The sequence below is a fragment of the Lutjanus erythropterus genome, chromosome 3 (genome assembly GCF_056507025.1).
Source record: "Lutjanus erythropterus isolate fLutEry1 chromosome 3, fLutEry1.hap2, whole genome shotgun sequence".
In the NCBI taxonomy this organism is placed as follows: domain Eukaryota; kingdom Metazoa; phylum Chordata; class Actinopteri; order Lutjaniformes; family Lutjanidae; genus Lutjanus; species Lutjanus erythropterus.
This window is the reverse complement of record NC_139319.1, coordinates 33,692,283-33,755,144: the sequence shown is the minus strand read 5'-3', so window position 1 is coordinate 33,755,144 and position 62,862 is coordinate 33,692,283. Positions and strand designations below refer to the sequence as shown.

At 39.9% G+C, this 62,862-nt stretch overlaps 2 protein-coding genes and 1 pseudogene across 3 annotated transcripts in view; 2 read left to right on the top strand and 1 right to left on the bottom strand.

Moving 5' to 3' along the window:
* Positions 1-3,623: 3,623 nt before the first annotated feature.
* Positions 3,624-32,296, top strand: rnf38 (ring finger protein 38). Of its 2 annotated transcripts, XM_084715865.1 has the most exons (14): positions 3,639-3,753; positions 3,882-3,982; positions 4,724-5,412; positions 20,337-20,398; positions 25,831-26,033; positions 27,673-28,048; positions 28,137-28,301; positions 28,593-28,763; positions 29,621-29,806; positions 29,914-30,017; positions 30,146-30,230; positions 30,451-30,572; positions 30,709-30,808; positions 31,494-32,296. In XM_084715865.1, exons 3-14 carry the CDS (start codon positions 4,806-4,808, stop codon positions 31,554-31,556), a joined length of 2,244 nt encoding a protein of 747 aa, XP_084571991.1. In that variant the 5' UTR covers positions 3,639-3,753; positions 3,882-3,982; positions 4,724-4,805; the 3' UTR covers positions 31,557-32,296. The 2 variants fall into 2 exon arrangements, with proteins under 2 accessions (XP_084571990.1, XP_084571991.1); XM_084715864.1 differs by lacking the exon at positions 3,882-3,982 and having other exon boundaries at positions 3,624-3,753.
* A 5,408-nt stretch (positions 32,297-37,704) lies between these two features.
* On the bottom strand, positions 37,705-45,243 carry LOC146330338 (homeodomain-interacting protein kinase 1-like; annotated as a pseudogene).
* Positions 45,244-52,931: 7,688 nt separating this feature from the next.
* chrnb5a (cholinergic receptor, nicotinic, beta 5a) overlaps positions 52,932-62,862 on the top strand; it is a 16,108-nt gene continuing 6,177 nt past the window's right edge. The window contains exons 1-5 of the mRNA XM_084715863.1: positions 52,932-53,575; positions 58,667-58,812; positions 61,554-61,598; positions 61,689-61,798; positions 62,310-62,836. Of these exons, the coding sequence (XP_084571989.1) occupies positions 53,530-53,575; positions 58,667-58,812; positions 61,554-61,598; positions 61,689-61,798; positions 62,310-62,836 (874 nt within the window). The 5' untranslated portion in view covers positions 52,932-53,529. The remainder of the gene's footprint in view (positions 53,576-58,666; positions 58,813-61,553; positions 61,599-61,688; positions 61,799-62,309; positions 62,837-62,862) is intronic.

Below are 62,862 nucleotides of genomic sequence, written 5' to 3'. Positions count from 1 at the left end.
GCATTGGTCAATCTGCCTCTTTGTCTCAATTTCTCGTTTTTTCTCTTGCGCTCACATAACAAACACATACACACACACACACACACACACACACACACACACACACACACCACCCTCTCTATTTCCTTGCCTGTCAGTCTGTCACAGCCAGCGGACTGGTTTAGCAGGCGGGGTTCAGCTGGGCTCCACAAACACATGGCTCTCAATCTGCCTTCTTGTGTGTGCTGGAATGGTATTTCTTTCTCAATGCCGTTCATGCTTTCCATTTAATCTTCTTTTAATTTTACAGACATGTTTATAAAAAGTTAAATATTTTGACACTTATACATATGGATGAGGCAGACATCATACTATAATGCATATGTCCGTATGCGTTTCTTTTATTTAGTGAAGTTTGTATTTTACTTAACAATTGAATCACTTCAAATGTCTTTATTGTCACGTATAACCCCCATAAACATATTGCATAACCATTAGGTAACGCTGAAGGTATTAAAGCAATGACGTGTCATCTCAAATTCAGCTGCTCCTTAGAAGACGCTCTGTTTTTTCTACACAATATTCGTATAAATGTAAGTTTGACTGTATCCAAAAGAGACAGTGCTGGCAATTTGCTCCTCTCTGTCTCTCAAGTGAAATTGAATTATAGATCAAGAACCCCTTGTGTGCACTAAAAGCAGAATTCTCCAACTCAAACAAAGCCTGCTCCCTCTTCTGCTACGCCCATTTCTATCTGATCAGCACCATTCATTCCGCCACTTAGACAGGAATCTAATTAGACCAGAATATCAACATTAAAACACATATCTCCCCCCCTCCCTCCCTCCTTCCTCTCCTCTCACTCTTTGTTTCTCTGCTCTTCCCTACAGCTGGTGAGAGTATGGTTTGTGGCTGCCCCTCCCCCAGCGTTTGAACAAGCCAATAAGAGAGCACGTCAGCAAAATAACCCCCCCTCTACACACCATCCCTCGTTTTCCCTTACCACCCCATCCATTCCCAACCCCATCCCCCAGAGCCCTCTCTACACCCCATCCCCCTTTCCTACCACCCCTAACCCACTTACTCATCCTGCCTCCACCCTCCCACACACCCACGAGACTTCCCCACCCTCTCCACTTTCTCACCCGTTCTCCCTAGTCTTCTTCCACCCTTTTCCTCTCACACTCTCTTGCTTCCCACTCACCCTTTTTCCTGGACACCCTGTCTTCAAACTCCCTCCCCTTCCTTACACCCACTCGCCATTTTCCCTTATCCCCATCTCTACCGCTCCCCTTCCCTCCCCCACCTTTCTCTACCCCCCCCCCCCACACCCCCACCACTCTCCCCTCTCTCTTCTGTGGCCTTATCTTATGAATATCGGTAGCACACTGGGTGAAAAATTGATCCTCCCCGCCTGTCTGTGGACGCTGCCACAGCGCATTAGCCTGCGTGTGAGTGTGTGTGATGTGTGTGTGTGGAGGCTTGCTGCTTGCGGGAGAGAGGGAGGGAGGGGAGGAGGAGTGAGGGAAGGAGGGTGGGAGGGATATTTGCATATCATCAAAGTAGGGAAAGGGAGTGTAATGAGGAGAGAATGTGTGCGTGTGTGTGTGTGTGTGTGTGTGTGTGTGGTGGATGTGTGTGTGTATTAGGAGTGGTGTTGATGGGCTGGGGTTGAGTGTGAGTGAAATGAGAGAACAAGACCAAGGGAATAGTGTATGGAAGGTGAGGTGACTGTATAGATGTAGGTCTGTCTATCTGTATGTCAGACAGACAGAGATCACATACATGTTTCCCCTCACATGCGACCCATCACTCTACACACACCCAAGCAAGGAATATTAACACTACACATTAACTACACCTATTTATGTCAGAAATGTTTAAAGGTAGAATACATAGGATTTGTGAAAGCTGTTTGTAAATGCACCAGAAAGATTGTTAGTTTATTGAGTCTCATTCCCAAGGATGTGAAATACTGACATTTTGGGTTGATAAAACATCCAGAGCACAGCGAAATAATGGCAAAATAATAAAATACAGTCATATATAAGGTCTCTGGAGATACAGTCACTGCCACACACTTCTAATGGGTCATAAGTGATGACTGAAAGGGATTATGTTTATATGAGTCTATACTAGGGATGTCACGATTATCCAAATCCACAATTTGACATCACTTTTTGATTTTAAGGCCACAATTCAATTTGAATTTTCAATTAAAATATTTTTAAACAGGGATGGCTATGTCATTATTAGACTATCCACTCTTGATTTGTAAAGATATATGGACATTTTTTTTCTGCCCAGACATATTTCATTTACATATTCAAATGATTATTTCAAAAGAAAAGTCTACATCAAGTGTGATATTCAGGCTGATAAGCTATACTGTGTCATCTTCAAAGTATTGTTTTTTGTCTTCAGACTCACGCCTGGATGCCACAAGTAGGTGTCAATCGATTTTTGATACCCCTAGTCTATATATGTATATATATATATATATATATATATATATATATATATATATATATATATATATATATATATATATATATACATATATATATATATATATATTTGCATATTATCCCTTAAGGTAGAATCAGTAGTATTTGTCTGAGCTGTTCATAAACACACCAGAATTTTTTTTGCACTGTGTCTCATTCCCAGGATGTCAAACACCAGTGTTTTGGTTTGGTAAAGCATCCGAGGCACAGCAAAATAACAAGAAATACAGATAGAGGGCAGGGTCTCTGCAGATACAGACACCACCACACACTTTTTTTTTTAGGAAAATGTTGCATATTATGCCTTTATTAAACAGGTCATATCCTTGAACTTCGATGTAGCATGCCTTAATGTTTCTCCAGAGAAGTGGTATGCCCTCCCTAGCTTCATTAATTCTGGGAAAAATAAAAAATGCCATATATTCCCATGCATTTCACTGTTGTAAAAACACATGGAGCTCAATAGATCTGTATGGGGATGAGGACACATACACAAACCTGTTCTATTTGTATAAATGTGGCTCATTTCATTTATTTATTTATTTTTTGTCTTATTACATCTCTTATTGTAATTTTTAAAATCATTTTTTATTATATAGTTATTGTTTTTCAGGACTAAACAGTGCTTAGTATAATGTATTAAATGTGGCTCACACACAAGCAGACTCTCCGTTTGTCTCGCTGTTCAAAATAAATTCATTTCGTTCCTTCTCCCCGACTCTTTCTCTATCCACTGTAAACTGGAATGCAACTTTTGCAAACACAGCTAATACTTATTTTTAAAGCGAACTTACGGCTCTAGAGGAAACAGCTGCAATGGGTAGGCATGGTATTTGTAAATAAATAATTTAAAGCCCCCTTTTGCCTGCCTCTCTGCTATCCACAGCTTCTGATTTAACAGGAGATATAATCGATCGCCGATCCACAACACATTAATACTATCAGTAAAAGCGTGGTTCAAAAGCAAAGTGAATGGTATCAACCCATATTAAGTGGGTTTTAGCATTGTTTTCTGTGTTTTGTTCCCTATTAATCTACGTGGAAGGCGTGGATGCTAAAAAACAACTACAAACGCGATCTGCTTCCTGATATCTATTGGTCACGCCTGGTGAAATCCGACTTGAGCGTTGACGGTCTGTCACATTTCACGCTGACACCAAGCGAACACTGGGCGCATACACACACATCCACATACACTCACACGCAGGGCTCACCATATTATCGACAGATCCGAGTCAGGAGTACAGTCGAGGAGAGCACATTGGAGGTAAGTTGTTGTAAAAAAAACTACTTTGGACAGGGAAATTAGACCGGGTTTCAGCGGCAGACTCTGAGGCGGGGTCATTCCTTAAGATCGTGTTAATTTTAGCCGTGCTTCTTTCTTTGTAATTTTAGGTTGACCACTTTTTATCTTCCCCCCCGTGCGCTTTGCTGTTTGCCCCTTTCCAGTTGGGAAAACATTACCGGCTCACCTTAACTCAATGAAATCGACCCGAGTAAGTTGTTTAAAAAGGCGTTTTTGTTTTGTTACTATTAACCAAGCAATTTAAAGGGATTCGAGGCGTGGGTGGCTAGCTACGGGATTTTTCTCTGTGTTGGTCGGTGGAGGAGGAGGGGTTGGTACGGCTTGCCAAGCTAGCGAACGACATTACGCAGACTGTCTAAACAAGTTTAAATGGTTGTTAAAGTGGACAAAGTTGCCCGAAACTTGGTACGGGGATAGACACGCTTATGAGAAAGCTCGTGGACATGCTAACATTGTTGTTGTACGGTTGGATTAAGCGTAATAACACATTTAGCTACCACAGTATGCTATGAGCAGGAGCGTTAGCATGTCGTTAGCCTCCTGTGAGCTAGCGAGCCATGGCCGTAGTCGCTGCTCGGTTGTTATGAACTAAACGAATGGTGAGGCACGAGATTCAACCTTATTGTTCTATAGAAGTAGCTAAATATTATTTTTTCTAAGTTACCGAGCCCTGGCCAAGGTTGTGTTTACTCAGAAACACGAGATATGGATGTTATCTCGACTAGACAACGCTGTTTAGTAGTTGAACCAGTTTGGGGAAATCACGCTGTGTTTAGTAACGTTACTTACACAAACTTGAGGGAAGTGCCTACAACACACACACATGCTTGTCAAAACAAGCAGTGTTGGTTAACATTAAGTATTTGTGTAAACAGTCAAACAGCCCAGTTTAACTGTTAACCACTCTCTCCAACTTTGTAATTTTAAACAGTGACTAAAAAGCTTCTTCTGTGAGAGGAAACGAGAGAAAAAACGCTGAAAAAAAAGAAACAGAGGAAATCCCCCGAAAGGAAATGCCAATCGCAGCCGCTGGACAGCCGACGACTCAGGAGCCTAGAGTTTGCCCCCGGCTGCCCTCCACCCCGGAGCCTGTCCCTAAAGGGGCTGATTTATTCGACGAGGCGGGGGCGGCGGAGTCGGCGGAGCGTACAGAGTACGGGGGCGCGGAGGGGGGCAGAGGACTCGGGGGCTATAGTTACAGCCAGAGCGGCGCTAGGGGCTTTGTACAGCCCGGATCCATCAACGGTTCTCCGCCGCAGTCCCCAGCCGCGTCCTCCTCCTTTCTCTTCCACCCCCTTCACCCACACCAAATGGCCATGGAGCCCCCAAGGACTCGATCGCGTTCTCGGTCTGGATATTACCAGCAGTACAGTGGTGGGAATGGCAACGGGATTACCGGCAGCGGAGTCATGGGATCTAATCATCACCTCCATCACCACCACCACCACCACCATCAGCAGCAACTACATCCACAGCAGCAGCAGCACGGTGCCAGTTGCGCACCACTTGGAGCTCACAGCAACCACTCGGAGAACCAGCCGCTTCCTCCGGGAAGTAACGCCTCTCCCGGCATTCAGAGGCTCCCCTCGGTTCCCGGAGCGCACCGCATCCCAGCGGCAGGTAAATATCCCCACTTGTCATTGTCACTGACTGTGTATGTGGTAGCGGACCCTCGACCAAGAGAGGCAGAGGAATCACACATGTTATTAGACTTAATATAAGCAAGTTGAAGTGATTGAAGTCTATGTTCTTAATACCTTGGGGAGGTTTTTTACAGGCAAATTGAGAGAAGGAGGGGGGTGTCCTGGGGTTGGCAGGCATAACAAAAGTGTCTGTGCATGTGTGAACACATTTGTTGTATTCTAATGAGACGGGGTGTTTTATGTGCTTGCCACAGAGCTGCAGTGCACAGTTAGCACATGCAGAAGGTAAATGAACAACAGCAGTCTGTGGTGTGGACTGGGGTCGCCTCAAGCTTATTGAACTGCTGTGCATAGTTACTTACCCAGACAGTGTTTATTAAGGCAATGTGGCATGTCCACTTTTAGTCAACTACGCAAATATTGATGTAGCTAGGTAACAAGCCTTACAGTGTGTACAGGCATGATCTTTTCTTTTTGGAAGAGTCACAGGTACATGGAGTAAACCCAGGGGACTGACTATGTGGGCTGCAAATGTGAAGTTGAGAACAAGAAATAAGAAGGAAATCAGGCACCCCTAATGTATTTCTGTAGTGATACTCGTGTTCATTTTAAGTACAGCCTTGTATAGCTCAGGTTTGTTTTCACATTCACAGACTAAAATCATAGTACTGTAAGTGTTAGGAGTGTCCCAGTTCTCAAAATCCACAATTTGACTTTAGATTTTAAAGTCACAATTCGATTACATTTTTTTTATTTAAACATATTTTTCAGTACTGATAGTTATGTTATTGTTAGACTATTAAAACAGATCATTGGTTTTGTGCCCTGAAGTGTCATTTACATTTTCATCTTTTCTTTAAAAAGATGATATGTGTGATATGATGGTTGGTAATCCACACCATGTTGTCTTTTGGAAATTTTGCTGGACATCACAAGTAGACAGGTAGAGAGAGAAAATATACTGGGAGAATCACAGATTCCACCTTGGATTTTGATTATGGAAATTCAAAGCTCAGTTCAATGGATTTTCGATCAATGATGCTGAAATACCCCTAGTAAGTACTCACCTTCTGTAGTACTTTGGCCAAGCGAATCTGCTATATGACAAATAAGATGAGTCATGTCATATGATAAGGGTTCTGGACTAGTAACTATCTGAGTAAGCCATGCTTTGGTATTTGTGCCTCACTGTGCATGGACTGGTGTTGGGTGTAGAATACATGTGAGGGCACTCTCACACAGCGAATGCAGTGCAGTGAACCACACAACATGGAAACAGCACAGCTAGAGTTTCACATTCAGCGAGGTTATGGGAAAGCTTTTCTTTCAGCACACCTAACAGGCTTCTCAGGTTAGGAAAATGCTTGGTTGGTAGCTGTCTCCTGTGGTCCTTTAGGAAGTATTTTTAAGTGGTAATTTCTTAACATAACAAATTGAAAATCTAAAGGAAATAAATGCTTACAATTTTTTTTTACATTTCCTTATGTACAAATCATGACAAGGATTATGAATCAGAGTATAAATTAGAATTATGACAATCAAAATATGACTGAATGAAATGGAGGAATTTCTCACTGTTGCTCATCCAAAAGCTTCCTGTAAATTGTTTGCTCTACAAAGAGCAGGCTGACTACTCATACTGATTCTACATGTTGGGATTACTTAACATGCCCTCATAAGACTAACAACCCTGTCACTCCTCTCATTTAGGAACTCATGATGGATCGGCAGAATCAGTCCCTGGGTTAGCTTAATTGCTTGTCATGTGTCATGTCTTTTCTTTTGGGCACACAATTCAACAACACTACAGTGAAATGAATCTAAGTTGTATATAAAAGTACAAAAGAATTTTCAACTAGTCCAAATCCCACACTCACAGCACCTGTGCCTGCATATATGTTTACTTTAGAGACAGAGCAAGTGTGCATGGAGACTGGAATTACCTGTCTGGGAGAGTGAGATGAAAAAAAAAAGTTGAACACACATGAACAAACAAATGTCTCTTCTGGATTCCTAGCCTATACCTTGTCTAGCAATGTGTGTGTTATATGTCTAGCTAGGGCTGGGTTTACCTTGCGAGGCAGCTGGGTTACCAAAATCACGTAAGAATCCATCTTGCCTGGCTCCGAGCAATCTGTTTGTGTCTGCACCAGAGGTGGTGCGAGCCAATCGGTGTCCTCGGCAGGACTACTGGTTTCAGGTGCGCCAACAGCGAACAAACAAACAAAGGTGGCTTCTGAAGAGGTTAGCGTAGATACTGTGATAGCATCAGTTGTATCAGAACTGCAGAGTAGTAGAAGAACGGCACTGAAGGCTTTTAATGATGAAAAAGTTTACGCTCTTCTTCAAGTCGGCTTTGGCTTCCGTTTGGTGAGTTGATCTGATTGGTTGAAGTTAGCTTGTGTTAGACATGACAGATGGTTTGTCCAATCACCTGCCAGAGGTTTTCTTGGAAGTGCCCGTCCTTTTCCAAGCAGTTTCAGTGGACGGCTTCCTAGATGGTTCTGTGTAACAAACCATCTGGCATGTCAGGTTAGGGCTGGGTATCGCTCAAAATTTTTCTATGCCTTTACCAGTATTGGAACTGATTCCTTGGCTGTGATACTGGTTCCTGAATGCTTTTTCATATACAAATTTTATCAGATTAATTTCAACAAAAATAATACTTTGCTCCATCTGAATAACTCAAAACTCCTTAGGTACCAAATGACAAAGCATTTTTTGATTCTCAGTAGTATTGAAGCAATTTGAGCAGTACCTTAAAAGTATCAAAGTTTGGTACCAAGCCTTATGTCTAACTTTGTTTATGCTGGCTGGGTTAGAGGGAGTAGAGCTCTGTGGTTCTATGTTTGTGTGAAAACGAGAGACTGGGAAAAATCTGAAACAAAGGATTTAAAAATGAATAAAAAGTGCACATCAGTCTGCCAAGTCACACTCCATCAGGACATGAGATGAACTAGTCATTGTCAGAGTTTATCGGTCTGCTCTGACCTACGACCTGTACTCTGTCATAGTAACTTGGCTATGACATGTAGGATAGCACAAATCAATGGATAGAATGACTGTATTGTATTTCCATCCAAATGGTTTTCGATCTGGAGGAGGGGGCACTGGCTAGAAATTCTATAGACACTCACTCATTATCTGGATTAATTTCAGTTAGACCTGACATGCAAAGCACACAAATGAACAGTAATATGGAAAAAATGCAGGTGTCCTTGTGTGCACATTTGTATTTGTACCCTGTGTAAGTAGCAGAAATAATAAAGCCTGGCTACAGCAAAAGCAAAAAAAGATTATGCTTCATTTAGTAGCTGTGAAGCACTTCAGTTGCTTTATTTTGAAGTAAAAAACACGCACCATTTATTTTATTTTTGAGTGCTATTTACATTGTTAACTCAGCCAGAGGAAGCCTTAGGGCTAAGTTATACTTGAATATTCTCATGCACAAGTGAAGCAGCTGGCTAGCTGGACCTCTACCAACTCTACACACCTTTTATTAGACCCTCTTTCCATTCCCAGAATGGGTCCTGCTTGTTGGGAGAGAGAGAGAAAGAGAGGAAGAGATACTTAGTCCATTCTTCCCATGCTAGTCACCTGCGTTGGGCATGAAAGCTAATGATATCCTGTACTTTTCAATCCCTCTCTCTTTCTCTTCTCCTTGTAGTCTATTCTAAATCTTTTGTGCCTTTTCTCTTCCTTTGTGCCTCATTCTTTCTTGCTTGGTTTATACAATTTGTAGTGGCCACACTTTTTATCTTTCCTCTTTTTGACATTCTATCCCATGTACTGTTCACATGATGTTGCTCACAATGTCAGGAAATTAATGTTTTAGCAGTTAAAAAATGCTGTAGAGAGCCCATGTCTGTAAAATTTAGACTCAAGGTACAAAGAGAAGTGCAGAAAATGTAGAAGTACTTCAGCAAAAGTGCCCACCAATGCTTAAAACGGCTGCCAAATTGGCCCGAGTGGATAAAAACATCCTCTGTGTGGCAGTTGATATCCTATCCTGATTCTGACCCACCTCTGCTGCAGCCTGTCCGCTCTTAGTCACATTCATTTTCCCCTCCCATTTGGATCAGTCAACCCTTTCTGTACCCCTCTGGTCCATTTTCTCTGGCCTCCTCCCCCACATTTGTCTAATGGAGGGATCGTTTTAATGGACTGCCCAAAGCAGCAGAGGGGCAGACGCTCCTGCCACTCTACCTTTACCCCTCCACTCCACTCCTATCCTCTCCATCCTTCTGTCTTCAACAGAAGTGGAAACATGCACTCTTTTTTTTCCTTTCTTTTGTCTTGTCACCCAGGCAACCCCCTCCAGTTTGAAGAGAAACTCTTTCACTTGGATTGACCAAGAAGCAGGGGTTCTCTGCTACTCCGTCACTCCAAATAAACAACAAAGCAGTCACTTTGGTCAGCAAGAGAAGATCCTGAGGGTAGAGGACAGTGACTTTAAATTAGCTTTAAATCCAAGGGATGGACTGTGATCTGGTTTGCCAAAAAAAAGGATGCACTTCTAGGAGGGAGTGGGAGAAGGAAGGCCAAAGGTCTTTAAAAAGCCCCAAGCAAGGTCAGCATATGGAAAACAGAATAGGGAGGCCGGTGAGAATGCAAAAACTAAACTGGAAAAGAAAGAGTCTAAAAAGAAGTCATGGTTGGATTAGGGAGTAGATGTTGGGTGGAGGTACAGCACATGAGGTTTAGAAAGGTCAGGTGCTGAGGGAGGATGAGGAAGGAACGGGAGAGATGAGTAGACAGAAGCACAAGGGAAATGGCAAAAGGAGGATGTGAACAAATTTCATGGAATAGGTTGGACTGTGGAAGAGAGACAGGACATCATGAGTATTATCGTAAGCAAAGCACGAAGAGGAAGCATGCCTCATAGACAGCCGTTGAGTGTGTAACCTGGGAGGAGGCATGGATAGGGTGTCTAGAATGATAGAGATGAAAATGATTGGCTGCCTGGGAGCAGAATTGAGGCACGGTAGAGGGCAGGAAAGAAGAATGAGGTTGAGATCAGAGGCGGTATAGTTTGAGTGTAGGTAAAGGTATGTGTGAGGGAGAGGTTGTTTGTGCCTACTGTTTGCCTGTTAGCCTCTTGTCCCTGTTGTCATAAATGAGAATATCCAGCAGATGTGGCTTGGTTGTGTCCTCGGTGCAAATCTGTGGTTTCAAAGTCCACTCGATGTAGTTTAGAAGTAGAACATCTTCAGGCAGATGGATTTCTCTCACACTGACTGGACTAAACCTATGCTGTAGCTGTGCTCTCACAATTATTTTTTTTCATCAGAAACTATTGCACTCTAGACAGGGCTTTAAAAAAACATTAACATATGACACATAAAAGAGCTTGATTTAAACTTAACGTGCTGCACTTAAACTTAGAAGTGTCTTGTAACAAAAATCCCCTGTATTTAAGTACACTTAATTAAAGTGAAAAATATAATGTTAAGTTACAACACAAGTAATCATACAGTGAACCATAAATAATATGCTTGTCTTAAAACAGGAGATGTTTAATTTCCTATAAATTCTTCACCACAAATGTCCTGTTTTGTTATTTAACAGCTTTTATCATGAAACGGCAAAATCAGGAAATCAGGGTTTTTGTCAGCACCAACTTAACTTTTCCAATCAGCTGAAAGCAAACATGAATCCGTAAAATAAAGCAGATACCTGAAAGTATAAACAGGGAGACAGGAGAGAAACTTAACTTCAAATCACAGAGATTCAGTTAGAAACTACAAAAACGAATCATGGGGGAAACACTGTCTCGCAACTGTGATTGTTCCAAAGCAAAACAAAATCAACAGGAGTACAGCGTGACATCAAAGCGTAGGGAAATAGGAGTGAGTGAATTGTCGTCATTTAGAAATTAGATTGCATGGATGTATGAATCAAGATTGAGATTTTTTTAAAGATTACTTGTGCTGGGCTAAATCGAGCTTAAAGATGTGCCACAGATACCAACAGTTAAACCATTTATTGTTTTCTTACTTGTATTTTAACCTCTAGTTGCTTTAATAGCAATTCTGTGTCTCAGATTCTTAGCATCTCCAGCTTTTGCTTGCCATTTCATCATAACCCGTCTGTGTCATTCCTTATTTCCACCTTCTGTTGTCCTCTTTCTGCATCTGTTGAAACTGTTATGCAAAGTGAGTTGGCACTGACTGCACACATGGACTAAGCCCCCCATTGCAAGCTTCAGTAGATGTTGATTGAAGTAGTAAATAAGTTCATTTTCGTTGTTTTGTAGATTTCCAGTCCAGCCTTTGTTTGTTTGTATTTTGGCAAATCAAGGATTGTTTGGGACATGCTGACAATACAGACGGGCAGCAGAGACATGCTTTGAGGAGTTTCAATAATATTATTATAATACCAGTTTTATGAACAACAAATTTCTATGGACGTTTTGATACATTTTCTGTTTTGCAACCGTGTCAAATTGTATCCGCCACCTTTCGAGCCTACAGGGGTTTAGTATTTTACTTACTCAGAAGTAGAGCTGAAAAGGTAGGATAATTTCATGTCATGATTATAATTATTAAAACTATTGTGGTTATCAGTATTGTCCTGGTGTTGATAAAATGTTCCAAAAGCAGTGATACACACTGAAATCATGTCACCAGTTTTGATACTGAAAACCCTCAGCAATTTGAATTTCATTGACATCCATTGAAACCCACGTTGCTACTGCACCTGCATGTGAGAGACTGTGGCTAACTTTGGTTGATAATGCTGGACAGTATTCACAGTAAGTTTTTCAAAGTGCGGTTATCAAACACAGTTTCCATGCTAGTTAAAATCTGAAATGGTAATACTTATTGTCAGGAATTTTATTGTGAAACTGGTAATGGTATCATCTCTGCTCAAAGGTTATTTTTTGGTTTTATATTATATTTTGGGTTGAGGTATATCCTTGTTAATGTTGGAATATAAAATTGTATTTAAATGAATGAATGTATTTAGAGGCTCCTAGGAGGTCTGTTTAGACTATGAGACTTACATGTGTCAGTTTATGGAATTATGAGCCATTTGCATTTCAAATCAGGTGTAAGATATCATCTGTGAAGTTTTCATATGTCACTGTGGTATTATGGCCTACTGCGTTAGTTTCACCTAAGAAATAAAATTTGTCAACAAGTGTCAATTTGTAGGTGTGCAGTACTTAGTATGGCATCGGCCTTTTCTTGTTTTTAAATTTACTGATTTGGTCAAACCTTTTCAGGCAGTCCACATGTGTTGGTGTCTGTCCTACAAAAGCCATACTTGTGGTGATGTCAAGATTTATGGTAGAAGATGAGAATTAAGACAGTCCCCCGTCTCTGCCTTTCTGTACATTACTTTCACTCTACTGACACTCCCTCTCTCAGCTGGTTTCTGTCTTTCGCTGGGGGATAAGGAGGAGAGGGAGACTGTGAGGACAGAAGGGGGAGTGAGAAAGCGTAAGGAGTGTGAAGGAGTGGTTAGCTCTGGATGTTCACATGTCTCTGCTGATTGTGTGTGTGTGTATGTGCACGTGCCTTATTTAGTTGCTGCCTGGGTGGGCTGGGAGCAGGAACAGGGCTGTCAGAAACATATTCGTACATACACAGTAGTGTCACCTTAGTCACTGAAACTTTATTGCACTAAGAAGTAAACAGACATGAAAGCAACATAACAAAGCTAGATGGCACATGAACTAATGTTTAGTAGGGTCATTTCACTGACCCATCAGCCAGTAGGAAAACTCTAGTCAAATTATAGACCAGATACTATGGCAGTGAGACTGTATGGGATGTACTGTGCACTCAAGCAGGTATTGCCCTTGAGCTGCTGGTGTATATCGAGCACTAGGGGCCTGGATAGTATGCTTGAAGCTAAATGAAACCATTTTGAATGGTTATTTTTTTGATATGTCAGTGTTTTCTATGCCCGCAGCTTAAGTGTTAGATTTAGCAACTCTTGCTGCGCAGCCTCTCAGTTTGTGACCAAAAATATGACAAGATCTCAAGATGTGATGGGTTCATTTTAGGAGTCACCAGAGACCGCCCTGATACTGCCACTGTGAGTCTCAAAGTCTTTAAAGTGAAAAATGTAGGCTAATATATTAAAGATCCCCTGAATCTAGGAATATGCTAATATTTTTTAATTTCATAAGTTCAACTGCTGAACAGAAGATGCCTCCTAATCCACTGAAAAGTCCACTCTCACACTTGAAAGTGACAGTTTAGCCCAAAATCCAAAATTCTAGTTTGGTCTACTTGCAGTGGTATTTATCTAGATTGTTTTGGAGATATCTGCCTTCTCTTGAGTATAATGGAACTAGATGGCAAAAAAATACATTTGGAAAAACTCGAACAGTAATGTCTCTTTGGAGAAATCATGACCCAGTCCCTCAAGATAATCCACAGACCTTGTTGTGAGCAGTTTCATGTAGGAATTACTTTCTTCTCTCCAAAGAACTTAGTGGACTTCTTTTTACTAGAAACTGCTCACAATTTTTGGATAAAGACACTGGTCCACACTTTTGGGGTGAAATATCTCTTAAAATCAGATCTAATGTGAGACAGAAATTTTTATCCTTCACTAGATAAATGAGAAAACATTTTTTTAGTGTCAAACCCTGCACAGACACCATTCTGTACAGTGAAGCTCAATGTCCAAGTGAACTAACCATAGGCCAAACACAGTTTTGAGTGGATGGGGTTCTACTATTTTGAAGTTGTGACTTCTCCTTTGAAATAAACATGGTCATTAGGCAAACCAGGTCTTTTTGCAGTGTTTCAAAGGTGGGAGCTGTCCATAAAAATGTCTTAAAATGGCAATGCATTTTAGCCACCTGAAGAAAGGCCCACCAAAAAAATCAGTCACAGTTAGAATATTTTCACCGCTTTACCTTGGCACCAGACAGCCTTCTCCGATGGAAACCACTGTACAAACCAAATATCAGTCTCTCCAAAGCCACCAGACTTCTTTGGCAAAAACGGTAGTTTTACCTCACAGAACACAGGGATTGCTGTGTCTGCTGTGTCTACTGCTGCGATTTGTTCGTTTTTGTTATTGTGTGACTTCAGTGTTTTAATTGGTTCACATTCACAAAAGTTTGGCTTACACTTACACTTAAAATGAAGCTAATACACAGACTAAGGATAAGTACCTCATATAACCCCACTTAAAAAAACCTGAACCATCCCTTCAAAATGACATTAATAACCATATAAAAATCCATCAAAACATGCTTCCGCAAAAAATGTTCTAAAAGACCTTGAAGAGATACACAGAAAGGGTTTCTGGGTGAATTAAATACCATTTTCACCTTGAAACTTTCAGCTTCACATCTTGATGTGTATTTGCAGTGCTGTGCGTATCAAGGGCATGCACCAGCATTGCATTTTTTTTTATTTCATATACTTTCTAGAATAGAAAATGGGTTTTGTTTCTCTTTCTTATGTTTCCAGTTCATTCTCATTTTGCCAAAAGCAATACTGCGGCCTATATACACTATAACTTGATTATTAAGTATGTTGAGAGCGAACACCTGAGCGTCTTCTGTGGTATGCAGACGCAGTTTTCAGACTTGAGAACAAGTGCTGGATGGAGGAGCGACCTCAAGCACTGCAGCAGCAACAGAACAGAAAGGGAGATAATGAGGAAGGAAAGAACAATAAATAGATGGAGGGGGAGTGGAGGTAGAGAGAGGTAGAATCATTCCCGTTTCTACACACACACACACACACACACTTGCCATGAGGCCTGTGTGAAGCAGTGTTAGGCAGGTAATGGCTGGGCAGGCGTTACATGCCCGCCTATTTTAAGCCTGTATTGCCAGCTTGTTACTCGAATCTGCTTTGCGCGAGGGTGTGAAGTGTGCTGTGACATGTGTTCAGGAGGCGGGGTGATGTGATAGGTGCGTATATATTCGTGTGTGTTTGTGTTGCACATATGCTAGGCTGAAATTGCCTTTACTTCCTGTATGTTACGTAAATTGGTACAAGTTCTGCAACAGTCAACAAGGTTTCTGTCCATTTCCCACATTTGTAACTGTTGAGCTCTTGATTTAAGTAAGCCTGTCACTTATCTATCATCTTATCTATCCACTCTGTATACTCACCAACTTTTCTGTTTTTTCCATTTTGACACCAGAAACTAAGAGGTGGTTTAATGGAGGAAGACTGCAAAAGAGAGGTTGGTGGAGATCACGGACAGAGATGGTGTGATAGGGGAAGCAAGGAAATGTGGATGCTGCGAGATAAAGCAGCAGGAATATATGGGAGAGAGACAGGCCGGCAGATAGGGAAATAGATCGGTGGCAGGGAGGGATGGTGATGAAGTGATGGAGAGTGCGAGGAGGAGGAGGAGGATGTGTGAGGAGGGTGTCTGAGCTGAGTGCAGAGGGTGGAGGGGAGAGGAGAGGGATGAGAAAGGGAGGGAGAGGTGGAGGAAATGGATAGAAATAGCTGATGCACTCTGAGGCTTACAGAAAATCAATAGCAGTCAAGAGGGGAAGCCACAACCCCCACCCCTCTCTCTCCCTCTCTCTCTCTCTCTCTCTCTCTCTCTCTCTCTCTCTCTCTCTCTCTCTCTCTCTCTCTCTCCTCTCCGACTGCTCTCTCACTCTCTGCTGGTCTCCCCCCTCCAGTCGTCTTCCTCATGTTTTTTTCCTCCATTCTTTATCTTCCCCATCTCCCTTTCCTCCTCAGTGCTCTCACCCTTCCCTGTGCACTTCCAGCCTTGTCCTCTTCTTCTGTATCACCACTTTGACTTCGTCTTGTCCCCCAGTCTCCTCCATGCTCCCTCTTCATCTTCACCTCCCATCACAGTTATGCTGGCCTCGTCTTTCACCCTCTTTCCAATACATTGTCTTTTCTTCTGCAAGCTGCTAGGATGCTTTAGATGGAACAACAGGGACTAGGACTTGTATGTCCATGTATTTTTTTTTTTTTAACTTTCCAGAATGAACACCTAAAGTAGATGGCATTCTTTGCAGCCATTCTGCTTAAGTCAATTGATTGTTTGTTTAGTAATCTTTCTGCTTTTGTGTAATGCTCCACCTTTTTAAACTCACACTGCAAGAATTTTCAGTTTTTTTAAGTTGAGGTGGTACTGTACACTTGTATTTTTAGTGCTTTAAGTCAAAAGTTTTCATATTATTTGGTTAATAGAGCAGAAAAAAAAGATTGAAATTAATTTTGTTTCCTGATTTCCTGATTACGGTTGTGCTGATTTTGGGGCAACCCATACCAAAGGTTTTCCTAGCTGATTAGTAGTAGTTAGTTAAAGCCAACAGTTGACTAGTTGTTGCATGCATATGATATTAATTCATTATTTAAATATATATTTTTTGGCTACAAAGCAAGCAGCCTGTTAAATGCTAACTGCAGAAGCTGTATCTGATCTTGAATGTGTTTGAACAGTCAGCAAAGACAATGAACATTTTGTTGGTTTATTTCAACACAGTAAAACGTCACACAACTCGTAGGTGTAGTTTAAAACACGGAAAAGGTCCATGATGCAACAGTACCTTGGGCCTACAGGAGAAAAGCAGCTCCCCAATGGAATTTCCTGCGACTAATGGATAAATGAAAATGTGGTAGGCTAAGACTCACCTCACTATTAGAGGGCAGCTCTACACTCATTATAGTATGATGCCATGTATTCATACTAAAAACAGTCTTTTTCCGTGTTTCATGATCTTCTTGCTATCCACAATTTTATTATAATTGTCAAAAGAAATGTTACATCACAAGCAGTCTTATCTGTCATTACCTATGACTGCTTTCTGTTCACAATCACACCCCCTCTCAATGACAAACACCGTCTCATTCCAACTTGACCTTCAGAAAGTTGCAGCATGGCAGTCTGTTTTCGTCAACGTTGTTTGCTTAAGGCATGTAAATACCTTCCAAGCCGGTTTTATTCTGCACTATGCTTAGGAAAGTGTTAAAGATGATGGTTTAAGATAGGGCTGGCCAATATATCAATATTATATTGATATTGTGGTATGAGGCTGGACATTGTCTTAGACTGTGGATATCACTATATTGTGATAAGGCATGAGTGTTGTCTTTTCCTGGTTTGAACTAACCAGACTTTTCTAACACTTCTGTTTGTCTTTACCTGGTTTATCATTATATCCATGTGACTAATGATTATATATCAAAAATCCTATTATCTCGTGAAAGCACCAATAGTATCCCTACAATATTGTCACAATATTGTGATATTTGATATTGTCCATATTGTCCCCCAACCCTAGTTTAAAATCTTCAAATAGTTATTGTCAGTGAAATGAAACAAACATGTTTGTAAGGCTGTAAGATGGTTTTAATTTAACAATTATAAATGTTTCGTTGAATTTGAGCCCCGAATTCTCTCCTGTTCATCTTTTTTCTACCATTTCTAACATTTACAACACTGACATCGACTCTGCCTAAAGTGTGTCTGTTATGCGTGTGTGTAAATCTCCTCGACGAGTGTGTGTGCTCGCATGTGTGAAAGAATATGTGGTCTGTACTGAACTACTGTTCGCAGTGTGTTCATGCAGACTCTGGTTCTTGCCTTCAAGCTTCACTGGTGTGAAGCTCTGTGTTCTGCTGCTTGAGCTGTGCTGCTGTCTCACAGTCCAGCTTTGACTTATTCTGTTATTTTTCTACGAAATAATTAGACTAAGATTGCACAAACACTTTTAACACACATAAACCTCACCACTGACTGTGTTTCAGGAGCAGAGTAGTGATTCATATACTGTATATATCCATCGCAAGAAAACCATGCTGTGCAGAATCGCTGTCAGCACAAATGAAGTCTTACGTGGGAAAATCTTTCATATTAACATAGTCTGTAAGTTTATATTATTCATTAAATCGCCAATATTAGCATTTTTAAACTTCCTAGACTTGGAAGAAGAAATTGCCGTGTCCACATGCATTGAAATTCATACTGCAGTCTTAGTATTCAACTTTCCTTGAGGCCATGAGTGTATGAACTAAATTGTGTGTACTGAGCTGTGTGCAGTCTGTTAGTCCAACAGTGGACATGATGTCATCGAAACATTTTAAACCTGTTCTCTAGCCTCTGTATTGTGCTCCATAGAGCGACTCTGACTGAATGACTCGTCTCTGACTCAATTTACCGGACTCTGACAATGTGCAAGTGAGCCCATATTCAGAGAGGGAGCTGGATTTTTGCCTATTGTGATTGGTGAATGAGTGTCGTACAGAAGAGCGTTATGCAGCCGGCGAGTCCCATGAATGCTTTAGCAGTACTCCGTCCCAAATCATCTCGGTGAAAATAGCCTTTTAGCCGGTTTTCACTGCACTAATGTAAGCTTTACTTACCTCAACCTTCTTCAATCCATTTATTTTGCCTGCTCTGGGGATTGGAGTATGAGGGGAAATGCTTTTTTAAGGATTGAGGAATTCAGTTGTGAAACCCTCACTCTGTCTGCCTCTTCTTTCTCTGTCTCTCCCCCCCTCTCTTCTTTGTTGTCAATCACAGCTTTTCTTCAAAGAGGGAGGCTGTGAGCAGGAAAAATCCCACAAACAAACAGCCGAGAGGTGAAAAATGCTCTTTTAAAAGGCTTTTTTGCATCTATTCCCTTCTACTTTAGCTTTCTTCATCTCTATCGCAAAGGTAGCCTTGTATGGAGTGCCCTTGGGAGTGCTTACCCTTGGTGTGTATACCACTGCCACCATCTGTGGTGAGGACGTCCCCAGCTAAAGACATGCCCATGAAAAAAAGGGCAAAACAAAAGCCAGAATAAATAGAAAAGACAATAAAAAAAGATGAAAGGATTGTGGAAAAACAAAAGAGTAAAAGTCTTAGCCGTGATGCAAGCGGCGGTATCATCAGAAAGCTCCCCTAATCCAGGATTACTGTATTTGTTTTGCGTGTGTGTGCGCGAGTGTGCATCTGTCTGTGTGTGTGTTTATGCACCTACGTCTACTGACTCTGATCTGAGACAAGAGTATACCATATGGGTTTCAGTCACTTTTGTGCTGTACACACGGTCAGCACCCCGTCTCACAAACATGTTGTCATTGTTTTTTACAGTTGTGTATTAAATCCAACATAACAACAACAGGATTAAATGTACTGTATGTAGATAAACAGGGATCTCTTCACAATGCCTGGGTATAATAGTGCTATCAGTTTCAACAAAAGGTGTTTCCAACGCGCTTTGTGTATTGTATTGTAAATAATACACAATACAGTATACACTCTGTGGAGGTCTGCCATTTATTACATTAGGCAGTATTGTATCTGGTGGGTGTCTCTGAGAATTCCCATATTTTTAGGAATTGATCATTTCAGGAGGCCCGTTGCTTAGAGAATATTACTGAACTTAAATTGTCCTTAGAAGTGACAGTTCTGAACGTCTCAATGTATTCAGGAATTTCTGAAAAATTAGCTGTTGTTGTATTCAGAGATATTCATATTATATTTTAATGTATTTGACATTAGGGGCGTGGGTGAATATCACTGCACTGGAGTATCTGGATATTATGTTTCATGATACTGTATTGATTCTCAAAAACACTTAAACTTGATATGGTGACTCATGCTAAGATTTGTGGCAGTGGATCATTTTGTGTTGTGTATGTAACTGTTAGATAGCAGTGTTGTTATCTATCTTTACTGTTCTGATTGCATATGAAAGAAAACTTTTAAAACTCAGATTTTATGTATATGGTGGTATGTTCTTTACACTGTGTCAGTTTTCCTAAAATTATAAAAAAGCAATATATCATCTTGCTGACAGTATTGCAGTATATCACAATAAGTTGAATCATGGTCCCAGTATTGTGATAACTGTATTGCCAGATTCTTGCCAATGCACATTTCAAGCAAAATCTACAGATTTGGCCTATTTTGTGTCACTCTGTGACCTTGTCTTCTGTTCTTACCTTCTCTGTGTAGGAGCCTCTGGTGGGTCCTACCACTGCCACCCAGACCTTGCATATGGAGAGGAGAGTGATAAGGTAAGCCACACACCTTTTAATGTACTTATGTTCATACCAACATAACAAATACAAGGATGTTTTTATGTTACACACTGTGGTGCCGCGTCATTGAGATCATGCTACACTATGGCTCAATATTAGTTGACATCTTCTCTCAGCTGATGCTGTGTGAAGGACTGAGATGACATGATGCATATACAGAATGGGTGGGTCTCATTCTCCCCCAGTGAACTCATAGTTGTCTAAGAGAACAGGAAGTGTGAGTGTTTTGGCCGCTAAATCTGACTGGATTTATTTTGGTTGTGGTGCTGCTGTGCACGTTGTGATGTGGGATAGCCACAGTCAAAGAATGTAGAAGTTTTGATAACATTTCATTGAACACAAATGCTCGAAGTAAATGTCTACTACAGATGAACAAATATGAAACTGCCTTTCAGTACTGCTTTACAATTAGTTATAAAGAGTCCAGATACCATCTGATCCACAAATTATGTTCTCCTGTTTAAAGTTTTGTTATTTGAAATAATTCCTCCTCTGCAACTTTAAAGCAATAAAGTACAAGAGAAACATTCAATTTTTTTTAAATGAAATCTATTCACATTGTTCCCTTACAAAATAAACACATGAAAGGGCTGAAATAACTAAATGAATACCAGCTTTTTTTCTCTGTCTTTTTCCATGATAGAACTTAGGCTATTTTGGTTGAAGCCTCAGCTCAGAGAAACACTTGATGTTGTTCACTACATCATGCTCTCACGCTGATGATCATGTTTGTTGTGTATACACTGTCAACAGCAATACCTCCTCGAGAAACTCAAACACAGCATGGTTTGTAAAACTCTGCTTAATGTTTCACAAATGCTGAAAAACATTGACGCTTAACACACGTTACACATTATACCAGTTTAGAGAGCCTTTAGCAGTATAAGCCTGTGGCAAGTATGACCCCCAAGGATGGACAAAATGCAGTGTGTGTTTGTTGTTTAAACACATTCTGTATGGGCAGTTGTGCTCACGCTGCTGCAGATGTTTTTGTTTTTCTTTCTTTTGAGTTGATTGACATGGCATAGTAGAAATGACTGTTTTAAACTAATCAGCTGATGGCCAGTTGTGGAAACCTTTTGTTTTATCAGCTGATCATTCCATTGGGGGTGCTTATTCTTTATTAGAAATAAAATAAATAGTAGACAAAAGCATACATTTAGTATATTTTCAGCATAGTATTACTGATAATATCAGCTATACTGCCATGTCAATAATTGCAGTGTTGTAAAAACACACTCATGGCGTTTGTGTAAGCATGATTTAAAACCCACCAGAGTACACAAGTGTACTTCAGTAAATGATAGTCATCATCACAAGCAAAGGCCTGTGCAAAAAGAAAGCAGATGAAGCAAAAAAAAAAAAAAAAACAGTGAAGGAGGAGAAGAGGGGAGGCAGGATGCTGAGGAAGGTGTTGCAGAAAGTTGGGAGGGAGAGGCGGAAGGGAGGGGAGGCCAAAAACAGGGAGGGGGTATTGCTAATGATTTCACCTCCAGCTGTGGGACTTGGTTGGAGCGAGAGAAGGGGAAGGAGCGAGGGAGGGGGCGAGGAAGGGAGGAACAGTGGCAGAGGAAACAAAATGGGCTTTGAAATCTTGTTGATGGAAAGAAAATAAGTGGGGGAGGGTGAAGTGTTTGAGTGTTAGTGGAAGCATGTCTGCAAATATTAATGAATCTGTAAAAGCAAATGACCATATTTGCTCAGTGTGCACATTCATGCACCATTTCTAGCACATGGAGGCTGAAGAAGAGGGACCTGGGTTCCGCTGTATTTCTTAGGTGTGTATGTGAGTTTGCATGCATTCTGGGCCTCTCTTTATTTTGGTTCTCAGCAATGACAGCGAAGCCACAACAGCTGCCGGCCACAGTTACAGTGTGTGTGTGTGTGTGTGTGGATGCATGCATATCCCAAATGTGGACGGTGAAATAGAACGTGGAAGGGTGTGTCTGTACTCGTGCTTCAGGATATCTGCCCAGTCTGGTGTGTGCGTACTCTGAATGTGGACACAGTGAAAGGAATGAAGGGTGTGTGTATGTGTGTGTGGTCCCTACACTGTGAGCACTGCAGAATGTGCTGTAATATCACAGAGCAGTTCATAATGTTTCTGGGCCATGCAGGGAAGTCACTGTGTGTTTGTCTGTCTGTTTATGTGTGTGTTTTGGAGCCTTTGAAAGTCAGCATGTTTTTTTTTTTTTGTTGTTGTTGTTGTTTTTTTTTTTTCCTCTATTTTTCTGGCTTCAGTGGAAACATGTTTGGACCAGACGTGTGTGTGTGTGTGTACATGTGCACAACAAGCACTCTATTAGAACATAAGGCCACGTTAAGGCACATTGCTTGAGGACACACACACACACACACACACACACACACACACACACACACACACACACACACACACACACACAAACAAACACACACACACACACACACACACTCCTTTGTCTGACACGGCTCCCCTCCCACTAATGCGTGGAGACAGGCCCATCAAACTTTCATACTAATGGGCAATAGTCTACATGTGTTAAGACAGAGTGTGTGTCTGTGTTTGGGTGGGTGTGGGTGTCCTGTCTAAGAACTTCTGGTCTTGTCCCCTCAGATTTCAGGCCGGGGTCTTGGACAGGATGGACAGACAGGCAGAGGAAAAAGGGGGGAGGGAGCAAGAGGAAGAGGGGACTGTAGAGGGGTTCAGCTTATCTGATGGAAGGAAAATGGGGGATGGGAGGAGGTTGTTGAGGAGGAGGGTGGGGAGTGTGTGCGCAGGGAATATGTCAAGAGACTGGCTTAGATATGAAAATGGGCACAGTAGATGTCCCTAGGGTGTTGGTGTTGAGGCTGGGCTGGTATAGAGGTTTTTGGGGTGTCGGAATGGAAGAGAGGGGGATGTTATTGAGAGGAACATCGAGGTCTTAGGGGTGGGGGTGGATCGCTGGTGCCCTCAATCCTGTGTAAACATGGACATCGATAGAGAGTGCCATCCATATCACTTTTGAAAAATGAACAAGGCTAATAAAAAATGGTTAAGTTTCTCTCTCTCTCTCTCTCTCTCTTTTTTTTTAACAAAGTGCCACTTGTGCACAACAAACATGTTTTATAGCGTTACTCAAGGATTATGAAGATTTCTTTAAACATGCCTTTATATGCAAATGTCTTCTGAAAAGTAAGAGGACCTAATTGTGTTGAAACTAGGGCCTGAGCAATACTGGGATTTTTGGGGCAGATACCAATATAAAGGTATCTAAAGGTACAAAAATTTGGATGTTGATATATCAGCTGATATCTTTGTATGGAGTAGAATGTAGTATTAAAAATGTAAAATATATTCGTGAGCACAATTTTTGCATTGAACACTTGTGACAAAGATATGTAATGGAGGCAGGATATTTTATAATTTAACAATAAATTGTATTGTCCAAAGTGATACCAGCATACTGAAACAGTAAACTTCAATAATTGTAAGTAACTATTACAAAACACAAACCAAGCAAAAATATGTATATATTAAAAATTAATAAGAAAAATAGCAAATATCAACAGAATGCTGCCTATAGCTGATAAATAAAACCAATCTACATCATGTTCTGTTAAAAAAAAATCACATAGGCACATAACACACAAGCTGATTCTGATTAGAGCTGTGATGATGAATTGATCATTAAATTAATCCGCAGCTTTACTGATAATCGATTCATCAGCTTGAGTTTGAGTCATCATTCTCTGTCTCCAGCTTCTTTAAATATGAATATTTTCCTTAGTCCTTCATGACAGTGAACTGAATATCTTAACATTCAGGGATTGTTGCTTTGGGAAACAGTTCGACATTTTTCACCATCACCTTTAAGAACAGACTGAGTAAAGACTGTGACTTGTGGGACTCATCTGGAAAGAAAGGGCAGCTACACATGCGTTTAGATATAATACAGCTTTGAGTGGATTGGGGCAGGCTTGCTGACGCACCAGTCATCTTGGACACAAATGTTCAAGCAGGGTAATTTACATGGCTTATAAAACAAAAAAAAAAACAGGCAGACAGTCGCACTCAAATTTGTGGCCCCTCGCCACGACCTAAATTTATTCTGTCATTTAGGGTCTGGTGCACCCTGAGGCTTCACGAAGCTTCACCTCTCTTTCGTGCACTCAGTCTATCTCTGCTCCTCTTTTCCTTCCATCAGTCCTTCCTTCTTTCAAGCCCTCGCCTGTTATGTAGTCCACTCCGGTCAAGACTAAATGAAGTCATTGTTATTGTTTGTCTTTCCCATAAGCTGGTCCAGCTCAGGTCACGTCCAGTGCTAGTGTGAGCGATACAGCTATGAGTATACAGTGTGTTTGGCCCTAAAGTCAAAATACATTTTGTTCAGCCTTGTTAGAACAGCAGAGTGTGCTTCTAAAGAGCTTCAGAAGGTATTGTTCTTTATAGGCTGTAGAATTCAAACAGTGGCAGCTGCCCATGTGTGAATGTGAATTTGCGCATGTCTGCAGGCGTTTCCAAAACCGTGTGTGTGTTTCTGCAGCCTGCTCTCCAGCTGTTTCCTGTTAGCTATCACACTGCTCTCAAGGTTGCTGAGCTGTGTATGTGTGTGTCTGTGTGTGTGTGTGTGTTAAAAGTCACAGCCGCTGAGTCATTTTTATCACACTTTAACAACGTGTCTCTCCCACGAAGAGGGGTTGTGGAAGCAGGGATAAAGTAAGTAAGAGGGGGGAAAAGTGTTCAAATGGTAACTATGAGGATTTGTTTGTGTGTGTGTGGTGTCTCTTAAAGAACCGGTGTGTTCTTCAGAGCACAGCTAAGGTCTAAGCTAAGGGAGAATGACTAAGAAGTGACACATGAACGTGTGTGTTCTTGCCTCAGTGAGAGCCAAGTGTGAGAGTCACGGCTTGACTGTAAGTGAGGTGACTCACAGCTGAGTTGAGTATATGATAACTCCTTAGTCAGTCCGAACCTTGATGACTACAGGTTCAGTTATGTCACTGTTTTTACATGTATCAATGACTTTTTTGTAAGACAAAGTATTTGTCAAGACGAGGGTGTGTACGTACGTATGACTCGCACACGGGCTTGTGAGTGCTTGTCTAGCATTTCCTCACTCCAAGAGGAAGTGACTTTGAACCCTCAGGGCCTCAGAGCACTGGTGGTGTAATATGCTTTCTTTCACACACACACACATGCGCACACAAATGCATATGAGCACACACACACACTGGATCATACAGGAAATGCCATGAGTCACAAAGGAACTTAGTGTCTCTGCAGCAGTATGGATTGTAAGCCAGAGGGACTGCAAAGCATGGTGAAATTGATTTGATCCAAGTGCTATGGGTCACTAACCACAATACCCATCCTCTCTCCCACTCTCCTTTTCTTTCCTCTTTTTTTTCCCTCCTCCATTTTCCACCCCTCCCTCCCTCTGCAGAGCGAGGAAAGCCCCAGTCCAAAGCGCCAGAGGCTGTCCAGTCAGTCTGTCTTGGAACAGCTAACCTCATCCGCCCCCCCACCATCCACCCCGTCTCCCCCCATCCGGCCGTGGGAGTCAGCACCCCCAAGTCGGAGACAGCCTCACCCCCACACACACTACCACCAAGAGAGATGTCTCACTCCCGCTCGGCACAGACGCAGGTATGTAGTGGTTTCTCTGGAGTTCTTCAACTTACACTTACTCACACTGTGATAAGTTAAAGCTGGGGTGGGTGATGTGTTTTAGAAGACTTTTTCCATTTTATTTTGTTGAAATTCTCTTTACATCCTGACAACAATCAATAAATGAAATGGTCTAACAAAAAAAATATGTGGTATCTGTGGCTGTCACGGGCATAGACGTATTTACATAAATGGGAAATTGGCCTTTGGATGGCATGCAAATGTTGCTGCCATATTGGTCGTTTCAAGACTTGTGAACAAGTATGTTTTTCTGGATGAAAACCACTTAAATGTTTATTTTTATTTCTCAATTGTTTTCAAGTGAGTTGTTTTTATTTTCCAGGCCCTCCAGGAAGTTGCGATTTCAACAACTAACACAAAATCACCCAATTCCCATGACTCTCACAACCAACAAATTTTGTCCAATGACTGTAAATCTGACCAATCATCATAGCTTACCAGAAGGTCCACCAATCGTAACAGTCCCTCACACAAAAGCCATATATGTATGTCTCAATGAGTCAACACATTGTTTTTAGTATCTTCCTTCCTGATACTGAAAAGAACACACGGTTTGTCAATGTTGTTGACATTTATCATTGTTCTTTCTACTTTTCTAATGTATGATTTTAGCCTGCTGTCTTTACAGATTTGAGCCCCAAATAGATTTTTTAAATAGATTTTAAATACCCCCAGGTGCAGTTCTTTATTTGCAAGTAAAGTATATTTTGTTAGAATTTTTTAATCCTGAGCCTTTTTGTTAAGGTTACTTGATTTTGTGAATTAATTATATAAAAAAATCACACTTGCTCCCACAATTTCAGTGCAAAAACACCTAAATACTTTGTAAGATGCATCACAATTTTTTATAAAAATTGATATTCATGCATTCATGATCTACATGGAACAAGTTTGAAAAAAAATTACTTTTTTTTCTTACTCCATGTAGATCATAGATCCTTAACTATACCATGACTCATTGAAAGTGGTTAAGAAATAAACACAAGTGCTTTTTATTCAGAAAAAACACATCTCCCTTGTTTGCATGCACTTGTTCACAGGTCAGTCTTGCCAGGACCAATATGGCAGACACATTGACACCTCACAGCAACAAGCTGAATGGTCAATATGGCATCTATGTATTTAATATCTATGGTCGCAGTCCTGTAATAAGGCCATCCAATAATTTAATTCAGCCCAAATGAATTGACCGAATGGCCTACCTGCCTGTGTACTTACAAACCTGCCTACTTGTCTTCCACAAGGCTCAGCAGATATATTGCCAAAGCTGTAGCAAACTAGTCACACAAGAATGGCATGGAAAGTGCAGCAAAAATTTCCCAATCTTAACATGCTAGCTTGACAACTGTGAGTACTAACAATCAGCATGCTCATGGATACAGTTAGTGACTTGTCCTCCGGCAGTAGTCAGGCAGTGTGGTTATATTTTTTGGGGGAGTGGCTTTGAAGGGATGCCTGAATGGAGGTTTTGGGATTTTTTTTTTTTTAGAGTGGAAACTTAAAAATCTGGCTTACTCTGCTGTTTTCTCCAATGTTATCAACCCCATCTTTAAATGAGGGCCCAAATGTAAAACGTTCCCTCTCTTTCCCTCTCTAGCCCGCCAGCAAGGCGTCAGCGCGGCCGTCTCTCCAGACCCACCCGTCACTTGCCTCCCCATCACCACCCCACAACCCAAGGGCCCACACCTCGCCTGTCGCCATCAGAGCTCCAGGATGAAAACTATCACCGCAACCCCCATCCCTCCACACACCAGACATACCCAACACACACACCCAGCGCCTATGGGCAGCCTCCCACTGCTGGAGGTGGGGGGGCAGGTTTGGAGGAGCCCCGAGCTTTCCACCCCCCCACCTTGTCACCACGACTACTGCACCCGGCTGCTCACCACCACCATCATCACCATCACCATCAGCAACAGCATCATGGGACACAACAGCAGCAAGGTGCCATGGTCATGGACTTGCATGAACAGGTTAGTCTGCTAATAATGTATGTTAGAAAGTCACATTGTGTGTGTCTGTTTGAGGCTGTATATTAACTGTGGTGTGTTTTCTCCACAGCTACAGCAGGCCAGTGTACCAGTCTCCTACACGGTGACTCCAGTCCCTCCACACGGTCTTGCAGCACCTTTGTGTAGTGGTCAGCACCTTCCCCCTACCTGTTCCTCACAACAACAAGTCCCTGCTTGCAGCGTGGTCTTCAGCACTGGACAACACTACCACCCGGTGAGAAGAACACAACAGTGTGCAGTCTGTGGGAGTGTGTGGGTTTGTTTGTTAATTAAAAAAAAGTACAGCCTCTTCTATGGCTAAACCAAAGAAAACGCAAAAACAGTACTCAAAAGAGAAGCAGGTAATAAGCAGCAAAGACCTGCAGGTCATTTCTCTGCTGAGGAGGATTGTTAATCTTGCATGTGTTGGCTGCCATCTTGTGGTGAAACTTGGCACATTACAATCACCACAGTGAGAAAACATCCATTCAAAAACGTTTCTCTCTTCTTATTCACCCTTTTCCAGATGCTACAGGCATGTTCAATGCAACATTTGCCGGTGCCCTATGCCTTTCCCTCGCTGTTGTCCAGTGACCCTCAGTTCCTGCTTCCCCATCCACCCCACCTCTCTCACCACCCGCCTCACCTCCCCACACCTGGACAGTTCCTGCCTTTCCAGACACAACAGCCACGATCTGTAAGTGAATGATTTAAGTGTTTATTGTTTATCTGGTATCCTTAATAACTTGCATAGCTCTGTGATTAAAAATAATGACAACACAAGGATTTTGGTATGCTTAAATGAAGCTATTAATTTTTGTGAAGTTGGCTTTAGTTTAATAGCAAACTTGGTCACAACATCTACTCTGTATCATTCACATTCAGTTTCAATATTTTTATTCTTTCCTGGGTTTTGTTATTATACATTACGAGAAAGAGATCATCCTGTTAAGTCATTCTCTGTTAAGTCGCCTGTTTTCACTCTGTCCTCCAATGACAGTTGAGTAAGCTTTGTACCTTGATCAGCTTTTCTCCTTTTCCATTTCCTGTACTTAGATAAGCTTTGTTTTAGGCTGGTATGTGTTTATAAGAAAACCAAATTTTGAAGATGGTTTCAAGTTGTTGCTGGTGACCTATAAAAGCAACATATAGTTATGTCTTAATTTAGCTAAATGCATCTAAATAGCTGGCAGATCTACACCAAGCTAGCTAGCTAGCATTTTGCTAATATTAGCTATTTAGGTAGTGTTTTGCTAATTTTTACAGGAAAAGGAAAAGCTGATTGAGGCACCAAGTTTGCTCAACTGATTTTTGGAGCACAGAGCAAAATAAGCCAAGATTTGGGAAGGGTCACTTGTGTTTTTTTGATCAAAGATTTTGTGTTTAAATATCTTATAATGGTTATATTGGTCACCACAAATTAGACCGTAATTCCTCCATAGCATTTAAGTGTCCTACAAAACTACTTGTAAATATCATTGGCCCAGTTCTTGTCCAACTGTAACACCTGTTATGCATTTGTCATGTTCGATAACCAAGTGTGCTTCTTCTCAGCCCTTACAGAGGATCGAAAATGAGGTTGAGCTTCTGGGAGAGCAGCTTTCAGTAGGTGGAGGCTTCAGCTACGCCCACCACCACCACCACCATCATCATCACCAGCCTCCCTCCACCTTGCCGCCTTCCACACCACTCCAGTTCCTCTCGCACCATGACCCTCTTTCGCAGGAGCTCTTCACAGTGGTGAGTACATTCATTAAAAGACATAGTTGTCATTTGTTTGGATTGTAATAACATGATTATGTTACATTAACAATTGATTTTCTCTTCTTTGTCCCATGTCCTCACAGCCCTACCCCCACTTTATGCCTCGCCGATTCACAAGCCGGCGTTACCGCTCTCAGCAGGCTGTACCCCCATCACCCTACCACCCAAGTTTCCTGCCTTACTTCCTGTAAGTGTTTTTCTCTTCCTTAAGTTCATGTTGGACTTGTGCACCTGAAATCAATAGATTTGAGTGTGCCTCAGAGATGTAAAAGAAATAGTCTAATCTTTGGGTTTGTTGTCTTGAACCACCTACAGGTCCATGCTTCCTGTGCCCCCAAACGTTGCCCCCACTATCAGTCTAGAGCTGGACGTGGACGACGGAGAGGTGGAGAACTATGAGGTAGGACAAAATGCTGCCAGAATGTGCAGCCAAGAATAATGGTCTCATATTATGTACATTTTTTTAAAAAATTGTCCATGACATTAACATAATTAATTGTTTTGTCAGCACATACTCATATGTATTATGAATCTAGTCGCATGTCAATTTTTGTCTCATGCTCTGTGTCCAGTGTGAACTTTGTTCTCTGAAATTTGTCTTTCTGTTGTGGAACCTTCAGGCCCTGTTGAACCTTGCAGAACGTCTTGGAGAGGCCAAGCCCCGCGGTCTAACTAAAGCAGACATAGAACAGCTTCCATCATACAGGTTCAACCCCAACAACCATCAATCTGAACAGACACTGTGAGTATCTTTCTCCCTTTAAAAATCAACAGTATGTGTTGTGAGGAATTTGTCTTGTGGGTGGCTGTAGGTTTGATGCAGTATAAATTTGTACAAGATGCTATTTTAAATGGTACCAACCTTGTATGTCTTACAGGTGTGTGGTTTGTATGTGTGACTTCGAGTCTCGCCAGCTCCTAAGGGTCTTGCCTTGTAATCACGAGTTCCACGCCAAGTGCGTAGACAAGTGGCTTAAGGTGAGTAAAGACATTCAGCTATTTGTCAACTGTTTGCCACTGCGAAGAGGTCGCTGTGACCTTAAAGCCCAGTCACAAAAAAAAGAACAGAAAATGGAAGAGCAGAATTCAATCCTGCATCTTCACTAATATCTGGTTCTTGAAGCTTGGTGATATAGTGATAAGCAAATAGCATGCTAACATGCTACAAGTGCTAATTTGTCACAGTAGCTCTCTGAGCTTAGTTTTTTCTCAGTGCTGGGCAGTTTTACTGCCCCTGGCATTTTGTTTTTATGATGGTAGATATTTTGATTCAATAACTGGAGGGAGAAAAAGGCTTTCGGGGCTAATGAGCTTGTGAGCTGACAGTTAGCAAACATTTAGCATATTTGCTAACAGGACATTGAGGTGACACTGTTTAAGTTCAGACAAAACAGCTTTAGAGTATGTAGCTTCTGCACTGTAGTGTATTTCTTAGTGAAACAGGATAGACTGGGTGGAACTTAATTTGAATGCTGAGAAGTGGTAGTGTGTCACAACCTGTCATACCATACTGTTGCAAGCAAGCTAACTAATGAATTTTAGCTCTGTGTTGCTAAAGGTCGAAGACTGATTGATGGGTGGATGATGTCATTATTTTTTGAAAGTGGTTGGTTCAGTCCTATGTAAGCACATGTCATATTTCTTTATTTTCTGTTCCTTTCAGGCTAACCGAACATGTCCTATCTGTCGAGCCGATGCCTCTGAGGTCCAGCGGGATTCTGAGTGACCTCATACGGACACCCAACGCCCCCACAATCCCCGACTCCCTTTTGGATGCACCGACCGATCAGTGAACCTCTCTCCTTTGAACATACACCTCAGCTCACACATTCTGCTACATTAACTGGGACCAGTGCTTCTTATTCCCTCTCTCTTTAGTCCCCTCGGACACTGAACAGTAATTCTCACCTGGGATCAACAACCTTCTACCAACTCATACTCCTGTTTTTGCTGGACTTCCTAGGCCTTCTGTTTTGGACTATTATGCCCCTACAACTCTGCCTTCTGCTCATGGTTACTACTTACTATGAATGGCCTTTGAAACACATACACACAGTGTTGTGTGCAGGTGGACATATATAAGTGTATTTTTTTAAACTCCTTATGAGCCCTTCCAAACTGATACTACCTGTGCAGTCTTCTGGGTGATGATGGACAGAGAAAAAGACTTCTGTATAGTTGTACTAACAAACATTTAGGGAGAATTGGCAGTCCAAAGATTATAATAATTCATTGTTATTTTTTTCTGGTTATAATTACGCATCCCCATCTTGACTTGCAGAGATGTTCTTACAAGACTCATTATATTGCAGTTGAATCGTATCAGCCCGTTTTCATCTCTGTGTGTTAATTCTTGCATTCCTCAGTGTGAGAGCAGTCTGTATGGTGTGAGACAAAGATACTGTACACTGTCTGTCAAAGAGTGAGCTACTTTGAAACAGTGAAAAATATACTTTATTTTCTCTATACGCGTGTCTGTGTGCAAGTGTGGGTGTGTGTTACTCCTCCTGTGGTATTTATACAGTTCATGTGGTACAGTGCATTCATTCCTTAAAGGATCACTCTGTAGGATTTAATTGTATCTAGTGGTGAGCTTGCAGATTTTAAACACCTTGCGTGTAGGACAACCTATGGTGACCGCGAGACCCTATCTGGGGCCAGTGTTTGGTGTGTCTGTTTGGCTTCTCTGGGCTACTGTAGAAACATGTTGCAACATGGTGGCCTCCATGGACGAGGACCCATGCCCTCTGTAGATATATTCAAAGGTAACAAAAACACAAGGATTCTTATTTTCAGGTGATTACACACTAATGAAAATCTACTCAATTTCTGCCAATAGATCCCCTTAAATCCTACACATTGGACATTTAATCCTGCATCTTTTCACTCTACATCACATAGATTTAGACTGGAGGAGTGTGGGGAGGTTCACTTGAGGTTGAATGTAACCTTAGATATTTGAACAAATCTTTGCTATAAAAAGTCTAAGTCTAAAGTCAAAGCCTAGGACCAGGAACGCCTCCAGGGAATTTAACAATACTTTGTGTCATGTTATTATCACTCTACAACTCTGACTCCATCACTCCATGTCTGTGCTTCTTCACTGTTCCCGTCTCAACCTAGTAAAGGCTGGAGGCTCGTGAAAGACAATACGTTCTAACCTAAAGGAAGCAGATTAGGACTATTTATCCTTCTCGACACATTCACTAAGCTCTCCCCCAAGGCACATTGTGTGAATACAGTTGAATCTAACAAAGATAACAAGGTCAATCCAAAACATACATGGAAAATGTCACCAAAAAATCCATATATGTTCAGTTTACTAGGTTTCTGAATGAAATGAGGCCTTTGAGAAAATGTGTCTATATCTGTCTTGGTACCCAAGCAGCTTTCTGTGAGTGTTGGTAGATATGGATGCTATGTTTTGTCCATCACTGACAAGGTTGAAGAGACTTACACGGTCACATCTAAATCTACTGTTTCACCAGGCGGTGGATTTGACACTTGAGCACTTTAATACATAGATTTAACACCTTCATTCTGAACAAACCACTGATCAGTTTCCCAGTCCATGTGTGTATGAGAACAAACATTTGAATGCAATAAAAATGTCAGTGTTCTCCGCATCAACCTCCAGTACCTACAGTATCCCAATCCCATTGATTCCTTCATATTCCTCTCACTGCACATCTGTTTATTTCCAGAGGTTTTGGGGCTCTTTATCTCTGTGAGGTCTATGTCAGCATGTGATAATGTAACTCAGATGTTCACCTCATGCACAGAGCAGTCTTTCTAATGTAATTTATCACTGTTTATCACAAATTGGTGTTTTGTGTCGAGATGAAAACCTAACATAGACCTCATAGAGATTACAGAGCAAAACGTTGAGTTTGGAAAGTTCAGCCAGGCACCTGCAGTGTCTTACATCTGAAATGCCTTTTGTAAAGCTTCATTTTCTCCAGGTACAACTTTTATCTGTCCTGGTGTCACCACATCAGACAAACGCATCTGTTCAAACCTGAGTTTTGCAAAACCAACAGTGTATCAGTGACCAGGAAAATTAATTTATCATTTAAAGAACTCTTCCGCAGCATTGTCAGTGTATAAAATCGTGTAATATCCACAGGAATGGAGGGGAATTATATTTTTGTCATCTTTTTTTCCTTTGGGGTCAAAGGTCATATTTGTGACTGTATGCATCCATTTTGTGTCTTAGGATTGTTTTATGTTGGACAGTTTTTGTTGCTTGGTACACTAGCAATTACCTCAGTCCCACTATTTATGTCTTTTCAGAAAATGGCGCAACCAGTATGATTAGTGCTTATCAATTTGTTTTGCTAATCTTTTCCATGCAAGTTGTTGGGTTGTCTGAATATTTTTCCTTTTAAACTCTATGAAACTCTGTCATTAAAATGGTGTCATAGTAGTTTCATTATGTATTATATCTGTAACCAAAATCATTTGAAGGCCTGTTATGATGATAATGAAATTTTTAACAAACATTTGTACATTTTGTATGAGAGTTATTACTAGTAATACTTTATTAAGTAGTGCAATGATTTTTTTAATCCCTTACCCCGTCTTTTGGATTTCAAAAGCTGGTTCAATAATAAATGTATAACATCCTCTTCTAAAACATTGTTTTGCAATTATTCTTTCCTCGACTTTCCGTTTTCAGCTTTGATAAGTGTACTTCTTAAAAAAAACTTCTACAGTGAGACTCTGAAGACTGATGAGTGACATGGTGTCAGGACAGTCCACTTGGTGGCAGTGTAGTTCTATTATCCAAAATGCATACTCCCAAACATCACACGACTTCTGGCCCCAGTGACATTGTACTAAAATCCTTCATTTATTACCTTTTTTTTCTCAGCCTGCTAAAATCAAGTGCTGCATCTGTTTGGTAATACAGCATGTTTCATATATATTTTTGTTTGATTTTAATACAATGCAACTTAACTACTTAATTCTGAGGTGGGCCGAAGGTACGACAGCTGGATCGTGCTCACAGGTGTATGAAAACACTGAGGAAGGTTGTTCTCAAACTATCAAACTGTGGAAGGGACATTCATAATAGATGAGAAACTTTGTACAAGGCCCTAGGTCAGTTACCATCCAAATACCTGTTAAGGAGAAAAGTCAAATGATACATTAATGTTACTGTCCGAGTGTCTGTGCTGTGGCTGTAAATGGGAAAAAGTAGTGTAATGTTTAACTGACAGAATAGCTGTGTGGCTGGTCCCTGAGAGCAGGACACACTTCCTGATTCTGTCTGTGGCTGGATGATATTATCATGATCAGTTCACCTTTATCTAAATGCTACTACACATTTTAAATACATCCTGTTTATGGAGTTAGTAATCTTTGCCAACCACCACTCAGAGCCGGCCTGAGGCATACGCAAACTCTGCATCTGCTTAGAGCTTGAAATGTTTTTTTGCGTGTGAGATATTGTCAATGGTAATCATACAAAAACAATAGTGGTGGACAAAGTACTCAACCCCAGTACTTGAGTCAAAGTATAGATACTCCTGGTCAAATATTACTCAACTACAAGTGAAAGTCGCTCAGTCACAATTTTACTTGAGTTAAAGTACTAGAGTACTTGGTTTTAAAAATACTTAAGTATTCAAAAGTACAAATTACAAAGTACATTTTCTAATATCAATACATGGGTATTGTTTTCATGATGCATTTACAGAAGCTTGTAACTCTCTGAAACCATCTAATGATGCACTGACCTGCTTGTAGAACCACTCTGCTACACAAAGTCTATAGAAACACCTATAAAAACTTCAGTATAGAAATACAATCAAAAACAAAAAGGACAGCTGTTGTCATTTTCTGATGTAACTGTATTAAAATCACTGCATAAAAGCAGATTGAAGCCAACTGTAAGGAGTTCAACAAGTCTGTTAAATAACTGAGATTTCTTTCTGTCTTCAGAGGCAGTATATAAATGAATTATGTTGTATTTTTCACCGGGATAAAAACAATCCAACTTTAAAAGCTACCGGGAATAATGAGTAATTCTAATAACATCTTAAGATTTAATTTTGTCTTTCTCCTGCCGTCACCATTACCGCTTTTTGTTTGAATGAAAGAGGGAGAGCTTGCTTGTGCTTGTTAGTGCACCTGGATGATGTATTTCCACTTTTACATCAGTCCCATTTGAGAGGAGCTACTGTGATTGGTTTCTTTCTGTGAGGAACACAGCATGTGACCAATTGCATTTTAGAAAAGAAAAAACAGCAACAGCTGACTTCAACGATGTGCTCAGTCAAAAAGTAACAACAACCTTCCTAGAAATGTAGTGGAGTCAAAAGTACAATATTTGACTTTGAAATGTAGTGGAGTGAAAGTCAGAAGTTTCCAAAAAAAAAAAAACAAATACTCAAGTAAAGTACGGATACTCAAAAAATGTACTTAAGAACAGTACTCAAGTAAATCTACTTCGTTACTGTCCACCACTGATAATAATAATAATAATGAAAAATAATGTAGTAACCAGTCAATAATGTAATAATTTATTATATTATGCACAACAATTAATTATGATTGGTTCAGAAATTGTATTTCATTATTGACCAATTATTACATTATTGACTTTCATAAGAACTGAAAACAAATTTTGTATTATTGGCTGCTAGTTCATCAGTTAGTTTGACATGGTTCTATTTTGAATTAAAAAAAATCTCTGCACACCTGAATGAACAATGAGAGAAACTACTGCACACTGTCTCGCTTTCTGCTGACATATCTTTGGTCTAAATGACCTTCATCAGTTATACCTGATAAAGACTGTTTAGACCAAAACGATATTTAATGAGTGTGTCATCAAAAAGCTTCACAGTCTGCGGGGGGTTGAATTTTTGGTAATGGACACATTTACTTACACAGGGATGACAAATTTGTCCCTCAGAAAAAAAGATGTCTATTGCACTGTTTCTGACCATAGCTGTATTTGTATTTACACAAAATCAGTCCAGATCAATACTTCACAAATCATGTAAGACTGTACAGTGACAGAGGTAAGATGATGCTTTTTAAGCCGTCATTTGTCAGACAACAGGATTTAAATGTAGTGAGACTAAAATACCCAGAGGGCTGTGTCTGTTCATTACATAAAAATATGAAAATAGTCAGTGTAAGCTAAACCTAAAGTTCATTTAGTAGCTGTTTCGGAGCTTTCATATATCACATGGTCCTCAGCAGATTGATTTTGCTCATTAAACTAAAGCTGTTCAAACTTTGTATGATTCTGACCACCTCATATACGCAGCATGTTTTGTTAGCTGTTTTATGTTGTCTCATCTCAACACATCATGAACATAATTTTTAGTCAGTCAGTAGTTTTACTGACAAATGACACTGAAAAGTTCAAATCAATAGAGTAAAGGAAAAATAATAAATGACTGATCATGTAGACCAGATGTTTTTGTAACAACTCTGGTAGGCTCAGACTCAGGTGCAGAGAAACACACAGGAGGCAGAGTGAGGTTCAAATAAAAATCACTGTCTTTACTAGAGTCCAAAAAAAGGGCAAAACACAGGGAGTCCAAAACGGCGAACAAAACAGACAGGGGAAAGGCAAAATCCTACAATCCAATAAACAGGCAAAGTCCAAACAATCCAGGGAGCCTAACACAGCAAAACTAGAAGTAAAGTCACAGAGAACAAAGACAATCTGGTTAAGACTTGTGGAGCTGGTGGGTGTATATATACACAGGGAAGGTAAGGAGGGCAATCAGTGGCAGGTGAGTAAGCGGCCTTACGTGTGGTAGATGAGAGGCGGGAAAACACAGGAAACTGAAATGACACAAGAGGTAGCGTTACAAAATAAAACCGGAAACAACATGACAAAATCCAGAATGTTACAGTTTTGTCGTCACTGAAAAAGAGCAGGTGAAAGCTTTGCTGATCGTCTGAAAGAATCTCTTGACGCAGCCCAACCTTGTGCTGCCGGTCTCCAGTGCAGCCTCTGAAAAACCACACAGAAGCTCAGCGTTAGTTTGATCCAAACTCTAAACACAAGCAGACTACGAGGGCTTCAGACATTTGACTAACCGGGCTGGACGTGCTGCTTCATTCTCCTCACCCTCCAGCTTTATAGAGACACGTTCTCTATGAGTTCAAACTGTTTCCTCACGAGGAGCCACGGCCTCGGACGCAGCATTGCAAAGTTCAGAACTGTAGATGCTCTTCTTCTGTGAGGAAGGCTGCTGAGTGACATTTGGTTCAGCCTCCTTCATGTTAGCTGTCAGGTTTTCAATGTTCATGTTTTCACTGCTGTCAGTGTGCTGCTCCACACAGAAGAATGGATGCTCCAGCACTTTAAGAGCTATTATTCTCCCGTTTTGTTCCACCAGCAGCATCTTTTTTAAGAGATCCACAAAGTTTTGCAGCTCTTTCTTCTCTGCCTTGTTTCTAAAATGCACCATCTGGAACAAGAAATTTAGGTGAAAACATGTTTGAAAGTTCAGGAGCTTTGAACATTATGATGGACATATATATTCCCATGCTGCATTATGTCTCATCTCTGAAGTTGTTGCAGCAATTTTTGGACTGATACCATTTCTCATACAGAAAGTTTCATAATTTTTTTTACCACTCAAAATGCACGTGTGCAATGCACATGTATGTAATGTCACTGCTGGCCAGACCTATCTTTACACTTAATGTTTTGTTTTAGTACTGCACCAGTGCTGGAGAAAAAATCTGGCTGTATTCATTATCATTCTGGTATGGGGAAAAAACTCAAAAATCTCAGGCTTGTTTGATTTATTTAAACCAGTTGGAATCGACTTGGGTAGTACTAAGCCTGGCAGCTGAACTGGGGAGAATGACACACTTCTACCAGACAAACTGAAAAAAAATATTGGGATGGAACCCCTTTGTAATCACCAACATTTTGATTAGTAAGTGTAATTTAATTACATATTTTTTTCTCAGTAACTTGTTTGTAAATGCGTTTATTTTGTAATTTAATTATATGTAAATATATATTAAAATGCTGCTTTTTATGCATTTTATGTCATGGCCAAAAACATGTTTACTGACCTTTGAATGCCATAATCTAATCAATTCATCTTTGAGACCAAGTGGACATTTGTGTCAAGTTTGAAGCGATTCCTTTCCAGGGTTCTTCAGATATTGCATTCACAAGAATGGGATGATCTGAAAACATAATGACGCTGATGTGGAGCCATAAAAAAGAGTATTCAAGGTTCTTCAGCAATTCTAAATCACAGAGGTCCTTCAGCATACAGTCATGAATATGCACAAAAAAAAACCTAGGCCTGTGTTCTTAGGTCACAGACACACATGCAGGCAATTTCATGATCCCCTAGAGGCTTAAGCCTTGAGAAAGTAATAACCTTGTTGGGTCATAGCCAATGAACATGCCTCTGAAGACGTCCATTTTAAGATAACCATAACATTACATTAATGACAGACTGATCATAAGAGACCACTTACTTCCTCCAGGGCATCCAGAGAGCTCAGGTGAACGTATCTGGTGTTACTGAAATGATGCCCAGTCTGTCTGGCAGTCTGACCTGAAGACTTCAGTCTCCAGGTCAGCTGGTTGTAGCTACCCTCAGCGCGAAAGAACTGTGCGCCTCTTTGTCCACATTTCATCAGATAATCTGGTGGCTGACCCAGGGTGTGGACAGTGAACCTCATCTGGACACATCACACACACACAACGTCAACTTTGTATTAATATTGTCATTTGATTCAGGAGCTCACATTTTAGATTCTTACCATGTCATATTCAGGGAACCCTGGGAAAAGCGGGCAGTCCAGATAAAGCTCTGCAGCAATGAGCCCGAGTGTCCACATGTCTATCAGCTCCGTGAAGACCATACCCAACATGACCTCTGGTGCCCTGTGCACAGAGGAAAAGAAAAATCTCACCTCTGTCATGCTGTTTCAACTAAACCTTTACTTTTTTCCAGTAAAAGACACAGACTTCTCCTGGAGACACAAAGCCACAGCATCTCATATTTTATTTTCTCCAGTTCCTGTACTTACCTGTACCGCAGAGACTGAACACAGGAGCCATGAACAGCATCAGACACGTGGCGAGCTAGGCCAAAGTCAACGAGCTTGACTTGGAGCGGCCGCTGCCTGCGGTCCACCACCATTATATTGCCAGGCTTTAAACCTGCACACATGATTTTCACAGCCTCAAGGTGAAGCAGCGCTGTGGTCAGCTGAGAAAACAAATCAAATATTGATTTTAAACTAAATTTTAAATATGCAGTAAAATGATATATTCGATACTTCTGAGAGAAGAGAACTTGTTCCCACTTTACAACAAGACTTACACTTACAAATGATTTAGAATTGACTGATTAAGTTGTAAACACCTTATGAATCATTAATTAGCTGCAACAACAACACAATTAGATAAGTGAGGCATTTAACCACCGTCAGCATTTCTTAATAGTCAAAAAGTTTCATTTGACATCACAGTAACATGTCAAATTGCCATATTCATACACTAAGGCTTTTTCAATATTGTTTAGCTTGACATTTTCAGCGTACCATTTTACACTTTACAATGAGGCTCCCTTTTGACAATAAATGGCAATAACTTATTATTAAGACTAATTAGTAATCAGCTGTAACTGGATCTTACTGAACAGTGACCCACATGTGAAAACTGTGCCAGCTTTTATTTTTTTTTTTAAATAATTGTTTATCAATGATTTCTTAAGTATTTACAACCTAATTAATGATATAATTATAAACCATTTCTAAAAGTTTTTTTTAAGTATAGTCTTATTGTAAAGTGGTACAGAGAATTCAACATACCTGATTAATCACGGGGCGGATCTCTGCCACGGTTAGAGGCTGATAACGTCTCTGCTGAGTGTATTCAAACAGACTCAGGTCCAAGAGCTCAAACTCCAGACAAAGGAACCTTTCATGGAAGAATGAACCATTTCATCTAAGCAAATCACATCTGTCTGGATCCAGCATCTGCAGCTGTTTGAGAATTTTAATCTGTGGAAGATAAGGACAATTAGATTTTCACTATTTACTTCCACCTTAAAGACAAGCTACATCACTTAGAACAGTGTTTTTTATGTGATGGATGTGATATGTTTGTAGACTAATTAATCTTATCCAACAAGAAGCAATATAATATATAAAAAAATGTAATTATTGAAATTTAAAATTTTAATTAAAATTTTAAGTTTACTAAATTTCTCATGTTGAGATAATGATGACATCTGGTCAAATCAATAAGATATTAAGTTGAACCAACAGCTGGCAAACATTAAAAACAAATTTAATTCCTTTTACTAGTTGAGATAATATTATATGGTTCAAACCTTATAACAGTTTCCAGTCAAATAAACTTGATATTAACTCAGTTGCACTTCAGAAAACATGTTCATTAACCTTAAGCTATTAACTTAAACCAACAGCCAACAAACATTACAAACAAATCTAATTTTCTTTTACGCTCAAACAATTCATGCTGGAAAGTCTGTTAACATGCTTATCATGTTTCTTTATGAACTTAATTTAAAGAGTTGATTGAAGTCTTTACAGTACATTAATTCAAGTACAAAAAACAAACTTCAAGATAGAAGAACTCATGTTTTTAACTTCTGGTGTGTTCTGAAAATAAATACTTGATACTTTAAGTTTAATTAACTTTAATAAGATTTAATAAGATTTTTACATTATATAAATAGATCTTAACATGTTTTACTCATATTTTCTAAGAGCACACAATTGTTAAATATATCTAATTTTATATAATAATATTAGTTTATTAGAAGGATAAATGCATTCATTTATAAAATCCTTATTTCATAACCATATGAACTTGAGGTATGCTCATAACCATATGTGAAGGCTTTTCTGTGTTTCTCTGTAGTTTACAGTTCAAAATATCTGACTTTTCTACCACTGTGAACTTACCTGACATGTTATCACTCAATGTCATGGACATTTCTGAAGCAAACTCGTGTGCGAATGTTGAAATATGAACGGAGAGAACATCAAACGTGTGTCTGTGCGTAGTTTGTCAGTCGATGTGAGCTGAAGGACTGATCTGCTCTGTCTGTCTCTCTGTGATTCTGTGACATCATTGTGTTCTGTATCACTGTTAGGTCACATTCTGTTTATAATTGAACTCCTCAGCCATTTACATGGTAACTACAGTCTACAGTTTTATGACTAGCTTTTTAACTGTTAACCTTAATGCTGCTACTGGTGAGTCTGTGGATGAATGTCAACACATTTACCACAGCTGTGTAGGTGGACTGAGTTCCTTGCAGTCCTCTGACACATGCAAAACTTCTGGGAGCTCTAGCCTGGTTACATGAATCACCTCCGACTTAAGTTTGTCCCTTAAATGAAATATTTCCCTGAGCTAAAGGGTTCACTTAAGAGCGCTGCATAGACTAAAGCTTTCATGGCAGATCCATAATTACCATGGTTATGCCTCACTCACATAATTCTTTAATGTTACTAGACAGCATTATTGTCAGCTGTTAGCTACCTTCTCCAAAATGGACAACAAAGCGAGGACAAATAGAAAAAGAAAGCCAAACTGGACAAAAGATGAGAACGTTGTTCTCCTTGAGAAATGTGGAAAGTACATAATAAACAAACTGTAGCTTAAGTATTGAGGAAAAAGTTGAGATGAGTTTCAATAAAATGAGACTGAGCATCAATATGAGACAGATTTTGTTAGTGTTCTGTCTTAACATCAAATAATGTTACAAGCTGCACGTCACTTAGTGTCCAGTGGGTTTTCCCTTTCTTCTCCTGTCTCTCAACATAAATTCATCCTTTGTCTTATGTTCCAAATTATTTGACTTCTAACGGACTGTTATGGGTCCCTTAAAGTTTTCTTAGGAAAATGGTTACTAACAGACTTCCAGCAACACATAAGGGATTAGGGCAAACACAAAGATTAAAGGGTTTCGTCCCACTTTTGCAGATCTCAAACCAATCATAGCAATCACAAAATTCTATCGGGAGCAACATATTGCTTCATTTGTCTTGCAAAAGGCTGTGTGCCACTGAAAACATTATCTTGTCTGTGAAAAGTAAAAAAACATAATCAACGAGTTTATTACTGCCAAAACTAGCATGTCACTTTATCATTGTTTATGTCTAGGAAGTCAAATGTCTCACTGAGACTAAACTCATTTCATACAAACACCAGTTTCTGTTCACAAATGTCGATTTGACGTAAGCACAACCATGTCCATATGGACTGCAGATGGGGCGGGCTGTTGTCCTCCGCTGCCATCTCATTTATGGTCCATTATGTCCCCATTCCCAAGGCTCAGGTGAAGGAAAAAAAAAGAGGTGGTGATGATGATTGTAGAGTCAGCCTTCATCTCTCAGTCCTTTAAGAAGATTGAGTGTCACTTTGGTTTTAAGTGCCACACACTTTGGACTTGAACTGTACTTGACAGTAGACTGGGCTGTAGACTGCAGACAGAGTGACTGTGAGAGCTCCTTTACATTTGCATTTGTTTGTACATCAGTGGTTTGGTGATCTTGGTCACAGTTACAGTAAAAGGAATATTTCACTGCTTTAATTATGTCAACTTTTCACGCGACTGTTCAAACTTGTGTTTGTTGGAGTGGATATTTATGCATAATTAAATTAAAACATGATGCAATGATGTCAATGATGCAAATTGAAAAGATTTTACTTTATATTTCACACAAATAGTTAAACATGTTTCGAATGGCTCCATCTGTCAGTCAAAGAATAAGTAGATCTATATAGAACAGAGTGTTGCAGCCCAGAACCCCGGGGACTTGGGCTGAGTGTCGGTACTCAAAACGTTAAGGTCTCGATTTAAATAACCCAGTTCTGAGTAGTATTGAAACATCTCTGGCCAAAAAAACACCTGCATCCAATCCCTTTCATACCCAGATCTAGAAAAAAAAATTACCATATGGCTTCGCTCATTGCAAGCATTATTCATGAAGGATCTTCGAAAAAAAGCTTTTGAATGAAATACTCCATTAGTATTGGTATCACTTTAAAGGTACTGGTATTGGTATGGTATCTTAATTGTTTAAACAATATGCAGACCTACCAGGAGCCACACAAAGCTCAAGGTTCACTGTGTAGCAATTGATTTATGGTAATTTAAACAACCTAAGTATGTTTGGGAATATATTTTATTTATTTAACCAGGTAAAAACAGTTGAGCAAACAGTCGAAAAGCTCCTTTTCAGTGGTGACTGACTGGGCAAAGAAGCCAACATGTTGAGTGCATGTTGATACGAGAAAAATACAAACAAGACATTACAAATAGTACAGAATAGAAGCCTAATGTCCCTGCTTCAATAGAAGAGGTCAAATGAACACAGCAGTGTATAACAAAGTTAATCATACACTGCAAAAGCATTTTGTAATAATAATAAAAAAAAAACATGACATAGCTTTTGTTTAAAATTGGTCAGAGAGATGAGAGAAGACAGACTGAATCTAAAATGTGGGTCATTCCAACACCAAGGTTTTAGATCTAAGATTGTGGGTATTATGTACAAATAATAATATAGGAATATGAACACTTGAGCACAATATTGACTGATAAATTAAAGGATTATTAGGGTGGGTTTTGCATTATTACATAATCTCATCAAAATAACATTATTTCAGTTGATACTTTGTTTGCATGAAACACGTTTAATTGTGTTAATATGCAAAAGTAATTACACAGTCAACACATAACCATGTAAGATTACAACTTAGTGATACTGAACACCAGTGGTTCTCAAGCGCTGTGCTGATGTGAGGCAAGTCCAAGTGTTCCTGATAAGTTTGTTACAAACATACATTATTGCAATATACAACAATGCAAAACGTGCTGAATGAATTTTAAATTTATTACATCAGTACTTTGTACGCTCTCACTTCCCTTCACATAGGCACATTCTTTTCCCCCACCTGCACTCTGGGAACTCTGCCTCTGATTGGCTAGTGCGTTACTCATTGCCTGTGTTGATAAGGGTGGTTGTAGAGGCTATTTTGCATGAATACAGGTCTACCTTGAGATTTTGGTTTGCCCTTTGAAAAAATGTGAAAACCACTGCTGTACACAACACATAGAGAGTGACAGGGATGGGTTACCTCTACATGATCTGACTTCAGAGTGTTGGGCTATAACATTAACTGGAGCCACCCTTTCAGTCATTGAGTTGATGTTGCCATCTAGTGGTGAATGTGATACAGCAAACACAAGACCACGTAATATCTATCCATTCATTTCTGTACAGTACCTCTTAAATTTTTTCAGAATTTAGTCAGCTTTAATGAACTTTAATTTTTAGAAAACTATATTTCAAGCAGCTTCATCCACAGGAAAATGTGGGTAAGGTCTCACCTGTAATGGGCCATAAGAACACAGAGTCATGTTCTGGAAAAAAAATGTGTTAGTATATCAGTGTTTACATCACTTACAGAGCTGCAGTGACAGGTTAAAGTTGGTCATTAGCTGATACTCAGCTGAAATGGTTTTGGAGAGAAATGTTTGATCGGTCGTTTGAAACAGGTCCAGGCTGCTGTCATGTTGTATCAGTAAAGTGGCAGGTGTTATTTACATCGAGAGTCAGCTAATCTGCTTAAACTGAGTGAAACACTTCAAAACACCAAGAAATGTAATCAGTTCCACTGAGTGAGTTGTGCCAGTAAAGAAAATAGATTAATGATGAATGTAAATCTCATCAGACTGCAAATCTACTTTTTGTTGCATCATTAAGTCAAGTTCAGAGCAAGTACATCTCCAGAAAGAAATTATTTTTCACCCAGGAGTGAAAAATGATCAATGGAGAGTAAACAGGAAAAGTTTTATATATAAGCCTACATAATATGTACTACAGGGTGATCAATATATTCTCTTGCTTATGTGGAATTTGTGCATAAGTGTTAAGATAGTATGAGTTTTAAGATAATATAAAGCAAAATATTTTCCAGCCATGAGACCACAGTTTATAGTAAGCACTTTTGCAAAAGTAATCACACTCCCATAAAAGGTCACAGACACACACACACAAACACACACACACACACACGTGTTGCATAAGTAGCCACATTTGGATGCACATGCAGTCATAATAAAACCTGGGTTAATGTGATGATGTAAGAGCGCAGGAGGAGGGCTATCTGCAGAGTAAAAGCTCTGGGGCTTTGATGACTATATTACACTGATTACCCTTCTGTGAATGTGTGTGTGTGTGCGAGAATTTGTGGGCCTTTGCCAGCTTGTCTACGTCAGTGCTTTTTTTCCATGGACATGTGTTATAGTGTCTTGAAATACCTGTTGCTATAAAATTTAACAGATATATAGTATATATAATATTGTATGATATTTACATTTAGGGAGAGGTGTTTGGCTGGCTGAGCTCATGCGATCGGTTGTGTGTGTGTGAGTGACTTGGAGCTTGTCTGCAGCTAATCTCTCATACTAATGGACCCATCAGCACTTTTTTTGTGCACAATTATAACTGTATGCTCAAGGACCTCTCAAGGTTTGGGGATTCACCATTTTTGAAAAACCTTGAAAAATCTATATAAAACCTATGTATAAGTTATATAGGCATAGGTTATATAACCTACACTGACTGCTGACTGACTGACTCCCACCCTTCTTAACTGGCTGGTAGGGGCCACAAGTCATCAACAAAAGTAAGGTTAAAAACGAGGCTTACCTACCAGCAGTGTCAGGGAGTAACTAGTTACATGTATGTAAAGCTACTACAAGGAGTTTTTAACTTGTTGTGAAAAGGTCTCAATGTATTACTGGTGTCTCTACATGACCTACATAAGTTAATGAGACCATCCTCAAGAAGATGTTCTATTTCTATATAATTATTCTTAAAGCCTGCCACGAGGTCGGACTCTCTGAAATCAGTTGAAACGAGCCTGTGTTTTTTTTCAGGCAGCGTTACCGTGAATTAACGCTACCGTGACCGTGATGTAATTCATTGAAAATACAGAAAATTGGAGGTCTATGATGAAATCAGAGGTTTGACCATAGAGGTTTGAAAGGGCAGCAGAGATTTCTTGTAGCCACAGAAAGTGATTGGCATGTTTTCCATTGACAAACAACACAGGATGCAGGGTCTAGTGAACCGATGTCCTTGGGTCTGATGTTAAGTGTTTGATCTGTGCGACTCTTCTTATCAGGTATGTGGAGGAGAGCACTGAATTCCTGCAGGCCTCAGCCCAAGACGCTATCTGCTTCTCACTCAGGTTAATTTGCTCTATCACAACATCCCACACCTACCATTACTATGCCAGTGAGACTCAAATCTACTCTTCTCTCCCAGACTTAGGCCCTCAGGCTGAGGTGTACATATCTTGTGCACCTCGAGCTCAAGATGGAGTGACTCTTTTCCCTCTTTTCCACAACCTTCACATTACTCATGAACCCATAGTGACTCTTTTTCAGGATCTTGGTGTGATTTTGGAAAGTCACCATGCAGCACAGAGCTGCTTTTTGTTGTTGTTGTTTTGCAGGTGCACTCAAAATATTCCCACCATATGACTCTTTCTACTGGCTTATTGTTGTATGTCATGCTTTGATGCACATCCTTGGTTGCTCCCTGCCCTGCTGTCTGCTCTATTTCTATACTCATGCATCAGATCCACCCTCAGTGTCACCCGCTGCACTGCTGCATACATATGCCACTCTGCTGCCCACACCATGCCCACCAGGAAACTCACCCTTTCTGCGAAAAGTACCACTTTTTCACTGACACTTCATGGATTTCATGCATAAAGGTGAGGTTATTGATCATGAGGAGTACTACTCAGCCTGTGAAGGAGGAGCTTGAGGAGGTGACCCCTGATGATGTAATATACCCCATTTACACATGGCATTAAAATGTGATTTGCATCTGGATGAGGAAGAAGTAAGTAAATGCATGCAGAATTCATTAGGGGTCGAACTGTTATCGGATCAGACAGAACTTGTTTTGAGGTAGTCAGGTTCACATTCTGATTGGAAAAAAAAATCCTGCAAGCAAGTTGACACATCACCTAAATTTGCTGCCTCCTGCTAACTTCAAGCATAACTTCACTATCTTTCAGCCTGAATGAATCTAAGTGACTAATGGGGAAAATTTTTGAAACTGTTCCAGTATTGAGCGAGAGTGTTGCAATGTAATCTCTACATGGGATTGTGTTTGTTTTTGCCACTGACTGGCACAGAATGTTATGTCTGACAACATTATGGAAAGTGGGACCAAAAATGGGACAAAGCAAGGAGAGTCAGGTAAAAGGTCTACTAACTGCACAGCTAACTGAGCTAACTAGCTAATGGCAGCTAAGTTACAGGAAGCAGCAGTTAATGGTGACTTTTGCAACAGATAAAGCTATCTGTCCTTCTAGAAACTCCATAAATTACAGAATTCAGGCAGAGCAGACAGACAGAGGACATCAGAACATTTTTTTCTCTATAAAATATGATCCAGATCAGAGTCCTGGTACCCAGTACCCAGTACTTCATTGGTGTGCTGTGGTTAGAGCAGATGACCAATAAAGAAATCTGCAGCAAGCAGACGTCAAGGAGAAAAAATGCTGGAAAACTAATATCCAGAATAGTCTGAAGCCTTTTGCTATTAGGGATTACTTTTACATATGTTTAACTCATTATATAACTTCTTTTAACATTTTATACATTGTATCATTATGACAGAAAATACAAAAAAACACAGGCAGATAGATATCTGTTGAGCATGCTAGATGGATAAATTTATCTATATAGAGTATTTCCTCAATCTTGGTCAGTTTTGAATCTTGCTTTTCTGTACATGTGGAAGATTTTGGACCAGGTAGGAGGTTTATTTATCTGTATGTATCTTAGGTCATATCTTCTGAATGAAAGTGTAAGGATTCAATCTGTGACAAGACCGCTGCTGGTCCAATCCATCTCTCGGTTCTAATGACAGTCCTCCACTGGAGTTGTTCATTCACTAACATTAGCACCGTCACTCAGGTGTGAATGTGTGTGTGTGTGTGTGTGTGTGTGTGTGTGTGTGTCTCTCTCTCTCTCTCTCACTCTGTGTGTGTGTGTGTGTGTGTGTGCCTCTTTATCAATGGGTCAGGAAGCTGTTTGCTGCAGGCTCAGCAATCTTTCCAACATGCACACTCAGCAGAACTTATCTGGACAAATAAAGATTAAACACCAACAAGTCTTGATCTTTAACAGTGTAACTCCTCCTCTGTGGAATATGTTGATATATCTGTCCCACCAAACACAGTGAGTCCTAACGATAAATATTTAACATGACAGGTATCATCTTGGCACTTTTATTTGGCAGCCTGAACCTGCCTGTATGAGAGAGGAAGGTAGTGACGGAGTAGCGGAGTTAGAGAGTAGTGGAGGGGGGTGTTATGAATTGCCGTAAGCTGTGCCGTGCTTGTGCCAGTTAACTTGGCTGAAGCAGACACACACTTCCATTATGGCAGATTGAAATCTCCAGTGGGCCGTGTAAGGGAGTAATATGTTAGTTATATGGCCTGCACTGTGAGGGATTTATGCACATGCGAAATCCTTAAATAATGGCACAGAAGGTTTTGGCATTATTATTTCTGTTTTAGGAGACTGTCTTCTCATTATGAGGGAGTGGGATGTGTATAAGTACACATGTTTTTGCATCAAAGATAATTGACAAGAAACCCAAAAAAGATATAGATTTAATTATGAAAATATGTTTGATTGTTATTATTTTGTTTTTATGCCTCCTCACCAGCAACAGCCTTGACAGGAGCCATTATGTTTTTGAGTTATATCTCCGTCCATCTGTCCCGTTCTTGTGAAAGTGATATCTCAGGAACACCTTTAGAGGACTGCTTCATATTTCCGCTTATTTCTATTTGGATTCAACGATGAACTGCATAGATTTGGATGGTCAAAGGTCAGAGTATAAATTCACTGCGACCTAAGGTTGGTCCATCCCATTCTTGTAAATGTGATTTCTCAAGAACATGTTGCAGAACTTTCTTCAAACTTGGCAAATAAGTCCACTTAGCATCAAAAATGAACTGATTCAATTTTAGTGGCCAAAGGTCAAAATTCAAGGTCACTGTGACCTCCCATCTGCCCTATCCTTGGTGGTTTAAGGTCAAAGGTCACTCTGACTTCACATCCATTAGACTCTCTGTTACGTCCCTTAGCTCGTGATGGGAAAAGGGAAGGAACATAAAACCAGTTGTAATTGGTAAAGTTAAAGTTATTTATTTGTACCAGCAGTTAAAGAGACAAGTACACAAAAAAGAGGCATCAAAGCAGGTGACAGGGCCAATGAGTGCTGCTCAACTCAAAGAAAATAATAAAACTGAAAGAGAGTTCCCAAAATGGGGCTTAACAACTACCTACAGTGGCTAAAAAGAAAAACAAAACAAAAGGGAAGCCTGTAGCTACCTACCTTGTCGAGTTTTAAAACAAAAATACAAAAGAGACAGCACCCCTATGCCTAGTGTAGTCTAATACAAGTCAAAAATCCTAGCAAGTGTGTGTCAACTTCAGTCAGTTTTGAAACTGTTCCCTGGTCCAGTCCCTTTCAACGAGTACCTCATTCAAAATATCTTAATACAAACAACAACGAGAGGCACGTGTGGCAAACTGTCTATGGCAAAGGCAGCCGTCATGACTGGCACGCTCCCTGAGCTTAAATGTCATCGACTTCCAACTGCACTCCTGTGATTGGTGTAGCTGGAGGCCAATCACGGGCCGGAGTTCACACACTGCAATATATAAACAGAACTACACGCAGTACGTGGGGGGGGGGGGGGGGGGGGGCGGAAATGGTGGTGGCCGTAACACTCTCATGAACACAATATTTCAGGAACTCAGGAACTCAGGAAAATTTCACACATACCGTATTTCTAAAGGGATAAGATGAAGTGATGACATTTTATATCCAAAAGGTCAAATTTCAACTTCACTGTGACCTCATCTTGTTCAGCTCTCTATCAGTCCTCTGTACTCCTCTGTCAAAGTACTGTAGCACGTTTGTTCCTGGAAACTGTTCACTGGAACCCTGCATGACAATAAGAAATACACTTAATACCTTTTTTTAAATTCCTTCATTGTCTTTTCAAAGTTTTTATATATCCCTCATGTGCATTGTATCATTTATTGTATCACAATTAAGGAACCTCTCAACTCCTCCAGCCAAGAGGAATCTAGGATTGCGAGTGTTAGCTGCTGAATCTGCAATGGTTTATTCATGTAGGACAGGCGGAAATGTCTGAGAGGTGCGGTCGTTTCATGTCCTCCCCTTTTTATTGCTTTCACACCCAAGTCTTCCTCTCATTTTACTGTGACTTGTGCAGCTGAGTGGCCTGTGACATGCCTCTCCTCTTAACTTCCACCCAGTCCAACTGTTAAAAATACTCCTGGCGAATATAAAAGCAGCACCCCCCCATACACATATGCAACATAACTGAATACTGTGTACAGTGGCTCTGATAGTAAGATGAACTGCAGACATTCAGGTTCCTCTGTAGAGGAGGGTCTCTTAACAAAATTCATACAGTGAGTTTAAAAATACAGAAGTAATGAGGAGTGTGTTATCCTCTCAGTGAATATTTGATTTAACATTAAAATGTTATTCTTCAGACATTAGAGATACAGAAAGTCTGCCGATGGTGAAAAAATAAAGAAGACTGTAGTAATTGTGATTTCCACTACTCACTTTTGTGTGATTTCAAAGCCTTCCTCTGCTAAAAAAAACAATATTTTACTTGTTCATTGTGATGTTTGACCTCCACTGTGCAGAACAATGTATAGTATTTGTACAGTTTGACACTACAAGGTTATTTCCACATTAATCTGCTGAAGAGACACCGTTTCTCTGTGTTCACTTCAAATCTCATTTAAAGACGTATACAAGGATGCCTTTGTAAATTAAAAATTAATAGATTCTAGATGATACATCACTATATGTTAAAGTCTCACCAGTCCTTTAATCATTACTAGCTGCTGTAACTTATGTTATTTAAAATAAACAAGTGGTAGTACTGGAGCAATTTTACTGGGGCCCAAGCCGGGGCCAGTTATTTTGTCAGACAGGCAAGAGACTAAGGAGGTGACATTGTTCAAGGGTAATAGGGTAGATGGATATGTACTTTTAAGCATTTTTAAAGAGGTAAATTACCTCTTTTTGTGGAAAAACATACCAGACACAAGTTATTACTCAAAAAAATAGTATTTTTATATGCCATTAATGTCCAGAAGGGATCCTTTATCAAGAACATATTTCTTCCAGATGCAGTGGACATGAAAGTGGAATGTGGAGTGGGTCAGTGATTGAGAATTGCCCGTGGAGCTGATAGATTTTGATGTCTTGCTCAGTGGCATTTTGGCAGGTAATGATGCTGGTATGGAGCATTCAGCTTGATATGACAGCACTAATATGCTTCATGGTGGCTCAACTGAAGAAAGCAGCCCCACACAGTGATCTTGTCTTTTTATGACTTTCTGCAGGAACAAATGTTGTGTTTTTGTGCCTATTTTCTTTAGAAAAAAAAGCTTTTTTTCAGAGCAATGGAAAGAAATCCTCCCCACTCCGCTCATTATGACAACATCTGCTCACAGCTGGCACTCTATGGGTGTCTTCTAATGCAATTTCAAAAGACATCATAATGCTTATCTTCAAACTAAGCTCCCTTTGAGTAAACTTTGCCTAAACAATCATCTTAAAAAGTCCGTGTGATTCTTATAATGGCTCTTAAATTCCTAAGAACAAACAGATAAGATGGGGGCACAAACTCCTGTATTTTTTTGGCTTCTTGGGCGTTTTCTTCACTCTATTGTTCAAGTTTGAGTTCACTTGGTGTCAGGGAAAGTAGGCTATCACAGCACCGCTGGCAGAACAGAGGCCAGACAGTACAGACTGGCAGCTGAACATCACTTCAAGCCCTGACGTGAATCTTTTCAACTCCGGTCCGAGGCTTAACACACACACACACACACACACACACACACACACACACACACACACACACACACACACCTCCTCCCTCCCGCCTCTCCTCCTGGCTTCTCCTCCGGGCAACACGGACTTTGATGGAGAATCGTCGTCGGCCTCTTTATGGACTTTAACTGCGAGGAGTTCCGATCCTACCAACAAACGTCTCGTGCAACTGCGCCAATTTCTTTACGCACAAGAACTTGTCTGCGCTTCATCAGAGGACAGGTGCAGGTGAGTGCTGGCTGTTTAATTCACGGAAGAAGAAGTTAAAAGAGGATTTTTTTCCCCCCCTTTGGACATCGACACCAAGCTTGGACTCATCTGAACCGTTGGATTTGGACGCAGAGCGGTTTAAATGTCTCCGCAGATGGTTTGTGGCGGAGGCGGCGGCGCACATGAGCAGCCCGGCTCCTTATAAAACAAAGGACCAACATGAGATCTCTGGAAAATAAACATTTTCTACTAATGACCAGCTTACTTTTTTAGCCAAAGTTTCCTCGTCGCTCAATAACCCAGCAACAGACGACCAACCGGAGCAGGTGTGTGTGACAAACCAGCGCGGACAAGAGAAGAGAAGAGAAGAGAAGAAAGGAGATGTAAGAGTGAAGACTGACTGTATCACTACGGAATATAAATACTGCTTTTCCCCCCGCTATTCACATTCAAGGTACTCTTAAAAAAAAGGAAAGTAGCAAGTTTGTCCAGGGAAGCAGGAGGAGATGACTACCAGCAGTGTTCTCCTGCTCTCCATCCTCTCTCTCACAAGTGAGTTATTTTATATTCTTTAAATGTCCCAAAGTATGGATGTGTATTTCAGTGAGGTGAAGTAATATGGAAAAACTATTGGTTTCATATTCATTGTCAAGATGAACAGTCAGTACAGTTATTATTATTATTATTATTATTATTTAACATTTTCTGTTTAACCACTCCAAGAGAATACGACGCTGTCCATGGTGCTGATATCAACACAACTTTGACATCTTGCAAAAATCTTTTAAGAAAAGTAAGATGAATGAACACACACACACACACACGTGTTTCTTCAGAGGACATTGCATTGACTTAAATTAATTAACCCTAACACTACCCATCCTATCCATCCATCATACCCTAAAACAAGTCTTCACCCTAAAATGCAATGATTTCATTATTTTGGACTTGTTTTTTGTCCCATAAGAAAGGCTGGTCCCCACAGTGTGAGTGTGTAAACAGATTTATGTCCCCACACGTCCACACACACACACACACACACACACACACTGAAGAAGTTGCAGAAGACATCATGCACAGGTCACATTAAAGAGAATTTGTTATTGACTTTTACTCAAATACAGAGCTGTTATGCAAAATGTTTCTTTGCTGTCAGTGGTTAATTAAATCTTACTATGAGAAATCTTCAAGCATGATACGTCACTGTATGTTAAAGTGACATTGTTCAAGCTTTCCAATTTTTTTAGCTGAGTATTTAAATCAACAGGGGCAAACACTGAGTTTAAATCCCACAATATATTCAACTGTGTCTTTCAAAATGTGTTGGGGTACTCATAATACTCCTTTTTTGAATGAGTTTAAGGAAGAAGGATACTTGATACCTGAAGAACCAAACCAGTCCAGTGTTAACCTCATGTTTGTTATTCCTTACTTTTGCTCTACCAAACACACATCTTGTCATTTTATTGTCTGGATATTTTATTTCTTGTCTGGACTTTCAAATGACTGAAGTCATGAGTTGAAGGGAAAACAATCTTTAACTTCTTACAACTATTGTCAACAAAAAAGGCTGTGAAGTTTTGCTGAGAGCATCACTAAATCTTTTTCTTCTATTTTATAGTGTATTTTATTTGCTTGATTTTCAGGCAGAAACAGACATATCTTAAATGTACTGAGAGCAGAAAAAGGTCACAATAAGCTTTAAATAAGCCAGTATGTGTAGTTTGTGTGTATTTGTAGAATGTAAAGAACTCCCCAGACTGCTAAAATCCCCAAATTTCTGGAGAGAAAGGGACATGACCTCAGTGTCCTCAGTAATAGCTACTGCCCCGAGTGTAGCACCGCTGTGCTTGTTACTCATTTTTTAAACCTTTTTTTTCAAATAGCAAATACTTACAGTTTCTATTGTGTCCCACTGCCTTGAAAAGAATTGTGGAAATTGCCTTACACAACCTGTCTTAGCTGTATTTGTATTCTGTGCCATCTGATTTACATTCTTGGTTTGGAGTTTGATGAATCTGAGCCCTTTATAACTAAAGAAAGAGACAAAAACTCAGTGGGCCCCCTATGTATCCCCAAAAGAGGATGTGGTATATCTTTGTTGTGTCTTTAAGTTTTTGAATTAAAAGCAGCCACTCCTTGCAATAACTTTTGCCTCAGAGACAGGGTTTTTAAAACTGTGCGCACTATTCATACGCTGAAAATACTTGTAAGTAAAAGCAGATGGGCTCTTTGAATAATTTACACAGGGTTATTTTATACCTTCCGCCAAGAAAGCACTGTCTCCTGTCTTTTAGGCAGAACACTTGGGTGTCTCCCTTGCTGTCCTAAAAGAAGTGCTTCCTTTTATTAACTTGACCTTGATTCAGGTTTTCTTCTATGGCCTGTTGTCTTTTGCATCTTTTGCTCATGAACAAGCTTGAAAATTAGGCTTTAGTTTTAGTTTGTAGCCTAGATTTATTTGTCAATAGGGCTTGAAAAAGCAAAAATTAACAAGAAGAAAAAAATAAGAGGCATAAATGTTCATATCTGCTCTACAAAAACAACTGGACTCTGACAAAGATCAGGTATGACAGGCAATATAGTCGAGCACCACTCTGTAACATCCATCAAGGCAAAGATACCCTGAAATCCAGGTTTAAATTATTGAAATGATGTAATACACCAAGAGGGCACATAGCACTTCTCTGTGTCTTCCACAATGTTGTTGTGAGTGTCTGGATTTCCCTGGAGGCCTTGAGACTTGATTGGGCCTTGTACTATGCAATGATGTTTGGCACCATTCCTCAGTCCCAGCTTCGGTGTTTTTTAACTGAAGCTGTCATAAAATATAGAAATTAAAAAACACACCAGTTTATAAACAATCATCTTAATGGGTCTAAACATGGAATCCATCAGACATCAATAATACAGCCCTCACATTATAGCGCTATTATCGTTTACCTGCAGGGTGCAAAGGAAATACTAACTGAACTGGAGGCTACACTATATCTGGTGGATAAAGCAACTACTTTAATTTTACAGTCCACATATCTCAAACTATTCTTTACTTGCACAATGGAGTGTGACGTGTATCCATTTTATGAGCTGCACGTCTGTTTTCTTCTTCTTTGTCACTGCTATGATAACGTTACCTTCACCAACAAACTTGGATATTTTACACCCTTAAGAAAGTTATGTCACTTTTCACATTTAGCTTGGCACATTTTTAAATAGTATTTAGCATTTTGTATATGTTTTTGAATATTTTGATTCTCACCTCAGAGTTTAAAATAACCAATAGCAACATTGGCTAGGTATCCAGCATGGTTTGTGTCGAGTTTGAATGAAAGTGATGATGCTAGGTAGCCATTATGTAAGATACTGACTCATCAAAATCCTCATAAACAACATATATAAAAGAAATGGTAAATACTATTAACAATTTGTACCAAGCTAAGGAGAAAAAAAGGTGAAGTAACGAGCTTGAAGTTTTGAAGGTAACGTTACTAAAGTGTTGACAGGAAGTAAACAGACATGCAGTTTTAAATCTGATTGTGCAAGTAGAGAAGAGTGAAGGAGCTTTCTCCCACATTTTCTGTCTGCTTACTTATTTGTAAAAGTAGCGTGCTTATCATTTAAAGGGACAGTTCACCCTAAAATCAATATATATATATATATATATATCTCCCATATCTCCCGTATATCTCCCAAACTCTGCAACTCATACCAAAACAATCTAGATGTATAAATAGGACCACAGGTAAAAATGCACATAAGACACATAATAACTTACATAAGCTACTACCAGCACAACACACCCAAAGCTCAGACAGAAGTAAAGATGGGAAAACTTGGATTGTGGGTAATGTGGTTACCATGTTTTTACAAGGGATACGGATGTATAAAATAAATGAGACAACAACTCTGGTTCTGCTGCATCAATTTTCTATCATAATTTTGACTAATGAACCTCTGCACCATTTCCGCCATCTTTCTGCCTTGTTACACAGTAACTTTACCACTTTATAATAACCATCATTCCGAAATGGTAAATTGATAGTTAATAGTTATTCCACTGTTAACAAACAATGAAATGATAATTAATTACATTTACTAATGATTAGCAATGCTATAATTTTATTTTATTATTGATTTGTGTAACACATTGTAATACTTTGTAAATAGTTAATAAACACTGTGTGACGCATCTATAAACATTATTTTGATGCTCATTATAAAATTGCAACTGATATTTGTAATAGTTTAAATAGTTAAATCAGTAAGATATGTCTGAGCTGTTTGTGAACCATCAGAAACTGGTTTATTGCTGTGTCTCATTCCCAGGACATCAAATGCCAACATTTTGGGTTAGTAATGCATCCTAAGCTCAGCAAAATAATGAGAAATACAGGCAGAGGGCAGGAACTCCGCATATACAGACAAAACCACACACTTCTAGTGGGCCATAAGTTATGATTGAAAGGGATTCTTATTACATGAATCTATACATAAGGTTGTTTTTTTTTTTAATAAAGTTGCAACTGATGTTTATACAACTTTATAATTGCTTAATTAATGGTTTATAAAGATATAAAAACATTATTTGAATGTTTGTTAACAGTACAATGGATATTAGCTGAAGTTATTCAACTATTAATTACGTTACCAGTTATTTATGATGTTATTATAGTGTTTCCTTTCTTTCTCTCACACAAGTAGGCTATTCAGGTTCTTACTCAATGACAAATAATTTATCCTCTGAAGTTAAAATAAACTGTGGACTGATGTTCCATTAAGTTCTAATAAATTCCCTTGTGTCTCTGCTTTCATATAGCTGAAACCATTGGCGTCACCGCGACATGAAGGCTTGAAACAGCAGGGTGCTGTTAGAAAAAAAGAACATCCATGCTCACTCTGCCTTCCCCGCATGTAATCTTACAAAAACAGACAATTTATGTGGCAGAGACGGGGGTGAAGCAGTCCAGATATTAAACGCTCTGTGTGCTGTTGTCACTTTGTTTGACAATGTAGAAATAATGGCTGTGGAAGCCAGGAGAGTGGGTCAAAAGCATTTCGCTTCTGACTTATTCATACGATCACTTTTACATAACCAATAATTTAGGGCTGAGGAAACACAAAGCTTCAGGGATCCTCGCACAGGGATGGATGCATGACTGGAGTTTTGTTTGTTCCTTTGCTCTGAAACCCTGCAGTAAGACGCACACCCGCACACACACACACACATTTTAAAGAGAGCACATGATTCTGCCTTGTTGCCCGTTGGTAAATGTACTTCATTTACACCCAACTTGTTTATTGTTCATCATTCATGATGACACTGTACTGAAAACATACTGTGATAGAGAGGATATCACGCTAAGATCTGCAACCCACACACACACACACACACACATATATAAATGTGATGACATTTTTGTATTCAGTGTTACAATGAAAGGGAAACACAGTACTCTTCTAACAGAGCATGTGATTTGGGAATAGAAAAATACTGTCTTTTAAAGCAGATCAACAATAAAAGTACATGCAAGTGTGTCTGTATGGTATGGATTTGAAATGAAAATTTACCCTGGGTTTTATAGCACTTCGAAAGTGTGCACTTTCAAATATTTCCCCACTCCCTGTGTTGTGTATCGTCCACAGGCAGCAGGGCAGAGAATGCGGAAGAGCGGCTGGTGAACTACCTGTTGGGTCCAGAGCGCTACAACAAACTGATCAGACCAGCTGTCAATAAAAGCCAGCAGGTCACAATCTCCATACAGGTGTCACTGTCACAGCTCATCAGTGTAGTAAGTACACAGGCACAAATGCTCATTATTCCTATATTTTCTATGTATTAATGAAACCACCCTTTTGATATATCATAATATTTTTTTTTTTCCAGCTTGGTCACAATGCATAAAATTTACCCGTTTTTGTTTTATGTGGACCTGACAGCTTGGATTCATGTCTTTTATGACTTCTAGCAGTTCTTGTGTACTCTGCCTTTTAAATGTCTTTTCTGATACTGAGTCTTTATTCACATGCAAGCTGCCTACTTCATACTGTGCTGGGGGGAAAAAATCACTGCTCATAACAAACTTAAAAAACTAACTAAAACTAACGTGTGGTAACATTTTATGCTGAAACATTTCATGTCATGGTAAGACTGTAGAGACCATAGGTGTAGATTTTGGGGAGAGCTGGAGGGGACAGGTCCCCCTCAATATTGACTACAGGTGCATTTGTCCTCTAATAAAACATAAAAGTACCAGAGGTATTTTATTTTGATGAAGTACTTGCCAGAGAGCCTTATTATATTATATTTTGAATTGTCTCCAGGCACCTGAACTTTGTGTTTTACTTTGTTTAAAAATCTGATACTAAGGATTGTAATTGCTTTATCTTTTCCATTAACCTTGTAACAGCGTCAGTACAGTAACTTGGCCTGATCTCCCTTAAATTAAACTAATACATCTACATAAATTATAACAGAACTGAAAAAATAAGGTCATTGAATACATATGACATTATTAAATGTGATATAATAAAATATATATATAATATAATATATAATATATGGTAATGCATCATACTGTCAGAGTCCAAAGACATGCAGATTAGATGAACTGGCAAATTTAAATTGCCTGTAGGTGTGAACGAGTCCATTTCTGTTTGTCTGTCTCTTTGAGTTAGACCTGTGATAGACAGGTGACTAGTCCAGGATGTGTGCCACCTCAGTGCATGCTGGGATACGCGGCAGCTGTTCCTTGTGGATGAAAAAAGTAAAAAAGTTTATTTATGTTTTTGGAATAGTTATCCACCATGAACACTCTGAACTAACATGCTTTAATTCAACACAGCAAAGGTGATCAAAGATTAAAAATTATTGTGCTCACAAATGAGATGAGAGGAATTTTGAAACATCCATCACAGTTTAGTCACTGAAGTGACTAAGTTTTCAGCTCATACATAATATGGGACTCTAAATATGACCCACTATTTAATTTTTATGATATATTGTAATCAAGGAAGACAAGAGAATGTAGTAAAGATAATTGTTCATAATAATAGATGATATGTGATAATTTAGTCTTGACAGAAAGTCTTTGGCACTTAGACTCTACAAGGAGATTTTGTAATCAAGAGGCGTCTGTCCTGAACAGCAGCAAGACAAATTCCCCCATGGAGTCCAGACATTGGTGATGGTGGTTGATGACTCTGATGAGACTGATAATATGATGAAGCTGATGAATCTGCAAAGACTGCGCAGTTATGGGTGGGTGGAGGGATGTGCATAACAGCAACATGAACGTACTAAAGGCAGAGACAGAGGAACATATTTAAAGACAAGATAGTCTAGCTGCAGGGAAGATGTGACCAGCTGATGAAAACACCTGATATCACAATTGGCAGCCACAGACAGCAACAGCGAGGGAATTATGAGTGATTATGTGTGAGGGGAGTGAATGGCAGGATGGTAAAAGAAATACAAGAATAGTCGTCCTGACTGAGCTTTTTACAAGATCGTCATTTAGTCACATCATGTTCCATTACTCAACCAAGCTCTGCAAAAGTCACACAAACAACACACACAGTCTCACTCTCTGTTATTTATACACATAAATAGAAAAAGGAGACAAAGTGGTTTTACAAACAAGCAGCCAACAATCAACAGGCAGGGGCCAGCAGGGGGTAACGCTACTGGTTGCAAATAGATGTATGGATGTCTATTAGAAAATGACCCTACTTCTCACTTGATTTATGACCTCAGTAAACAGCTTATTGATGGGTTTATTGTCACAATCGTTAATTTCAAGTCTTCTTCAATACAGCATGATGTTCATTTTGTAAATTATGGTCCCATTTCGAGTAAAATAGACAATAAAGCAGAGTATGATTTAGGGCATGTCTACGTTGTGATGTCCTCAGGTTCTCACTCAGGTCCAATCAGGATGGAGGTGTAGCGTATTTTTCACAGCTCCATGCTCTCATCCAAATATGGTCATTTCTATCTAAAAAAACTAAACAAAAACAAGGTGCTGATGGCCGTAAAAATTAGTCCACAAACTAATGTGTGAAGTGATGTTGGCTCCGTCCACTATTTATTGTACAGTCAATATTACTGTCACAGCCAGATCCCACTCTGACGCCTTGGGTGGCATTCACTATGACGTATTTGACACCTGAAATTAATCTAAATACTACAACATATAATGTGTTATATTTTTGAACTTTTGACCCCTCATATTTACTCAGTGTGGTGCTCTGAAAGTCCTGCACAACAAACTGTAGTTCAGCTCTGTATGAGGACTACCTTTGTGACATTTGTGACGGTGTTGGAAGAAATGTTATTTTGCCCCAAAATGTTTATGTTTTTGTGTCCACTCCCTGAAGGTCTGCTTTGATATTTAGGTTTGACCTTTTTTGTGTGTCTCGCTAAAACCACTGCCAGTAGAGCATTAGCATTAAAATAATTCAACCATTTATATCGTGGTATGGAAAGTATGCTGTATTGTAGTACGACAAGTTGATTATTGTTTTCTTTCAGAATGAGAGGGAGCAGATAATGACGACCAATTTGTGGCTGTTTCAGGTAAAAAACAATCTTTTAAGCTGCACATACAGTGTTCAGTACACAGCATGTGGGTGTGTATATGGGAGTTTATAAACCATTTCTCTGCAGGAGTGGAATGACTACAGGCTGAGATGGGATCCAGAAAAGTATGAAGGCATCAAGAAACTGCGAATACCATCCAAGCATATCTGGCTTCCTGATATAGTGCTCTACAACAAGTAAGTACGTGCAAGTCGTCCCACCAAAGAGAGGACCAGTTTGTCAGTATCTGATTTCAGTGATCTGGTTCTATCATGCTCTTCTAAAGTCAGTTTAATGGTGGCCTCATATTAATGGATTACAGCATGGCATTAATTTACAGTATACCATTTTACAGTATTAAAAGGTTTTTCCACATAACCATCATGGCATTATGAAAAGCTGCTGCTAAAATAAGCCTGTTTTTCCATGGGGATTTTGTAATTAAAATGTTCTGCATTCTCCCAGTGCAGTCTGTTTTTTGCTGATGTGAAGGGGATTAGTAAGTGCTTAATCAATGTCTGGTTGTAACATCACGTCAGCCAATCAAGAGGGAGAGTTTGGGTTTGTCTGATTACTATCATTGAAATGAAGGGAGAAAAGGTCTGCAGCGCTGCCTCGAGACTTCATATGTTTGATTTAAGTGTTGATTGTAATTGCAGACTCTGAATCCACACTCTAATCTTACATCTTATCCACAACCTCTCGCAGTGCTGATGGCGTGTACGAGGTTTCCTTCTATTGCAACGCTGTGGTCTCCAACACAGGAGACATCTTCTGGCTCCCCCCAGCCATCTACAAGTCGGCCTGCGCCATCGAGGTGCAGAACTTCCCATTTGACCAGCAGAACTGCACTCTCAAGTTCCGCTCCTGGACCTACGACCACACCGAAGTGGATCTAATCCTCACAAGTGACTTTGCCAGCCGCGATGACTTCACGCCAAGCGGAGAGTGGGACATCGTCTCGCTCCCGGCACGCAAAAATGAAGACCCCAATGACATCACCTACCTGGACATAACCTATGATTTTGTGATCCAGAGGAAGCCGCTGTTTTACACCATTAACCTCATCATCCCATGTGTGCTGATCACGTCACTGGCTATCCTGGTGTTCTACCTGCCGTCAGATTGCGGGGAGAAGATGACGCTGTGTATCTCAGTGCTGCTGGCACTCACTGTGTTCCTGCTGCTGATATCAAAGATAGTGCCACCCACGTCTCTTGCAGTGCCACTCATAGGTCAGTCATAGTTATTCATGTCTATG

Excerpts from the sequence above, each read along its gene's own strand:
- rnf38 (XM_084715864.1), top strand. The coding sequence starts at position 4,806 with ATGCCAATCGCAGCCGCTGGACAGCCGACGACTCAGGAGCCTAGAGTT. Across the intron at positions 28,302-28,592 it reads CTGGACAACACTACCACCCG|ATGCTACAGGCATGTTCAAT; the intron begins GTGAGAAGAACA and ends ACCCTTTTCCAG. Across the intron at positions 30,231-30,450 it reads GAGAGGTGGAGAACTATGAG|GCCCTGTTGAACCTTGCAGA; the intron begins GTAGGACAAAAT and ends TGGAACCTTCAG.